The sequence below is a fragment of the Anolis carolinensis genome, chromosome 3 (genome assembly GCF_035594765.1).
Source record: "Anolis carolinensis isolate JA03-04 chromosome 3, rAnoCar3.1.pri, whole genome shotgun sequence".
Taxonomy (NCBI): domain Eukaryota; kingdom Metazoa; phylum Chordata; class Lepidosauria; order Squamata; family Dactyloidae; genus Anolis; species Anolis carolinensis.
The window spans coordinates 232,183,942-232,256,030 of NC_085843.1; the positions used below are offsets into that span (position 1 = coordinate 232,183,942).

A 72,089-nucleotide genomic window follows, 5' to 3' on the forward strand; every position below is an offset into this window, starting at 1 on the left:
CTAAACTTGGTTGTATTCCTGTGTTTGACCATATGGTCTCAGGCTCGTATACAGGTATTGAACTGGGTTATATGGCAGTGCGGACTCAGATAATCAAAGCAGATATTGCGGATTATCTGTCTTGATATTCTGTATTATATGGCTGTGTGGAAAGGCTCTGAGAACTGCACTGACTTACCCGGCAATGTCCCTGTAGGCTTTCTGCAGCCAGCAAAGCCCTGCAACCAGGAGACTCCCATTAACTTTCCCTGCAAAAAAAAAACAAAAAAAAACCCTGTGAAAGGTTTCCTTATCAATGACTGTTTTCTTGAAGCCTTTGCATTCACATACCCAGCATGTCTTTTGAAGAGTTATAGCACTATTATTCCATTTTAAGGCCATTTAGGGTTCTCAGCCAGAGAGTTCTTGGGCCTCACCAGACTTCAAACCCCATAATTCCATAGAATATTGCTATGACAATTAGTGGGATAATAACATTGTAATATTCTTTTGGATGCATCTACAATATAGAGTTAATGCAATTTGACACCACTTTAACTGCCATGGCTCTATGCTATGGAATCCTGGGAGTTGTAATTTGGTACTACTACTCTTGGACAGAAAACACTAAAAATGTTGTAAAACTAAAACTCCCATGATTCTATAGCATGTAGTCATAGCTACTGAAGCAGTGTTAAGTTGCATTAATTCTATAATGTAGGTGCGCCTTTAAAGGCTCAATAATTGCAATGTTCAACAGCAAGATTGGAAAAAATAGATCTGAATGGAGGTTTTCCAGGGAGGTCTTTAAAGGTATAAAAAAGTTAAGGATCTGGATTCTTTGACTCTTGTGTCTGATTTTCCTCAATTCAAGGTCATTTTCATGCGAATATATATTTAGCTGGAAGGAAATGCTTAAATTTGACCAATGAAATATTTGGGCAAACTTTCTAGGCTTGACCCATCATCAACATTTGTCCATTGCTTTGAGATTCTGAGCCAGAAAACACAAAATGCATTTTCATGTTATTCTGGTAGAATATATGTAATTATCAGAGGTGATACAGGTTAAAGAAGTTTTTAAAAAAGCTTCCTCCTCTCCAGGTCTCTTGCTGAACTTTGAAAGAAGGAAGAAATAGATGGAGACTATCAAAATATCTGAGAAAATACTCCAATAGTCCTCAACCTACACCAAGCAAGTGTCCTCCAAATGTGTTGTCCAAGACTTTCATAGCTGGAATCACTGGGTTGCTGTGAGATTTCCGGGCTGTATGGCCATGTTCCAGAAACATTCTCTCCTAATGTTTCACCCACATCTATAGCAAGCATCCTCTGAGGTTGTGAGGTCTGTTGGAAACTAGACAAGTGGGGTTTATATATCTGTGGAATGCTCTGGGTGGGTGAAAGAACTATTGTCTGCCTGAGGCAAGTGTGAATGTTGCCATTGGCCATCTTGACTAGCATTGAATATCCTTGCAGTTTCAAAGCCTGGCTGCTTCCTGCCTGGGGGAACCCTTTGTTGGAAGGTGTTAACTGGCCCTGATTGTTCCTTGTCTGGAATTCCCCTGTTTTCTGAGTGTTGTTTTTTATTTATCATCCTGATTTTAGAGTTTTTTAATACTGGTAGACAAATATTATTCAGATTTTGCTGTGAGTTTTCCAAGCTGTATGGCCATGTATCACAGCGACCAGTATTTTTTTAAAAAAACTCTAAAATCAGGACAGTAAATAAAAAACAATACTCAGAAACACAGGGAAATTCCAGGCATGAAATAATCAGGGTCAGCTAACACTTCTCAACAAAGGATCCCCCCAGACAGAAAGCAGTCAGGCTTTGAAGCTGAAAGGCCATTCAATGCTAATCAGGGTGGCCAATTCCAACATTCACACTTGCCTCCAACAGACAAGAGTTATTTCTCCCAACCTGGACTTTCCACACATATATAAGCCCACTTGCTTAGTTTCCAACAGACCAAACAACCTCTGAAGATGCCTGCCATAGATGTGGGTGAAACATCAGGAGAGAATGTTTCTGGAATATGGCCATACAGCCCGGAAAACTCACGGCAACCCAGTGATTCCAGACATGAAAGCCTTCAACAACACACTAGCATGCATTTCTTCTAATCTCGGCAGAAGTAGAAAAGGAAAGTGCTGCGCGTATCTGAAAGTGAGGATGAAAGATAAGTGAATGAAAAGCTTAATTCATAATTCATATTATGGGTGCTTATGCAGAAGAATGTGATGTATTATAGCCTCAATGGATAAAAGAAGTGTGGAACTTACCAACTTGAAAGCAAAATACAGGTGGCAGTTCCTATGGGCCACTCCTAGAGCTGTGGTTGAATTGGAGCTGCAACAAGGGCCTGGTTCTTGAGCTGTAACAATGGCCTGGTTCTTTCAAAGCAGATTAAAATGTAAAATTATGAAACTCAACTTCCACTGGAAAGTGTTGGTCTTGACCCCCGACTTACCTTTCCTGATGATTTTGCAAAGAGAACTTGCACCTCACTGACTTCCCACCAGGCAGTAGTATTATAGTAGCTTTGCCCAAGTTGGGGTGCATCTACACTGTGGAACTATTGCCATTTGACACCACTTCCACTTCCATGGCTCAATGCTATGTCATCCTGGGAGCTGTAGTTTGGTGAGGTACCAATGCTCTTTGGCAGAGAAGGCTAAAGATCTTGTAAAACTACAACTCCCAAGATTCTATAGCTGTGAAACTGAGAAGTTAAAGTAATGTTAAAACTACATTAATTCTATAGTCTATGCAACCTAAGAAAAGATGAACTTCTGCATACTCAGCTTTGAATGAAGCACCTTAAGAGTTAACCAGCTGGAAGGAAGACAGGTCCATGCCAAGAAGGTTCCTGTCCTCCTAAACATGTTTATTTAAAACGAGCAGATGGCTGGAACCTGATAATCCTATGAAGGAAGGGATAACTAACTTTCCCCCAATTTAACTTATTTTGCCTTAATGTATTAGCCAGCAGAACCGCAGGAGAGATTCCCCCAGTGCCCTCAGGCCCACGTGGCTTTCCCATACCCGCCAGAAATGCTTAATGTGACCTCAGCTGCAGGAGTTGTTGAGATTCAGCAGTTTCAGGGCAACCATCCAAACCAACATGACATATTCCAATGGTTCTCTTCTTTTTGGATGTGATCCTTCAATCTAGATTTGAGAAACTGAATAGATAGGCAGCTAAGTATTTATCCTTAATGTGTTGTCTAAGGCTTTCATGGCCAGAATCACTAGGTTGCTGTGAGCTTTCCAGGCTGTATGGCCATGTCCCAGAAGCATTCTCTCCTGACGTTTTGCCCACATCTATGGCAGGCGTCCTCAGAGGTTGTGAGGTATGTTAGAAACAAAGCAAGTAGGGTTTATATATCTGTGGAAAGTCCAAAGTGGGAGAAAGAACTCTAGCCTGTTTGAGGCAAGTGTAATCACCTTGATTAGCATTTCATGGCCTTGCAGATTCAGGGCCTGGCTGCTTCCTGCCTGAGGGAATCTTCAGTTGGGAAGTGTTAGTTGGCCCTGATTTATTCATGTCTGGAATTCCTCTGGTTTTTTTTAGTCTTCTTCTTTATTTACTGTCCTGATTTTAGAGTTTTTAAAATACTGATAGTCAAATTTTGTTCATTTTCATTGTTTCCTCCTTTCGGTTGGACTTGTGGATTTCAGTGGCTTCTGTGTAGTCTGACATGGTGGTTGTTATCCTTTTATAGCTGAGACAGATAAGAGGCCTTCAAAGTTGTCCATCATTCAGATAGTCTCAGAAATCTTTCATATAATATTATTGCAAACTGTCTTGAGTGGGATATAAATGTTAGGCTCCATCTACACTTGCCATGTAAAATCCATATTATGTGCTTCGAACTGGATTATATGAGTCTACACTGCTATATAATCCAGTTCAAAGCAGATAATCTGGATTTTATATGGCAGTGTAGAAGGGGCCTAAGGGAGAAAAAGAAAGCAACCTGGACAGGCATCACTTGGCCGAACCAAAAATGCTGACTGAGAACCTCAGATGTGTTTAAATAATGGCTCAATGAATGAGGATGGACTCAAAGGGTGCATCTACACTACAGAATTAATGCACTTTAATACCACACGAACTGTCATGACTCAATGCTATGGAATCATGAACTGTGTGTGTAGTTTTGGTAAGCTACCAACACTCTGTGGCAGAGAAGGGGTCCTTCCACACAGTCATATAATCCAGAATGTCAGGGCAGAAAATCCTACAATATTTGCTTTGAACTGGGTTATCTGAGTCCACACTGCCATATATTCCAGTTCAAAGCAGATAATGTGGGATTTTATTCAGCTGTGTGGAAGGGGCCAAGGCTAAACACCTTGCAAAAAGTATAACTCCTGTGATCCCATAGCATTGAGCCCTGTCAATCAAAGCGGTGTCAAACTGCATTAATTCTACAGTGTGGATGCATCATATGGCACCAAGTTTTAAAACTCCAGAATCCCTCCCCTCTAATATGTATAGGTTTACACACAGTGGGACTTGTTTTTGAGTAGATAGGCATGGGGCCCCAATGGGGGGCGTTGTAGCCTCCCGCCTCGAGTGAATGAATGGAGGTGCGCGTGATTTAATGCGTGTGTGGACGCCCAGATGCGACTAGAAAGGGGAGGGAAAGAGAGGCGACTTCACCCCCAACCCCCGGATCCGAAGAAAGGAAGGGGAGGGGGAGGAGAGAGAAGCGCTTTCCCTTTCAACAGGGACTCATGCATCAAACTTCAATTTTCCGGACGATTGAATTAGTGATTTTTTTTCCTCCTGAACTAAAATACACTTAAGTCTTTGGGATTAATTACCACGTTCTGGTCTCTCAGACGGTAGTATTAGTTATCGTTGCCACGTCTGACATCAACCCTGACACCTCATAAAATAAAGAACTGAATTTCACTGACTCAACCGTCTCCCTCAGCCCCCCAGGAAAGCCAAAGGGGGAAGAGGAGGAGGAGGAGGAGGAGGAGGAAGAGGAAGGAGGGGGCGCTGCGGTTACCTCTGGGAGCCCCGGGGCAAGGCGAGCAACAAAGGCGGGCCTCGGAGACAGCAGGGAGGGCAGGGCGCCTCTCAGGGCTGCCTGGTTCCCAAAACGAGGCGCTGGGGAGAGGCTGAGCTAGTGGGTGGGTGGGGTGTGCAAAGGGGAGAAGGAGTAAGGCTTGGGTTAGGGTAAGGATTAGGGTGAGGGTGATTTAGATTGGGGTTACAGGGAGCAGTTTTCCTGCCCTTCAAGAGACAGAAGGCCTCCTCCAGGATCAGATTCAGGGGAGGTTCGGAGAAGACAAATAAGACGAGGGAGTTTCGGCCAACTTTGGCGGGCGGCCCGCAAACCCGGACACGCGTAGGGTCCCATGACCCACGGAGGAGAGAGAAGCCCAGGGAGATCCCGACCGGATCTTCCACTTGAGAGGATCCGGATCAATCGAGAGAGGAATGGAGCTGAAAGCACATGCGGGCTTTGTTTGACCCTCTTCTTCCTCCTCTTCCTCGTCCTCTTTTTTCCTCTTCCATCTCTTCCTCCTCCTTTTCTCCTTCATCCTCCCCCTCCTCTCTTCCTCTTCTTCTTCCTCCTCTTCTTCCTCCTTCCTCCTTTTCTTCCTCCTCTTTCTCTTCTTCTTCTCCTATCTCTTCCTCCTCCTCCTCTCCTTCCTCTTCCTCCTTCTCTTCCTCCTCCTCTTCTCCTTCCTCCTCTTTCCCCTTCCTCCTCCTCTCTTCCTCTCCCTCCTCCTCCTCTTTCCCTCCTTTTCTCCTTCCTCTTTCTCCTCTATTCTTTTTCTTCCTCCTCTTCCTCCTCAATTGGCCCCAAGGACGAGCATGTTTCGTCCACCTAAGCTGCCTTGTTGTGTGTTGCTGGCCACCGAGCCGCCCAGTCCCCGTCGCGGCTACCGTGGGCGAAACACGCGCTCAACACGGAAATCGGGGCTAATCTTGCGCGTCCGACAAGAGCAAAGGATTCCCACGGCTTGACGCCAAGCGCCGAGGCGCGGAGTGGGGCGGCCGGGAGGGGGGAGTAAAACTCAGAGACTCCAGGGCTTTTCCTGCTCCTTCTCCTCCTCCCTGCCTTCTCTAAGACTCAAGCCTGGGAGAAGTCCCACTCCCTACAGTTGAAAAGATATGGTTGAAAAAGGGAAAGGAAGGGGGAGACACCGGGATGACAGAAGAGAGCGTCACATCCTGGTTCCCCTGTTCTGATAGAAGGGGGGAAATATATACTCCCTTAACTTGTGGGAATTTCCCCTTTCTTGAAGAGAGCCGGTGTGGTGTAGTGGCCTGAACGTCCCATCAGGACTCGGCCATGGAAGTCCGCTCAGTGGCCTTAGGTAAGCCACATTCTCTCAGCCTCAGAGGAAGATCATGGCCAACCCAGAACACATCCTGCCAAGAAACCCTCGCCATAAAGTCGCCTTTAGATTTTCCATCAGTCAGAAACTATTTTCAGACCCATATCGTGCATTATATGGGTCTATACCAGGTATGGGCAAACTTGGGCCCTCCAGGTGTTTTGGACTTGAACTCCCACAATTCCTAACAGCCTATCGGCTGTTAGGAATTGTGGGAGTTGCAGTCCAAAACACCTGGAGGGCCGAGGTTTGCCCATACCTGGTCTTCACTGACCATATAATGCAGCTCAAACTGCATTATTTGACACTGACAGGGCAGATCCAGATCCAAACTACGCTGCCATATAATGCAGCTTCAGAATGAAATTCAACTACTGTATATTTAATTGCATTCTATGACAGTGTAGGTTTTTATAATCCTATAGTTCCATGCAATTAAACTCTCTTCAAAACCCAGCCTTGGTTTTGAGTGGTGGTCTATGGGCATGCAGGGAATAGGAAACGTGTCAATTTCTTTATTCTTCTGCCGTACTAATAATGATAATACCCCAAATCAAAGACCATATCTTCAGATAAGGATGACGTCCTTCATTGCGACCCGTCTATCTACCTGCATAATGGATACATTTTTTTTTCTTCCGGTTGTTTTAGGGAACACATACACACAGATCTCCTTGTTGGAAATAGCAACCTCTCCAGCCTCTCACTATTCATTTGTTAATGTATATATTTGCTAACCTGTATTCTACTACATTTGCCCGTTTGTATCTCTTTGGTGTAGGAGGGGTTATAGACATGTTATTGTACTGAGCATGTTCAGACTCAGGACTCCATTTTGCATCAGACCTCAGTGGAGGTGGATGCATGTATGTGTTTGGCCTTCAATGAAAGCAGATGTATGTGTCCAGACTTATGGACTTCAGTGCATACAACTATACTTAGAGACTATGGACTATTGATAAAGAATGATACACTGTGTACACAACACAGAGAAAAAGCTAAATCCTATCTGTAACTGAGGACCCCCCCCCCCCCCTGCAGTGGGTTAAACCCTTGTGCGACAGGACTGATGACTTGAAGGTTGGGTTGCTAACCTAAAGATTACCGATTCGAATCCAACCCAGGGAGAGCATGGGTGAGCTCTCTCTATCAGCTCCAGCTCCCCATGTGGGGACATGAGAGAAGCCTCCCACAAGGATGGTAAAAACATCAAAACACCCCCTGGGTAACATTCTTGTAGACAGCCAATTCTCTCACACCAGAACCGACTTGCAGTTTCCCAAATCGCTCCTGATACGAAAAAAAAATCTGTAACTGAACTTCAATAAGAAATGTGCCTGTATGGTGAATTAATACAAGATGTCTATGAGTAAACAAGATACATTGTTTTACAAAGAAGACTTTGCTTTTTAATCTCTAGGTGCATATTTTAACTAAGAGGTTTTTAAAGGGAGTGCATATCTTTTGGGTAACTGCAACTCCAAAGAAATATCTTTAAAACTCTGCTAACCAAATATATTTTTGTAGTGGCATGTATTTATCCTTGGCAGTTTAAAGCCATGGTTCTTAAGTTTAACAGCCAAGTTACCTGTGTGCCATTACATTATTTTTTTAAAAATATCAGGAGCGACTTGAAAAACTGTAAGTTGCTTCTGGTGTGAGAGAATTGGCCAGTCTGCAAGGACGTTGCCCTGGATGTTTTTGATGTTTTACCATCTTTGTGGGAGGCTTCTCTCATGTCCCTGCATGGAGCTGGAGCTGATAGAGGGAATTCATCCGCGTTCTTCCGGGTGGGTTGGATTCGAACCGGTAACCTTCAGGTCAGCAACCCAACCTTCAGGTCAGCAGTTCTGCCAGCACAAGGGTTTAACCCATTGAACCACCAAGGGTTTAACCCATTGCGCCACCGGAGGCTCCATTAATGCTTATGAATATCACTTTCAACTTTAAAGAAACAACCATCCTCTGCTAACCAACGATATTTTTGTAGTGGAATGTCTTTGTCCTTGGCAGTTCAAAGACATGGTTCTTCATTTCAACAGATGAGTTACCTGTGTGCCATTACATGATACTTGTGAATATCACTTGTTCAGAGAGTTGACTTCTAATAGGATCATGCTTTTCTTGACTAGTGGTTTTCAAAAGGTGGCCTCCAGTATCCATGGGGGTTCACATTTGCCAAAAGGATAATTTGCCCATAGACTGGGTGCAGATATTTCCCAATAGGTTATGCAATACTCCCTTCCCAAGAGCAGCGCCTGCCTTTTTGACCCAACAGCGTGTGTTTCCCTATTCTTGGTGAAATTTATGTGAGAAACACAAATCTGGTGTACAGATAGTGACCGCGTTTCAAGGGTTGGCAGTGTGGAGGGAGGGGGGCAAAGAGAGAGAGAAAGACCTGGATTAAAGGGGAAGAGAAACGGGGGTTTCCTTTTGGGGGGAGCCAGTTCCTCGGAGGCGAAATCAATCTTCCCTTCTCCCTCCCCCCCCCCCTCCCCCGCCTTTTGGAAATGGATGGCGTTGTAATTTTGAGCGTAAAGCATGAAAACTGGGGACAAATGAGGCCTCTTCTGTGAAGTGACAAGCGACAATGGAGCATGGTCGGCCTCCTGCGGCTCGCCATGCTGAAACAAGCGTGCGCCTCCGCCGCGGCAAGGACCAAACCGCTTGGAGACCATATGGTTTTTGAATTTTCCTCACAATTTCCAGACAATTTGATGGATTAGGTGAACCCTCCCTTCCACTGTTTAACTCCACCATAATAGGAGCGGAGGTCTTTCTCTCTCTCGCCCCCCCATCCACCCCCTTTTCGCCAGATCCATCTGTGCCTTTCGATGGGGCTCCCATTCTTCTCCTTTCTCTCTTGGCATTTGGAACAAGTATATGAATTACAATGAAAGTCTTATTGGGAGACCACTTGTCTTTCTTTCTTTCTTCCTCTCCCTCCCTCTTCTTCTCTCCCTCTCTCCCCCTCCTCCTCTCCTTTTCCTTTTAAGGGGCGGATGAAAAAAAGAAGAAGAAGAGGGGGGTTTCTGTTGTGCTGTGTTTCTGTTTGCCATGGATTTGTTTGACTTCTGTCCAGATATCACGCGCTTGAAGCCTTCAATCTTGTCCTTAAGTGTTTTTATGCTAAGCAGGCGAATCGTAAAAGGCTGAGAAACGGTGACATTTATGGGAAGATCTAGTTAAAGGGCTTTATTTGTTTTCGTGATCTGTTCCTCTCTCTCTTCCCTCCCCCTCCTCAACCCCCCTTTTACCCCCCACCCTCCCACCCACCCCAAAGCCAAGCTTTTATTCTTTTGTCTTCGAATGAATTTAATGAGGCAACAAAAAAAGAAAGAAACCGCGAGGCTGGAGCGCGAGCAAGAAATGTGCCTTTTGTTTTGTTTGCTTTTGGGAAAGAAAGGAAGAGAGTCAGGAGGCTGGAGAGAGGCCTGAACTGGGAGTTCAGGCGGACAAGGTGGGACTCAGTCTGCAAACACAAGGGATGGGGGAAGGAAAGACCCCCGACCCACCCACGCTCGCGTTTGCCACGCGTGGGTTCCTGGCTTTGTCCTGTTTGGGGAGCAAAGGCCTTGGAGGCAAGAAGGCAACAGACCCCGAGAGGCTCGGAAAGCTTTGCCAACAAGCGATAGAGACACAATGTATTGTGGAAGGTTTACATGGCCGGAATCACTGGGTCTAATACTATTATTTGAAAAGGGAGCCTTCTCTCCTCCAGATCGTGGTATCATTGGGTTGCTGTGAGTTTCCCGAGCTATATGGCCATATTCCAGAAGCACTTTGTCCTGACATTTCGCCTCCATCTGTGGCAGGCATCCTCACAGGTTGAGATGCTTGTTGGAAACTATGCAAGTGGGGTTTATAATAGGTTTATATATCTGTGGAATGTCCAAGGTGGGAGAAAGAACACTTGTCTGTTTGAGGTATGTGTGAATGTTTCCATTGACCATCTTGATTACCATTGAATAGCCTTTTAGCTTCACGGTTTGGCTGCTTCCTGACTGGGGGGATCCTTTGTTGGGAGTTGTTAGCTGGTCCTGATTGATTCATGTCTGGAAATCCCCAGTGTTCTTTATTTATTGTCCTGATTTTAGAGTTGTAGCCAGAATTTTTTTCATTCTCATGGTTTTCTCCATTCTGTTGAAATTGTCCACATGTCAATAGCTTTTCTGTGTAGTCTGATACAGTGGTTGTTAGAGTGGTCCAGCATTTCTGTGTTCTCAAATAATATCCAGTCTCCAGGTTTGTTCATTAAGTGCTCTGCTATGGCCGGCGCTACGTTTGGTGGTCCCTATGTAGACTTGTCCACAGAGAAGTCATTGAAATCCACAAGAATGTGGACAGTTTCAAAAGAAAGGGGGACATGAAAATGAACAAAATCTGGCTACCAGTATTTTAAAAACTCTAAAACCTGGACAATAAAGAACAATACTCAGAAACCAGAGGAATTCCAGACATGAATCAATCAGGGCCAGCTAACACCTCCCAACAAAGGATTCCCCCAGGCAGTAAAGAGGCAGACCTTGAAACTGAAAGGCTATTCAATGGTAATCAAGGTGCCCAATTGAAACATTCACAACAGACAGAGAAGAGTTCTTTCTCCCACCTTGAACATTTCACATATATATAAATCCCACTTGCATCGTTTCCAACATACATCACAACCTCTGAGGATGCCTGCCATAGATGCAGGCGAAACGTCAGGAGAAAATGCTTCTGGAACATGGCCATACAGCCCAGAAAACTCACAGCAACTAACCGATAGAGACACACTTCCTCCAGGGTTCAGACTCTAGCAAGCCTCCAATGCTGTTTTCGATTTCTTTTCAAGCTAGCAAGCCCAAGAGACAATCTCTGTTCTTCAGTGGCAGAGCAGGTTTTATCTCCTTCCTTTCAATGTCAGAGAGGCAGATCTATTTCTCCCCTCTTCTTTTTTCTTTCTCTGCTAAAGTTTAATTTTTTGTTATTTTTTTAAAAGGAGTTAGAAGACTTGAAATAGATTCGGCTCGCTAGTAACCAGGAGCCTTCTCGAAAGGACTCCCTTAATTCCAAGGTAAACATTATCAGGGGACTTATAAATAATAAAGGGGAAGGGCTTCCAAAACAAGATTATTTTAGCCTCGGAGAATGTTGTTTCCCCTGCTCTTTCTCCTAACCCTCACTAGACATAAAAGAGTGATGTATTTTCCGAAAAAGTCGGAGACTGGTGAAAAGAGCTGTCAGAGGCCAAACAAGAGACATCTTGACACCAGGCGGCGTGGACATTGGAAGGAATCCCCATTCCACACAAAGCCCCGAGCCATTAAGGCTTTGATTTCTAGCAAAATAATAATAATAATAATAATAATAATAATAATAATAATAATAATAATAAATGGACAGCATAGGAAAGGAGGGGTATTGGGGCAGAAGCGAGGTGGCATTTCAAACCCAAGCTATGTGAAAAGTGAATGTATTTCAGGCACAGGGCTATTCAAGAGGCATCTCGCTCCCTGTGTTGTCGAAGGCTTTCATGGCCGGAATCACTGGGTTGCTGTAAGTTTTCCGCGCTGTATGGCTATTTTCCAGAAGCATTCTCTCCTGACGTTTCACCCACATCTATGGCAGGCATCCTCAGAGGTTGTGAGGTCTGTTGGAAACTAGGCAAAGGGGGTTTATATATCTGTGGAATGTCCAGGTTGGGAGAAAGAACTCTTGTCTGTTGGAGGCAAGCGTAAATGTTGCAATTGGCCTGCTTGATTAGCATTGAATGGCCTTGCAGATTCAAGGTCTGGTTGCTTCCTGCCTGAGGGAATCCTTTGTTAGGAGGTGTTAGCTGGGCCTGATTGTTTCTTGTCTGGATCACTCTGACAACCACCATGTCAGACTACACAGGAAAGCCATTGTAATCCACAAGCCATTGTAATCCTGATTGTTTCATGTCTGGAATTCCCCTTATCAGTGTTGTTCTTTATTTACTGCCCTGATTTTAGAGTTGTTTTAATATTAGTAGCCAAATTTTGTTTATTTTCATGGTTTCCTCCTTTCTGTTGAAATTACCCACATGCTTTTGGATTTCAATGGACAAGTGCTCTTTCTCCCACCCTGGATCTTCCACAGATCTATAAACCTCCCTTGCCTAGTTTCCAACAGACCTCACAACCTCTGAGGATGCCTGCCATAGATGTGGGCGAAACGTCGGGAGAGAATGCTTCAGGAACATGTCCATACAGCCTGGAAAACTCACAGCAAACCAATCACACCACGATGTGGAGGAGAGGAGGCTCCCTTTTGAAATAATAGCATTAGATGCCACCTAAGGATCGGATACTTGGGTTGAAATGCCACTGAAATGGCATTTGAGATTTGTAAAACAAAGCTGGGCTGCTCCAGCTTTTCTACAGGCAATAGAAATAGATGCGTTCCTGTTCCGATTTCTGTTTAATAAGGTGAGTTTTTTTGCCTTCACAGATGCTTGAGCATTTGGTGACAGACAGACAGACAGACAAACAAGCAGACGCGCACAAGCCTACCAGCCTTAAGGCAATATCATTGGAGGACGCAACCCACGCAAAAGAGAGTTGGCTTTGAGTGGGTTTCTGCGTCCTGTTCGAAATCCAAGATTTTTGCTAACAATCAAGGCCAGCTAACACCTCCCAACAAAGGATTCCTCCAGGCAGTAAGCAGCCAGACCTTGTAGCTGCAAGGCTATTCAGTGCTAATCAAGGTGGCCAACTGCAACATTCACACTTGCCTCAAACAGACAAGAGTTCGTCCTCCCACCCTGGACATTCCACAGATATTATAAACCCCAATTGTCTAGTTTCCAACAGACCTCACAACCTCTGAGGATGCCTGCCATAGATGTGGGCGAAACGTCAGGAAGGAATGCTTCTGGAACATGGTCATACAGCCCGGAAAACTCACAACAACCCAGTGATTCTGGCCATGAAAGACACTGACAACACATACTTGCTGACTTTGAAATTAAATCTCCACATCTACCTCTCGGTAGATACAAAAGAGACCTTGGTTTGTACAATGAGAAGAAAGACCAATTTTGCAATTCTCCTTAAGGATTTCCACTCCCAAAAGAAAACCTTTAAAGGGACGTCTTAAAACTGGGAAGGTTTTATTTATTACGTTGGGGAAAAAAGTCTTGTCTGTACAGCTCTAAGAGACAGATATAAAGCAACATCGCCCCTATGGTAACTTAAATGAGCAGGCCTTTAAATTTTATTTTTTACAGCTCAAAGAGAAACATGTTTAAATCTGTACATTTATATTATATTAATATCCCCATCTGCTTATGGCTTGATCTGTTCTATTTTTTAATAATTGTTATGGTTTATTAGCAGTGATGTTATTAATCATGCAAAATAATTATTAAAAAGAGTAAAAAATAAGTCTAAGTTTCTTTACTTCCAACCATCTATGTATCAATATATGAAAGGAAGCTCCCCCCCCTTTAATAAAAGCACAACAGTAGCAGGAAATGGTAAAAATAGATTTTAATTGGTAAAACGAGGCAGAAATCTCATTGGAGACAAAAGTCCTAGGTGCTGAAGGGTTGGAGAGGGGAAAGAAAAGATAGATCTAAACTTGCAGTCGAAGAACCCCCACCCTCACAGTCTCCCAGAACAATACAAAGAAAGAAGTAAACAACCAAATTTTAATGAATTTTTTAAAAAATTAAAGAACGTGCAGATAGGAAACATGCAAGGAGAGGCAAAAGGAAACGAATGGTAGCCACAGCCGAACTGAAATCTCACATGAGATGGATTTTTAAAACCAAGAATCAAAAAGGCTATGAATTCTTTTGTAAACCAAAAAAAAGGATATCGTTATATATAGATATAGATATATATATATATTAAAATCAAACCCTCAAAAAATGGAAATACCGAGTCGATATGCTTAAATATTTATACAGAAGCGAGTATCCATAATTGCACCGTTCCGAAAGGGGGAAAAAACCAAAGAATAAGGGAAGCTACCAGGTTTGGCAGCCCTTGGGATATTCCTACCTTAACAATAGTAACAATCATTATAAGTATAATCATAACTGTGATTATTTCATATTCCTTATTGCTTTTTTGTGTTTTTTAAATTAAAAAAACGGCTCTGCTTTTGAGCTGCCAGAGAATCGGAGTTGCAGTTCTCCCCAAAGTCCGGCGTCTTTTGTGGAGGCCCAGCAGGGACAGACCGCTCTCCTCGCGAGTGTGGGGAAAGGAGTGGGAGGTTGTCGTGTTCTTGGTTTGTTTTTGTTCGTGGAGCAAAAAGAACGGCGAGGAAGGAGGAAGAGAAAGAGGAAGAAGAAGAAAAAGAGAAAGGAGCAGGGAGAAGAAGAGGAGGAGGAAGAGGAGAAGTAGGAAGACAAGGAGGAAGAGGAAGAAGAAGAGGAGCCTATGAGGGACAATTCGCTCTCCTCGAGAATGTGTGGAAAGGAATGGGAAACATTGGAGCTCGAGGTTGTCGTTTCCTTGGTTTGTTTCTGTTCCCGGAGCAAAAGGAAGGGCGAGGGAGGAAGAAGAGGATCCCAAGAGGGAGAGTTCTCTTTCCTTGAGAATGTGTGGGAGAAACTGTAGGAAGAATTATGTCAATGTCTTGGTTTGTTTTTGTTCGTGGGGCAAAAGAAAGACGGGTCGGAAGGAAAGAAGAAAAGTGTGGATGAGAAAGAGGAAACGGAGGAGAAGCTAGAGGAAATGGGGGAGGAGGAATAAGAGGAGGAAGAGGAGAGGAAAGAAGAAGAGGACAACGTAGAGTAGGAAGAGAAGAGGAAGAGAAGGAGGAGAGGGAAAAGAAAGAAGAAGAGGAGAAAGTAGAGTAGGAAGAGAAGAGCAAGAGATAGAGAAGAAAGAGGAGAGGGAAGAAGAAGAAGAAGAAGAAGAAGAAGAGGAGGAGGAGGAGGAGGAGGAGGAAGTAGAGGAGGAAGAGAAAATGAAGAGATAGAGGAGAAGGAGAGAGAAGAGGACGAAGTAGAGGAAACATAGAGTAGGAAGAGAAGAGACAGAGGAGGGGAAGGAGAGGGAAGATGAAGAAGAAGAGAAGGTAAAGTAGGAAGAGAAGAGGAAGGAAGGGAGAAAGTAGTGTAGGAAGAGAAGAGGAAGAGATAGAGGAAAAGGAGAGGGAAGAGGAAGAAGAGAAAATAGAGTTGGAAGAGAAGACGGGGAAGACGAAGAGATAGAAGAGAAAAAGGAGAGGGAAGAGGAAGAAGAGAAAATAGATTTGGAAGAGAAGACGGGAAGACGAAGAGATAGAAGAGAAAAAGGAGAGGGAAGAGGAAGAAGATGTTGAGAAAGTAGAGCAGAAAGAGAAGCGGAAGACGGGAAGGAGGAAGAGATAGAGAAGGAGGAGAGTGAAGAGGAGAAATAAGAAGAGGAGAAAGTAGAGCAGTAAGAAAAGAGAAAGAAATACAGGAGGAGGAGGAGTAGAGGGAAGAGGAAGATGAAGAGGAGAAAGTAGAGCAAGAAAAGAAGAAGATAGGAAGAAAGTGTAAGAAGGAAGAGGAAGAGGAGGGAAGAAGACGGGCGAGAAGGAAGAGGGTTAGGGTTAGGAGGAGGAGGAGGAAGTGGAAAGAAGACAGTTCTTGCGAATGTGTAGAAACGGGTCGGAAAAATCGGCGGGGCTTGTGGGTTTCTTGGTTTGTTATTGTTCGTGGGGGGGGGGGGCAGGCCGGGCGGCGGCTCAGTCGTCCACGTCGATCTCGACGTCCTCGTCCTCGGAGCAGTCCTGGCTGCTCCCGGGTGGGTCCGTGAGGGGCGGCGAGGGCGGCGAGGGGCGCCGGAGGGTCCCGCTGCCCTCGCGGAGGCCCTGGGCGGGGAGGGCGCTGGGCGAGAGGGAGGGCGACCGGGCGGCGGGGCCCTCGGGGCTGTGCTCCAGCTCCACCAGGGCCACCAGTTCCGCCTGGCTGCCGGGCGCCAGTTTCTTGGCCGACTCCACGTCCGCCTTCATCTCCTCCAGGTCCCGCTTGAGCTTGGCGCGGCGGTTCTGGAACCAGGTGATGACCTGGGCGTTGGTCAGGCCCAGCTGCTGGGCGATCTGGTCCCGGTCGGCGGGGGACAAGTACTTCTGGTACAAAAAACGCTTCTCCAGTTCGTAGATCTGGTGGTTGGTAAAGGCCGTCCGGGACTTCCGCCTTTTCTTAGGGGTTTGCCTCTGGCCAAATATTGTCATCCCATCCCTTCCTGCAAATAGGCAGAAGAAGGTCTGTTTCAGTCCCTTGCTCGCTCTCTCTCTCACTCACACAGACACAGCACAAGGCAACTTCTATCCTATCACAAATGTATTTTTTGACTTCAATAAATATTTTTGAACCTCAAGTTTTGACTCTGCAATCCTAAGCCATTCTAAGGAATAGAAGCTTGTCCCAGCTCACCACACGTTAAGTTTTTACCGGCTATGAGGTTTACTTCTGGTACTCTGTTATATTTATGATGGAATCACCCCAACTGGGTGATTTTGAGCCTAACAGCTCAGATTCCCCAACAGAACCACAAATCTCATGGAAGAAATCCTATATTCCGGTGCTTCCTCCAAAAAAAAAAAAGATAGAAAAAAAGACCAAAGCCCTAAACACATCCTTGTAATACTCCTTTCCTCCTTTGAGTGCATTTCAGCACTTTCCGTAAATAAACACTTCTCTTTGAAGTGTATTTGGAGGAGGGTTTCTAAAAAATGTAAATAAATAAGTCCTAACAATAATAATAATAACAATAATAATAATAATAATAATAATAATAATAATAATAATAATAATAATAATAAGGTGCACGCAGGCCCTTCCTCTTTTCAGGAGTAATTTTCGATTCAGAAAACAGGCGCCAGGTTGATAGATCCCTTGGTGTGAAGACAGAGGTATCTTTAAATGGGGGTCTGAAAAGTATAGAATAGTATTCTATTCTATTTACTTTTGTTTTTATCCCGCCTTTCTCCCCACATAGGGACTCAAGGCGGATAACAAGAAACATGACACAAAGATGAAAGTTTGTGGGAGGGGTAACTGAAGGGATGAAGGGACTGGCATAGATTCCACGTGTGGGATGTTCAGCTTCGAAATAGAAGCTATTCGGGAGGGAGGAAGGGTTGGAATAGGACGAGAAAAGCTTTGGGGGCGTCTTCAAAAGGCTTGTGAAACTACTGACCGGGGATAAAGTCTCAGCCAAGTTGGGACATTCGCACCCACCCCAACCATCAATCCCTTTCCCCCACCGCTGAACAGACACGGGTGCTTCTTGGTGTGGTGGAATCACCCCAACTGAGGGTTATTTTGGAGCCTAACAGCTCAGATTCCCCAAAACTTGGGCCCGGTCTGCACTGGCCATTTGACGCAATTCGAAGCCAGCTTCAAACTATGGCGGCTAGACAACAAACTCCCACAAAAGCGTCAACACCATCCGGGCCTTTCCAGCATTTCCTCTAGCATCACCTGCTCAGAGAAAGGCTCTTCCTTCAATACCGGCTTGAAACAGCATGAAATGGTCAGTGCAGAGAGCTTTGGGTGGAACTCTGCGTTTCTGTGGGAGAGGTAACCCATGGTGTTGCACCAGGAAGACTAAAAAAAGACTGGCAGAGGTTTCACGCGTGGGTTGCTGAACCTAGAAATAGACGCGGTCTGAGAGGGAGGGGGGAAAGAGAGGGGTTTGGGGGCTCCTTCCAAAAAAACACCTCCGAGTTTGAATTGCATTCCAGGCTGTTCCCCAAGCCAGGAACAAGATAGTGTAAACCCGGCCATATACATAGAAAGATAGAGCTTTGGATATCATAGTTAACAGTACACTCCTGTGGTATTTGCTTTGCTGTCTGCGTCCCTGTTCAGAAGATTTCACTGCACTTACTCACCCTGTGATAATCGGATGTTGACAAATTTGGCTTGTTGTGGAAACAAGGATCAGTGGAAACACCTTTCCCCCCCTGGAGAACTCTTTCAGCAGTGGATTCTGTGGGGGAATCTGAGCGGTTAGGCTCAAAATAACCCTCAGTTGAGGTGATCCCAGATAGCAGAGTACCAAAAGTAAACTTCATAACCAGCAGAAACTTAGCGTGTCGAGCTAGGATAAGCTTCTATTCCTTAAGATGGTTTAGGATTTCAGAGTCAGAACTTGAGGTTCAATGTAGCAGCATAGACCTCTTTAAAAGATGAGATTTAGTAAGCGAGATAGCTAGACCTCCGATAGCTTAGAGAGCTATCCCCGGGTCAGTAGTTTCCAAGACCTTTTCTATCAAGAATGTATTTTTTTACTACAAGAAATATTTTTGAACCTGAAGTTCTGACTCTACAGTCCTAAACCATCATGATGAATGGAAGCTTACCCCAGCTCAGGACACGTCAGTTTCTGGTGGTTATGAAATTTACTTCTGGTACTTTGCTATATTTGTGGTGTAATCACCCCAAGTGAGGCTTCTTTTTATTTTGAGCAAGGCCATATCCAGAAAAAAAAATCGGGGGGGGGGGGGTTGAAACTTTTTATTAGCAAATCATGAAGAGTAGTTCCATAACGCAAAATAATTTAGAAATCAGGCTCCATCGATAAAGTTCAGTGGACGTTCAAGACAGATGAACTTCAGTGGACACTCATGGGGATTTGGTTAATCAATTAAAATTCATGAGTAAATTATGAGTAAAAATTTCGGGGGGGGGGAATCCCTAACTCCCCCTCCCCTTGTCTACAGCCCTGGGTGGAATCACCCCAAGTGAGGATTATTTTGAACCTAACAGCTCAGATTCCCCAATCGATTCTTAACTATGTGTCTTTTGTAACTCGGGACTGCCTGTATATATGGTCAGGGTGGGACCCAGATGTTGTAGTTCAAAGCCACTCAAAGAACACTGTTCAAACAGTGTGGATCCAGCCTGAAAGGACTGAAAGTCTCGGCCAAGTTGGACTCCTGGAGGCCTGGCGAAATCCCGTATTAATGAATAGTGCCAAGAGGGCCTCAATCCCTTTCCCAGGGGCCTTACCTTCCGCGGCTTGGAGGACGCTGACTTCGAGGCCCTTGAAGGTCTTGCTGGCGAGCTCCTCGAGGGCGCAGAGGGGCGAGGTCTGGGCGAGCAGGGCCCGGCTGGCGAGGGGCAGGGCGGCCGGAGGGTGCTTGTCCGGCCCGGCGGCGGCTGCGGAGGCGGCCAGGAGGTGGGCCGTGGTCCCGCAGATGGCGGAGTAGCTGCGCCGCATCGAGGGCTTGTTGAGGATGTCTTCGATGCTGAAGGGCGTCAGGGGCTTGTTGGAGTTGGCCGGCGGCGGGAGGAGGTCCAGCGGGCTGCGGCGCCGCTCTTCCACCGCCACCGAGGCGGGCTTGCCTTCCTCCTTGGAAGTCATCCTGGGCGGTGGTGGTGGTGGAAGAAGTCGGGGGGCTCCGTCGCCTTCCCCACCACCCCGCCGACCCCCGGCACCCTGCCTCCTCTTCCTCGGCTCTTCGTGGGTCCCAAAGGAGCTTCGAGCGACCCCTTTTTGGGGGGTGGGGAAAACCTTCAAGAGACACCCCTCTCCCCACAACTTGGCTCCGGTCAACACTCTCCACAAAGTCTTCCCTTTTGCCTTCCAAAGCGTTCTCACTCTGTTCCTCTCCCTCCTTTTTTCGCCCTATTTGACGACCCCCCCCCCTTTCCAAAAAGAAAGAAAGGGGTTTCCTTCTCAGCGTTGGATACAGATACTAGATAGCCCCCTCCCCAATCCCTTTCCTCGCTCCGGAGACTGAGGCGCCCAAGTTGCTGCTCTTGTTGGGGAGGCGAGGCGAGACTTTTGGGGGCCCGACAGCCCCTCGCCCCCTCCGCTGGCCCCGCTTCCCCTTTCTCTCTCTCTCTCTTTCTCTCTCTCTCTCGCTCTCTTTCTCGCCCGTCTGGCCAATGCAGGCGCTGGCAAGGTGCTTAGGCCATTAATTGGAGGCGGAGGGGAGGTGGAGCCCACTTGAATTATCATGTCGAAACACACTTGTCATCTCCCGTCCCCCACCATTTGCTGGGACGGATATATTTTAAAATTACATTACCGCCCGGCTTTATTGCATCAGGATAATACAGTGTGGTTGGAAGGGGGTGGGGGGTGGGGAAGAGAGAAAGAGAAATTAAATAACCCTCCAAAAGCCCATCAATATTTCCTTTTTCCTAGCCTCTCTTTTCTTCCCCCTCCCCCACGTCTTTGATTATGATCATTATGAGTCATTTTAATTTTTTTCTATTATTATTATGATTTCCAACCAGAGGCAGAAGGAACGAACGGATCACCAGGTAAGGGGATTGTTGTTGTTTTTTTATATAAAAAATAATTGAAAGGGGACTTTTCATCTTGTGTTTTGTTTCTTCCTTCTTTCCCATTGAGATGCGCGATATTTTTTCTGGCTCTTTTATTCGGCACTTAAAATATAGCTATAGATAGGCAAGCAATACTCGGTTGGATTTAAAGGTTAGGGAAGCACAAACAACGAGGAGTCGGGAAATAAACTTTCGGTAGTGCGTTGTATATTTGGAAAGGACGTTTTTGGATGGTTGTGTCTGTTTATCCACACGGAGAGAGGAGGAGGGTGGTGTGTTTGTTTGGATTAGTTATTGAACTCGTTCTTGAACAATCTATAGCTGAGATTTGTATATGTGTAAATATACACATACATATGATCTGCTTTTAAAATATTGACATATTATTGGATGTATTGATGTAGGGGTTTGCACCCAAGTAACATGGCGATCTCTTGCTTTTTTTCTCCGATTGTAATAAAGTTGTATTATCGAAGGCTTTCATGGCTAGAATCACTGGATTGCTGTGAGTTTTTCAGGTCATGTTTCAGAAGCATTCTTTCCTGACGTTTAGCCTGCATCTATAGCAGGCATCCTCAGAGGTTGTGAGGTCTGTTGGAAACTAGGGTTTACATATGTGTGGGAGAAAGAACTCTTGTCTGCTTGAGGCAGGTGTGAATGTTACAATTGGTCACCTTGATTAGCATTGAAAGGCCTTGCACTTCAAAGCCTGGCTGCTTCCTGCCTGAGGGAATTCTTTGTTAGGAGGTGTTAACTGGTCTTGGTTGTTTCATGTTAGGAATTCCCCTGTCTTCTGAGTGTTGCTCTTTATTTACTGTCCTGATTTTAGAGGGTTTTTAGAGGGGTTTTTTTTAAAACCCAGATTTTGTTCATTTTCATGGTTTCCTCCTTTCTGTTGAAATTGTCCACATGCTTGTGGATTTCAATGGCTTCTCTGTGTAGTCTGACATGGTGGTTGTTAAAGTGATCCAGCATTTCTGTGTTCTCAAACAATATTTTGTGTCCAGGTTGCTATGTCTGACTTCTCTAGTTTGTGTGTTTGTTTGGGTTAGATTCCTGAACAATGTATAGCTGTAAACATACACGCACATAGGCTCTGTTTTTTTAAAAAAAATATTGACATATTATTTGATGTATTGGTGAAGGGGTTTGCACCCAAGTAACATTTCGATCTCTTGCTCTTTTTTCCGATTGTAATAAAATAGGCAGCAGTTGTTTTAGGTGGGTTGCTGTGAGTTTTCCGGGCTGTGTTGCCATGCTCCAGAAGCATTTTCTCCTGACGTTTCGCCTGCATCTATGGCAGGCATCCTCAGAGGTTGTAATGTATGTTGGAAACAAGGCAAGTGTTTTAGGTGCCTACTATTTCTTTCCAGCTCTTTGTGTGAGGACACTGAACTCAAGCAGGACAGCGTTAAGAGAAATTATTATTATTATTATTATTATTATTATTATTATTATTATTATTATTATTATTATGTCCGAAGGGGTGAAAATAGCCACACATGGAGGGCACATCTACCACTCTTAGTCCATCAAGTTTTATAACATTTGGGTCATCCAACGATTTTTAGGGATTTATTATTATTATTCATCCACCGATTTTTTAGGGAATTATTATTATTATTATTATTATTATTATTATTATTATTATTATTATTATGTTTGAACCTCAGCTAAGGTGGTGCCTTCACAGAGCTGGGCACAGCCCTTAGGAAAATATATCACCGCAGAAAATACCTGGAGAAGAGGTCCCCCTCCAGCCCCAGCTCAATCCTTGTGTGCCATAATTCAAGAGCAAAGGGCCACCGAAGAACGGAAGGGACATATTTCATTTCCTTTCAAACCTCCCGATGATCCTGTCAAGGAAGCCCCCCTCCCTTACCTTCTCGTTTTTCGAAAGCTTAACCAGAAATACTGCTTTTTGGAGGGTGGGGGGCATCGAGGCAGGGAAGCAGGCAGGCGGAGGCAATCCCCGGTCCTCCTCCAGTGAGTCGTCTTTGCTTACTTGGGATGTGAGTGAGAGAGAGACAAAGAAGGAAATAATTGCAGCCCTTGAGCCTTGCTTTGTAAAGGGAGGGGTATTGTCGTTTTGGGAGGAGGGGTGGGGGCTAAGATTGAACGAAACTTATCAGGGGAAACGCTTTCGAAACGGGGAATCAAGCGAAGGAGAAGAACCCGAGGCCCTTTGTTTATAAACAGAGGAGACCCCCGTGGAAACCCGTTTACCTGGAAGCCCCCCCCCCCCCCCAATTCAATTCGGTTGGGATGCTGGACAGGCGAGGACGAGTAGGGGTGGGATCCAGTCCTCCCCACCCCATTTGGAAGGAAACTCTCTCCCACCTTTGCCACCTACCCAGTGTTTGTTTGTGGGTCTGGGGAGCTTTCGGCAAATGATTACCTGGGGTCCCCCTCCCCTCTTCTCTCCTCCTTCCCTCCTCCTCTTCCTTTGCCCCTCGCATTTCACTCCTAGGTTGGAGGGAGAGGAAATATACGACCCCTCCCCCCCAATCCCCCCATCGCTTCTTATTTATTATCTGTCCCTGAAACTTCATGTCTGTAAAGGTAAAATTCAATCAATCAATCCAAGAACCTCCTCTCGCCAACAGGAGCAAAAGGAGACGCAATGTGTGTGTGTGTAGGTGTATATGTATATGTATGTATGTATGTATGTATACGTGTGTGTGCAGGTGTGTAAGTGTGTATATATGTATGTATATGTGTGTGTGTATTATATGTGTGTATGTATATATGTGTGTATGTGTGTATATGCGTATATACATATATACACCTATGCACATATATACATATATATGTGTGTATATATGTATGTGTATGTATGTGTGTGTGTATACACACACACACACATACATACACATACATATATGTGTGTATGTATATATATGTGTGTGTGTGTGTATATATATATATATACACACACACACATATATACATACACACATATACACACACAAACACACACACACATATATATCGCCAACAGGAGCAAAAGGAGAAGCAGTATATGTATATCTATATGTATATGCGCATGTATATCTGTATACACACACACACATATATATAAATACAAAAACATATACACACATATACACACCGACACACAAACCGGTCTTATAAAGCCCAGGATTCTTTATTCCCCAGCTCCATTGTTTTGGGAGTGGAAAGGTAATATTGAAGGAGGCCTATAAACCCTGACTTGGTTCCAGGGGGAACAAAGAAACGAATTCGGAAAAGGAAAGGAGTGGAGGATTGGAGAAGGAGGGGCGCCATTGCGAGGAAGGCCAAATGTAGCTAGACAGCACTTAATCCGGATTAGTTACCCCGCCTAAGGGAGCATCGACAGTTTGTAGAATGAAGGCAGCTTGACACCGCGTTCGCCGACATGTCTGAATAGTATACTATGGCATCATGGGAATTGTAGTTTGGCGTGGCATCAGTTTTTGTTAAATAACTGCACCCACTCTCTGGGGGCATATCCTTTTGGAAATGAACGGTAATCATAACCTTATTGAAAAGGAAAAAGTGATGTCATATCCGTTTGACAAATGGGAATCTCCATGAACATGTGGAGACCTTTTGACAACCCCTAGTCAAGAAAAGCATGACCTTGTAAGAAGTCAAGTCTTTGAACAAGTGATATTCCCAAGCATTCATGTAATGACACACAGGTACCTCAGCAGTTAAACTGAATAACCATGTATTGTGCTGCCAAGGACATGTCACTACAAAAATCTATTTGGTTAGCAGAGGATGGTTGTTTCTTTAAAGCTGAAATTGCAGTTGGATTTGGAGTTGCCCAAAACGTATACACTCGCTTAAAACCTTAGTTTGTGCACTCAGAAATACAAAACAAAGTCTTCTTTGAAAAATAACATATCTTGTTTACTCACAAACATCTTGTATTAATTCACTATACAGGCATTTTTAAAATTAAAGTTCAGTTATATATAGGATGTAGCTTCTCTCTGTGTTGAGTACACAGGGTATCATTCTTAATCAATAGCTCATAGTATTTAAGTATAGTTGTACTCACTGAAGTCCATAAGCATACATGCATTGAAGTATCTATAGCATACTTCTTTATTGAAGACCAAACAGCGACATGCATCCACCTCTATTGAGGTCCAGACACATACTGAATACAAAATCTTTAGTACAGTTGTATTCACTGAAATCCATAAACATACATGCATCCACCTCCACTGAGGTCTAAAGCGAATTTATTCCACTGAAATCCAAACAGAAACATGCATCCACCTCCACTGAGGTCTGGACATATACATCTGCTTTCATTGAAGACCAAACACATACTGAATACAAAATAGAGTTCTGGGTCTGAACATGCTCAGTACAATCACATGTCTATAACCCCTCCCACACCAAAGAGGCAGTCAAACTGACAAATCAACATACACATAGAATACATAGAATATATATATACAAACAAAGAGTTAGAGGGTTATTGTGTGTTTTCAGGGCTGTATGGCCTTGTTCCAGAGTGAGAGGCTTGGGAGGTTGCTATTTCCAACATCAGCAGCACTCTTGGGAAGAGGAGGCCTTGCTAAACTACAACTCCCAGGATTCCATAGCAATTCAAAAGGGGTGTGTGTCAAAGTGCACTGTAGATGCGCCACAACTCAATTTGAATGCAAGATCTGCTCGAAGGCAAGATCTCTCATTGTGTGGGTGAGTGGGTGAAATGGAGAGTGAGGCACCTTGATGTATGCGGATATAACTCCGGGGTGTCAATTTATTTCGGATTAAGTAAAGCAGATTAAAAGACGCCGCTGGAGAGCTGGGCCCTAAAGACGGAAACCCCACTCCTTTTCCCAAACGGGTCTTTCAACCTGAGTCTTCAGTGCCATAGGGCTAAACTAGGGGACACATTGGCCCCTCCTCTTCCTCACCCCAATGTCCCCCCCCCAAAAAAAATCACTCCTCGCCACAAGCCCCAAGAAAGACAACGGGGTTGTCTCCTTAAAGCGCCCTCGCACACCTTTTTTATGGCTCTCTGGGAGTCGCTTTATGCAGTGACCTATTTTTAAAGGCCTATATTGGGTTATTCGTCATATCAAATACTGCGAGGAGATTAAAGGGGAGGGGAAGGGGTTGGGAGGAGAAATCCCCCCGCATCTCAATCGTGAGGCTCCTTTCTTGGCTTCGCCGAGAGGGGTTTGTTTCGCCTTCCTCTGCTTTGACAAATGGTTGCGCTCTTGATCCGCTCTCTATCTTTTACACACATCAAGAGGCTGGTGGTGGATTCTTCTGGATTTTAAAAAGTCCGGGGGGGGGGGCGTTTGCTTGGTTCTGAAGGCAGAGAGGATGGATTGGTTTGTTTGCCCCCCTCCAAATAGACTATCCTTGTTGCCTCCCCAGCTTTGGGAGGGCGAATCTCTGCTCCTCTTTCAATTGAGACCACGATGGGTTGGATTTACACTGCCCATTCATGTAGTTTAGACTACATTTTATGGTCAGTTTGAACTGCATTACTGACCATATAAAGTAGTTCAAACTGTATGATTTGGCAGTCTAGATTCAGCCCATGGTTTCCTTGGAAGGAAACCCCAACAATGTCAACTCGGGCCTCTGTGTGTAAGGCTGGACTGGAAAGTTGTGCATAGAAGGTTCTCCCCCCCCTGGACCTTCCACAGATGTATAAACATCCCTTGAGTAGTTTCCAACAAACCTCACAACCTCTGAGGATGCCTGCCATAGATGTGGGAGAAACGTCAGGAGAGAATGCTTCTGGAACATGGCCAGCCCGGAAAACTCACAGCAACCCAGAATTAATAAAGTTTGACACCACTTTAAGTGCCTTGGCTCAAAATTATGGCACACTTTGGTGGAGAAGGCGAAAGCCCTTGTAACACTACAACTCCCATGTTAATAGTAGTCAAATAGATTTCAAGTTATAGCGACTATGCCTGAGAGAACTCCTAGTCCTGATTATCCTGCCGCCTGGCTGGAGTATGTATATACACTGTTTAACACCACTTTAACCGCCATGGCTCACGGCTAAGGAATCCTGGGAGTTGTAGTTTGGTGAGGCACTAGCAGTCTTCTCCTACTGCTTTCTCCCTTGTGTGCGTCTTCAAGTTGCCTATCGACTTATGGCCACCCCATAGATCAGGGGTCCTCAAACTTTTAAAGCAGGGGGCCGGTCCACAATCCTTCAGACTATTGAGGGGCCAAATTATCATTTGAAAACGAAATACGAACAAATCCCTATGCACACTGCACATGTCTTATTTGTAGTGCAAAACAACAACAACAATGAAAGAACAATAAAATATTTTAAAATGAAAACAATTTTAACCAACATAAACCTATCAGGCCAATGAGATAGTCAAGTTAATAAGGGTTGTTGTTGTTGTTGTTGTTGTGTGCCTTCAAGTCAAGTGGGCGAGCCTAAGTCTAAAATTATTTATTTTTTAATTTACTACATTTAAATCCCACCCTTCTCACCCTGAAGGGAACTCAGAGCAGCTGCATGTACATACAATATATTATATGATTAGCATAGCACAATATTGGCATTACATATTACCATATTGAACTATACCACTATACTGTAATATTATATGTAATATATAACATGTAATTAATATTCTTATATGGTATTATTATTAGTATTACATTGTATAACATGATAATATTATCAATATCATATGTATATATAATATATTATATTATTAAAACTGATATAAAAATATTATATTATAAATGAGGGCGGGGGCCAGGTAAATGACCTTGGAGGGCCGCATCCGGCCCCCGGGCCTTAGTTTGGGGACCCCTGCCATAGATATTCCAAGGTTTGCTCAGGCAAGGAAGAATCAGAGGTTGTTTGGCCAGATCCTTTCTCACCAAGTGGCCTATAGACCACCAAAAACTGGAAGAGGAAGCAGATGGAGACGTTGACCACGTCTTTTACTCTCCCTCCCATAGCTTAAATGGAAAGAATAAGGCATTTAGACATACAGAGAGGGAGAAATGGCAAAGGAGCCCATGCTAACTCAATACAATCATGTCAGTAAATAAAGAACAACACTCAGAAAACAGGGGAATTCCAGACAGGAAACAATCAAGGCCAGCTAACACCTCCTAACAAAGGATTTCCCCAGGCAGGAACCAGCCAAGCTTTGAAGCTGCAAAGCTATTCAGTGCTAATCAAGTTGGCCAATTGCAACATTCACATGCCTCCAACAGACAAGAGTTCTTTCTTCCACCCTGCACATTCCACAGATATATAAACCCCACTTGCCTAGTTTCTAACAGACCTCACAACCTCTGAGAATGCCTGCCATAGATGTGTGTGAAACGTCAGGAGAGACTGTTTCTGGAACATGTCCAGAAAATTCACAGCAACCCAGTAACTCAATACAGTTTGACACTACTTTAACTGTCATGCCTCAATGTTATGGAATCATAACAGTTGTCATTTAACAACTCCATTATTGCAACCCCTCCCTGACAAAGAGTGCTGGTGCCTCCCCATAGCATCCAGCTGTGGCAGTTAAAGTGGTGTTAAACTGCATTCATTCTACAGTGTAGATGCATCCAGCAAAGGATAGTGAGATGAGCAATGTGCACTAGAAGGGATGTACTTGCTCCAAAGTTTACCAGAGCAATGAAATAAGCCAGGAGAAAGGGGAAATATCTCTAAACCTGATCTAATTAAACCTGATTCGAAGTAATAGTTTAGGGACTCAGAGATATACTAGGAGGCTACTGATTCTAAACTGATGTCACTAAAAACCTTGAAATCAAAAGGCTACAAGGCTACATCTCCTTGAAGTGAATGGTGAAATGTTTATTGATCGTAGTGGCTTGGAGTAAGGAGCTTGTGGGCATGATCTGAGCATAGTATCTTCTGCACATTTGCTAGGGAATAAGCTCTGGAAGAGTGAGTGTATGTACAGATTATGATAAATGTTCCTGGAATCAATAGGGCTTCAGAGTGAGTGTACAATCCAGGCCTTTCCTGTTGAAGACAATAATGAAACTTCAATTGATACTGGTTCAGAATTGAAAGTCTGAGAGGCATTTTTTTCTCAGAAGAGAGGAAATTATGTGGGACATGTTGACTAAAATGTCAGTAGGTTCAAAATAGTCCAGTTATCTTAGTAGCCATCTCTATTCAGTTGGGGGAGGTTGTTATTCTATAGTGGTTTGAACATTGGGTTAGGACTCCATGAGACTAGGATTCCAACTCTCATTGTGCCCTGGAAACCCCACTGGGTTAACATCTGGATCTTGGCCAAGTCTGACTCTCAGAAAAGATGCCTGGACCAAAGACATCTCTAAAATTATTTTTATTTGACCATTGGATGATAATTCTGGTGTCCAGAATGTGGATCCTCACTGGGCCATGGAAATCCACTGGATAATGACCTTGGGCAAGTCACAGTCAGGATTAGAGGAAGACAATGGCAAAGCTCCTTTGAAAAAGTCTTGGCAATAAAGAGAGTTGCTCTAAGTGGGAGTCAACTTGAAGGCACAACAACCTCAATCATTTGAGGAGAATTGGATTCTGAGAAACTCCAGAAACCTGAGTGCACATGGCATAATCATGTTCTGGGTCCAGAGTTACTTAGATAAAGCTACATATGTTATTGTGGTCCTTGGGACTTGCTTTGTTTCTAGTTCCTCCTTTTACTGAAGGATGGGAAGAGTACAGTCCTGCAGATATTGGTGGTCTGCCACTTCAGTATAAGCTAGAGTTTCTGGAACCTACTATCCAACAACATATGGAACCTGCTATCCAACAACATATGGAAGTATACATGCTTTCAAACCCTTTTCTACTGTTTTTGTTGTTGTGTGCCTTCAAGTTATTTCTGACTTCTGATGACCCTAAGGTGAAAATATCAAGGGTTTTTTTTTCTTACATTTGTTCAAAAGGTGTTTGTCTTTGAGGCTGAGATCGTGTGACTTCCCATGGTCATCAAATGGACTTTATAGCCCAGCGGGGATTCACACTCTCCTCTCCAGAATGTTGATCCAATGCTCAAACAACAATCCACCACCAGCTGTAAAATAAAATTACTGTAAATAGTATGCCTTTATTTACTGACCTGATTTTAGAGTGTTTTAATACTGGTAGCCAGATTTTGTTCATTTTCATGGTTTCCTCCTTTCTGTTGAAATTGTCTACATGCCTGTGGATTTCAATGGCTTCTCTGTGTAGTCTACCATAGTGGTTGTTAGAGTGGTCCAGCATTTCTGTGTTCTCAAATAATATGCTGTGTCCGGGTTGGTTCCTCCAGTGCTCTGCTATGGCTCACTTTTCTGGTTGAATTAGTCTGTAGTGCCTTTCATGTTCCTTGGGCTTTGATGGTCCCTATGTAGACTTGTCCACAGATACATGGTATATGAACCAACCTGGACACAGTATATTATTTGAGAACACAGAAACGTTGGACGACTCTAACAACCATCATGTCATACTACACAGAGAAGCCACTGAAATCTACAAGCATGTGAACAATTTCAACAGAAAGGGGGAAACCATGAAAATGAACAAAATCTGGCAACCAGTATTTACAAACTCTAAAATCAGGACAGTAAATAAGAGTAACACTCAAGAAACTGTGGAATGTCTGGAGTAGGAGAAAAATTCCAGACAAGGGAATTCCAGACAGGAAACAATCAGGGCCAGCTAACATCTCCTTCCCCAAGCAGGAAGCAGTCAGGCTTTGAAGCTACAAGGCTATTCAGTGCTAATAAATGTGGCCAACTAGAACATTCACACTTGCCTCAAACAGACAAGAGTTTTTTCTCCCACCCTAGACATCCCACAGTTATGCATTCCACAGTTATATAAACCCCACTTGACTAGTTTCCAACAGACTTCACAACCTCTGATGATGTCTGCCATAGATGTGGGCGAAACGTCAGAAGAAAATGCTACTGGAACATGTCCATACGGCCTGGAAAACTCACAGCAACCCAGTGATTCTGGCCATGTAAACCTTCGTCCAACACACTGAACATGAAGATAATCCGGAGCCATAAATTTGGGGGTCTAGACAGGGGCCAGGAAGTCTGTGTTATTATATTCCCATGGAGGTCGGGAGGTGCTCCTTCCCTCTCCAAAAGGCCTCCCAGTTCTTCAGGAGCCGGGGTCTTAATTGCCAAGCATTTACTCTGAGATGATCCCACTGACTTCAGCCTCGTCTCGGTGGAAGCCCACTTCAGTTTAAGGATCGCCAAGAAATCTAATCTCCCAGCCCTAGAAGCAGCATGAAAGGGAAATATCTTAAGGCTACATGCGCTAAGCACTCCTACTATAGTATAATAACCCCAACCCTTGTTACTTGTCAGCTGCCTCCAACTAACCGCTTTTATCTCGTTGGATTCGGGTTTTAAAAAAAATGCCAGCACAAACTCTGAGCCAAGTTCTTTTTGAGCGGATTTTCAAAAGCCTCCTTTGGAGTCCACTATAAGTCAATAAGGCCAGTGAGATGTCATGAGATTTCGGGGGTGGAATAGGAGACTCCTTGGTTTGGGGCTCTGGGGAATGTCCAGTAAGACGTACTAATAACACACTACGAGACTGAGAGAAAGAAGTTGGTCGTATCAGCTTTCCTAAACCAAGTCTATATTGCATCAGATGCATGGAGTGAAGCTAGTCTCAAGTGCGTATTGATCCAGACTAGAAGGACAATATTTGAACCCTATTGCAAGCTAAAATGCATTTGGACTCCATTGACTTCTATGTGCTTTCACATTCTTTCACATTCTTGCATCGTACCAAGAATCAAGTTCCAAGATATTCCAGGGAGTTATTAAAGAATTACACTTAGAGACCCGGGAGGTGTAGGGGTTTGATTGCTAGAGAATAATAATAATAATAATAATAATAATAATAATAATAATAATAATAACACATTTTATTTATTACCCACTTCTGATTGCTGGAGGAGGGGTACACCTCATGCTGGGTTTCATCCCTGGACTGCACAAGTTTCTTGTGTCATCAAGTTTCCAGTCCTCAATTAGAAGATGAGATTTAGTAAGCTAGTTAGCTGCAAGACCTTTTCTATCAAGAATGTATTTCTTTTACTTCGATGAATATTTTTGAAGCTAAAGTTCTGACTCTACAATCCTAAACCATCCTAAGGAACAGAAGCTTATCCCAGCTTATCACACCTAAGTTTCTGCTGGTTATGAAGTGTACTATATTTATGGTGCAATCACCCCAACTGAGGGTTATTTTGAGCCTAACAGCTCAGATTCCCCAACATCTCGTTTAGCTGTGGGAGCTCGTCCATGACTCTGAGGCTAGATCTACACTGCTATATATTCCAGTATTTGATCTCAGATTATCTGTACTGCCCTATAGTCCAGTTCAAAGCAGCGAATATGGATCAGGAAGGGATTGTCAGTGTAGAAGGGGCCTGAGAGACCATGGTTCTGCCAAGGAAACCTACTGGATGACCTCAGACAAATCATATCCCACAGCCTCAGAAGGAGGCAAAGGCAACTTGCTTCTGAACAAATCTTGCCAATGTTGGAAATAGCAACCTCCCAAGCCTACCTTTAGTTGTTAATTTATATATTTGCTAACCTGTATTCTATGTGTATGCTGATTTTCCAGTTTGACTGTACCTCTTTGGCGTGAGGGGTTATAGACATGTGATTGTACTGAGCATGTTCAGACTCAAGACTCCATTTTGTTATTCAGTCTGCTTTAGACCTCAGTGGAGGTAGATGCATCTTGCTGTTTAGACTTCAATGGAGAAGTATGTTCTAGGGCTTCAATGTTAGCATGTTTGCATGAGACTTCAGTGGAAGTGGATGCATGTTTTCTTATGGACTTCAGTGAGCACAATTATACCTAAAGATTATGGACTATTGATAAAGAATTATACCCTGTGTACTCAACACAGAGAACTATAGCTTATCTATAAATTAACTTCAATAAGAAATGTGCCTGTAGGGTGAATTAATACAAGATATGTTATTTTTCAAAGAAGACCTTTTTTTTAAAAATCTCTGTGTGCATATTTTTCAACTAAGAGGTTTCAAGGGAGTGTATATTTGTTTGAGCAACTTCAGCTTCAAAGAAACTTCCATCCTCTGCTAACCAGATATATTTTTGTAGTGGCATGTTTTGTCCTTGGCAGTCCAAAGACATGGTTCTTCAGTTTAACAGCTGAGTTACCTGTGTGCCATTACATGAATGCTTGTGAATATCACTTGTTCAAAGGGTTGACTTCTGAGAAGGTCATGCTTTTCTTGACCAGGATATACGGTATTCCCAGATACTGGGTGCAGTTATTTCCAATAAGCATTGCTGTGAAAGGTGGGTAGACGGGCTATTTTGATTTGGGAAGAGGTCTTTGATGCCTTGTTGGGGGGGGGGGGGGAAGTATTGTAAAGGGGGGGCACCTGGAGAAGGGGCGGAAGGGGCCAGCCAGCCTTGGGTGTCTTTCAGGGCTGATAAACGGGCGTTTCATCTCGGCTGACCCCTGCTCGCTTTTGTCCGGGGAGGTGCCACCTGTCACAGAACTAGAATGAAAGGCTAAGGCATAAATCAGGCGAGTGTTGATCGCCAAAGTGACTGCGTACAAGTGACACCTCCTTCCCTCGCCAGGAAGCTGATCCCTCCTGCTTGTCTCTCGGTTTGTTAGGACTGCCTCGTTGAGCCTCCCAGGCACGCCGCCCTCGGGACTCAGGCGAGAAACGCTCGGGCCCGACCCACAAACAGCCCTCCCTCCTGGCAACACAACCCAGGGATGGAGGAGAGGGAGGGCCAGGCCGAAGGGAGCCAGCCAAATCCCCAGGGAGCCGACACAGCCTTCCCTTCCCTGGCTCGGACTCAGAGAGAGAGGGGACAGTCCGTTCCAGAAGCCCCGGGGGCAAGCGACACACGGGATAGAAGGAAGGCAAGGCCACGGAGAAGCAAGTCACTTCTCAGGCAGCCGTTTGAATTTTCTTTGCTGCCCTCGATCCCTTCAGCTCCCAGAACCAGCCTTTTCTTGGCCTGAAAGAGACACTTCTTTTGAAAACTTCTAAGAATTACAATCCACTTTTTTTCAATAAGTTCTTGTACTTTCCCCCTGTTGATAGTTGTGGTGGCTGTGTGCCTTCAGGTTACCTTCAGCTCATGGCAAACCTATGCTAAGGATTCCTTGGCAAGATTTATTAGGAGAGGTTTTGTCCATAGTCTTCCTTGAAGGCTACCTTGGTTCAGTCATTAATCACAGTGGTGGCTGCATTGAGGAAGAAATCAGAAGAGTCGCTTTGAGGCCCCTTCTACACTGCCACATAAAATCCAGATTATCTGCTTTGAACTGGATTGTATGGCAGTGTGTTTTGGAAAAACATAATCTTTTGGGGGAAATGGCAATCTTAACCTTATTGAAAAAGAAAAATTTGACAAATGGGAATCTCTATGAACTTGTGGAGACCACCTTTTGAAAACCACTAGTCAAGAAAATGAATGACCTTGTTAGAAGTCAACCCTTGGAACAAGTGATATTCACAAGCATTCATGTATGGCACACAGGTAACTCAGCTGTTAAACTGAGGAACCATGTCTTTGAACGGCCAAGGACAAAAACATGCCACTACAAAAATATATTTGGTTAGTAGAGTTTGAAAGATATTTCTTTGAAGTTGCAGTTGCCCAAAACATATACACTCCCTTGAAACCTTTTAGTTTAAAATATGCATTTAGAGATTTTAAAAAACCCAAAGTCTTATTTAGAAAAATAACATACCTTGTTTACTCATAAACATCTTGTATTGATTCACCATACAGGCACATTTCTTATTCAAGTTCAAGTTATGGATAGGATGTAGTTTCTCTATATATTTTTTTATCAATAGTCCATAATCCAAGGTATAGTTTTACTCACGGAATTCCAAAATCATGCTGTATCAATTGAAGTCTCTAAAACATACTTCTCTATTGAAGTTCAAACACATACATGCATCCACCTCCACTGAGGTCTAAAGCAGACTGAATAACAAAATGGAGTCTTGAGTCTGAACATGCTCAGCAGAATCAAATGTTTATAGCCCCTCCCACACCAAAGAGGTACAGTCAAACTGGCAAATACACATACAATATACATTAGTAAATATATACATTAATAAACAAATAGTGAAGGCTTGGAAGGTTGCTATTTCCAATAGTGTAGACTCATATAATTTAGCAGATAATGTCATTTGGATTATATTACAGTGTAGAAGGAGCCGTAGTCTCCTATTGGAGAGAAAAAAGAAAGGTATTGTTGGGTTTAATCCCTGAACTGCACAAATCTTTGTGTCATCAAGTTTCTAGTCCTCAATGTGTAGCTAGACTAGAGACAGGGCTAAGATGAGGGATTCCTTTCCCTTAATTCCTATGCATGTATCCAAAAGGGCTAAATAAATATATAAATAACTAGCTTTGCCCGGCCATGCGCTGTGGCGAAGTATGGTGGCATGGGAAATAAAGTATTGAGGAATTGGTGGTAGTTAAGGTAAAGGGTAATTAAAGTAGTTAAGGTAAATGACTGGACTTAACGTCATTAAGGTAAAGGGTAAAGGTTTTCCCCTGACGTTAAGTCCATTCGTGTCTGACTCTAGGGGTTGATGCTTATCTCCATTTCTAAGCCGAAGAACCAGCATTGTCCCCAGATACCTCCAAGGTCATGTGGCCATTACCTTCCCGCCAGAGCAGTACCTATTGATCTACTCACATTTGCATGCTTTTGAACTTCTGGGTTGGCAGAAGCTGGGACTAACAGTGGGGGCTCACTCCACTCCCCCAATCTGAACCTGCAACCTTTCGGGTCCACAAGTTCAGCAGCTCAGCGCTTTAACACACTGCGCCACCAGGGGATGTTCCTTTTTTTTTTGTCTGTTGGAGGCAAGTATGAATGCTGCAATTAGCCAAAATGATTAGCATGTAATGGCCTATCAGCTTTAAAGCCTGACTGCTTCCTCCCTGGGGGAATTTTTTGTTGGGAGGTGTTAGCTGGCCCTGGAATTCCCTTGTTTTCAGAGTGTTGTTCTTTGCGATATGTGCTTCTACTGTCTGTGTAGATGAAGAAGTGTGCTTGAGCGCACACACTCCAAAAAGAAAAAAAGGGAAAAAAAGGTTGTGGCCCCCAGAAAACAGAGGATTTGCCAGACTTTGGTGATGGGAATACTTTGTTGGGAGGTATTAGCTGGCTCTGACTGTTTCCTGTCTGGAATTCCCCTGTTTTCAGAGTGTTGTTCTTTATTTAATGTTCTGATTTTAGAGATTGTATTGTTCTGTTTTATTATACCACAGTAATTTTTATATATTCTAATTTTTGTGTTTTTGAATACTTGGAGTCAGATTGTGTTCATTTTCACGGTTCACAGCAACACGATAATAGTAATAATAATAATAATAATAATAATAATAATAATAATAATAATAATAATAATAGTAATAATAATGACTTTGGTAATACACACTGCTTCTCTCCCGTCTCAGCTTCCTTTCTGCAAGAATCCTTTCTTGGGAGGTGTTAGCTGGCCCTGATTGTTTCTTTTATGGAATTCCCAATTTCCCTGCTGCTCTTTATTTACTGTCCTGGTTTTAGAGATTATATTGTTCTGTATTAGTATATCACAGTAATTATTACACATTATATTTATAATATTATATTATCTGCTTAGAACTGGATTATATGAGGCCCCTTCTACAAAGCTGTTTAAAATCCACACTGAACAAGATTATATGGCAGTGAGGACTAAAGATAATTCAGTTCTAAGCAGATACTGTGGATTATCTGCCTTGGCATTCTGGGTAATATAGCTGTGTGCCTTGAGTCTACACTGCCATATAATCCAGTTCAAATCAGACAATCTGTATTTTATAGGCAGTGTGGATCAGGCCTAAGTGCCTGTCCCCTGGGCGCCATCTTGTCTGTGGGAGTTGATAGGATACAAAGGGGGCGGGGCCTAAAGGCAGCCGGGAGTGAGGCTAAAGGCAGCAGAGCCTACATTTCTAACTGGCAGTTAAGGGGAGAAAGGCTCTTTCTCATTCTCTGTAATTTGGACTATTTTTCTATGTTTTTTTGATGTAAAAACACAGACCTGATGATTATGTCTTTTGTTGTCAAATTCGGTGTGATTTGCTTCAGTACTTTTGTTGTTTAAGTTAAGGGGAAAACGGTCAGAACATTTTTATATATATAGATAAGAGGACTATCACACTAGAGCTTGGATCCACTTTAAATCCACTTTAGGGAAGGGTTTTTAAACAGCTCAGCCAGACATGTCCTGAGCCTCACCAAACTACAAATCCCAGAATTCTACAGGAGGTAGAAACCGGATTTAAAGTGGATTCATGCTCTAGTGTGATGAGGCAGCTTGGAACTGGAAAGGCAGATAGGAAGAAAGGAACTGGAGAAGATCCTTAAGTTTTAAGACATAACTGAATACTACAGTTAGAATATTCCCTGTCATTGTATTTCCAATCTCTAGGTATGGCTGTGAAATCTAAACAATTGAGAGAGCTGATAGAAAGAAAATCAATTCATTTGAAATGTGGTGCTGGATAAGAATTTGGCAGACACCAAGGATGGTTAAAGAGACAAATCAATGTATCCTATCACAAATCAAGCTTGAATTCTCCCTAGAAGCCAAGATGACTAAGCTGAAGCTGTCCTACTTTGGCCATATCATGAGAAACCATGAATCACTACCAAAAAAAAGAAGCATGCTTGGTAAGGTAGATGACAGCACCACTCCACCAAGGAAGCCTTGACCCTGAGTCTGCAGGGTTGTTGAGAACAGGGTGACTTGAAGGTGTGTCATTTCTGAGGTTGCCATAAGTCATTCTCCTGATGATAATTAACAACAAAACAAAGACTGTGGAAATGTTGACTAGTCCAGAATCACCAGTGGTTTCAGTAGCGATTCACTCCTGGGACCTTTCCACACAGCTGTGGAATGCTTGCCATAGATGTCGGTGAAATGTCAGAGGAGAATACTTCTGGAACATGGCCATACAGCCCGGAAAACTCACAGCAACCCAATGTTATCCATTGGTTACCTACTTTGGAAGTTGGTTTGAAGCAGTATAAACAACCCTGAAATTGGATTGACAGTTACACAAGTGGGAATGATGGGCCAAGTGAGAGAAAAAGAAGGGGCAGAGCTGGCCCTAGGTATTTTTCAAGTGTAGGCGAACAGAATTTTGGTGTCCCCCCCCCCCCAAACCAATCACTGAAAAATAAAAGCATTGGATAAGCGAAAATGTTGGATAATAAGAAGGGATTAAGGAAAAGCCTATTAAACATCAAATTACATTAAGATTTTACAAATTAAGCACCAAAACATCATATTTTACAACAAATCAACAGAAAAAGCGCCTGAAGCGACCGCTTAATTCGCCTCATTGTTGGACCGGCTCTGAGAAGGGTCACACACAATTTACAGAGAATATACAATGTAGTGCAATATTCATTCTGGTGGTTTGATGTGTATCTAAAGCTGATTTAGATACCCAGTGAAAATCCTCCCCCAACCTGTCTCAGGTTGCAGCAAAAATCAGTCTGCCTCTGTTGCCCACTCATCCCCCACTCCTGGGCTAAATCAAGTACTCAGTCGCATCCAGGAAATCCATGGGCTATTCACTTTCATGCACAGTGGCCACAACTGTTAAGTGTTCCAAAGTAAAGGATTCTATACAAACAAATCTGCAGATGTAATGAGATCTATGTTATAAAAGGATATCTGTCTTCAGTGCCAACTTTTTTTCCTGTTATTCATAGGTAACAGACCCATGCCATGCAACATTTTGCTTTTGACCTTACCTATTTAAGGTTTAATTCTCAATACCAGGGCTCCATCTAAAGCAGGTGGTCTAAAAATGAAAAGAGAATGTCTTTGACCATATTGATAGCCAATGCCTATTCAAAATATAACTTTCAGCTACTGAGCTGTTCAAATTCCAGCATCACCACCTCCACTTTCCAAATTAACCATGCTTTTTATTAAAGTGTGGCGATGTATGTGTGTATTTACTTATAGTATTTAAATATTGTCTCCCAGCCCACTAGGTCTCCTGCTATTTCATTCCCATACCCACTGATCCACTTCTCTGTTTAGTATTTTGTGTCATATTTTGTTACTCTGGTCCCGTCCTAGCAAAGGTGTAAGACATTGCTGCCCTCCAGACATTGACAAAATGTATGTCCCAGCAGCTCTAGCCCCCATAGCCCATGTTGAGTAATGTTGAATGTTGCAGTCCAACTATTTCTGGTGGGATGCATTTCCACCTCACCAAAGTATTTCTATTACTACTCTTTTTATTAGGAATATATTCATAACCTGTTAGGATTATGATACCAATATGGTTAGATATTGGTGCAGAGTAGCAAAAACATAGAAGACTAGGGGTTTCTGTGAGCAGAGGTGAGAAAAGTAAAATAGCTAGCCTCCCTTTCCCTTTAAAGAGTCATGCGCATAAAATAAGCATCAGAGACATCAAAAGTAAAATAGCAAAAATATGTTTACTCACAATCTTGTATGATGATGGTCATATAGGTAAAAACATCTTAGTTCCAAAAGAATACAGTTCAGGATACTATATATCTCTTAACAAAGAGTAACATCAGCATGGCATGGCTGGAAGAGCATGAAGAGCCAAAGAGAGAAAGAGAGAGAGAACAAAAGAAAGTCTCTCCTTTTATGCCCCAAATTCTAAAGGCATATGTCACTTCCTGTAAGTCTCCAGGAAGTATACTCCCATTTCCCACATCACATGGAAAACCCCAAAATGGTGTCATCAACTCTGGAATGCAGCTTTGGCTTCAGGTTACTAAGCAACAAGCAAAACTAACTACATAAACCATCCCACATTGAAAATGCATGCATGATTGCTAGATAACCCAATACTTTTGGCCTTGGTTCAGCTATGGAAGTGGGCATTGGTCTTCCAAGCCTTTATAAATTAGTTCCGTCTAAGGTTCTCTATCACATTCACTTCCAACTCAAGGAGACCCTAAGCCAAACCAAAGTCATCATGGAGTTTTCATGGCAAGATTTGTTCAGAGAAGCTTTTTACTTTTGTTTTATTCTGAGACCGAGAGAGTGTGACTTGCCTAAGGTTGCACACTGAATTTCCATTGCCATGTGGGGAATCAAACCCTGGTCTCCATAGTAACACTCTAAAACTCAAATTATCTTAAATAAGATAATTTTGTGTAAGCCTTCAAGTAAACAGCACAACATAATATATTTAGGCTGCATCTATACTGCACAATTCTATTACTTCCATCCTACTTTAACTACCATGGCTACATCCTATGGAATTATAGGATTTGTAGTCTGGTGGTGAACTTAGAATTTTTTATGGCACTGCCTTGAATTACCTCATTAAATGTATCACCCATAGAGCATTCTAAGCATCCCACAAAATTACAAATCCTAGTGTTCCACAGCATTGGAGCTAGGACAAATACTAATGTAGAGTGGTATGAAATTGATTTGTGTGTATAGTGTGGACACACCCATAGAAATAAAGCTCACTCTGTTCAATAGAGCTTTCTCTCAAATAATTAGGCATGGTAGGACAGAAAACCATGATACACACAGTGAAGGAGTCCAAGCCAATGAGAATGAACTCTAGTGTCAATTTTCCATACACTACATTCAGAAGTCTTCAAAGAATGCTATTAAACACACTAGTACTACAGAATCCCACAGAATCCCATCTAAGTTAATGATTTAATTCCTTAAACCAAAACCCTACTTGAGCCAAGATGGAGAATAAGATGGGTCTGGCTGTTTGTAGAGCCTCTGACACCTCCACATTCCTTTGATCACCTTTTTCTGGCTCACAGAGGCAACCTGCGAATTTCATAGAGTAATTTCAGAGGTGGCTTTGCCATTTTCTTTCTCTGGAAACAAATGTTATTTATTGGTGGTATCCCATCCAAGTACTAACCAGACTGGCTTAGCTTCCAAGATTTGTTTCACAGTTGCAAATAAATCTCAAAAGGACTTATCCTCACGTAAATCCTATATTCTTTTACCTGATGATAATCAGGCAAAGCAGGTAAACGTTTCTTTCTGCTTTCAGCCCAGTTTGAAATTTGACTAGAATCCCCCCTCTTTGGTTATTTAGGGCACTGATTCAGTAAAATTACACAGGATGGACTGCATCAGCTTTGGTTTCTTGGATATGATTATGGGTGAGCAGATGACAACTGGTATGTTGCCTGTATTCTGTATCAATATTCTGTATTCTGTATCTCAAAAACTAGAGCTGATAGGGGAAAACTGATGCCATTTTTGGAATCAGTATTGGAAATAACTGTACCCAGTCTCTGGGCAGATATCCCTTTGGAAATAAATGGCAATCATAACCTTATTGAAAAGGAAAAATGATGTCATGTCAATTTGGCAAATGAGAATCTCCATGAACATGTGGAGACCACCTTTTGAAAACCACTAGTCAAAAAAGCATGACCTTGTTAGAAGTCAACCCTTTGAACAAGTGATATCCATAAACATTCATGTAATGGCACACAGGTAACTTGGCTGTTAAACTGAAGAACTATGTATTTGAACTGCCAAGGACTACAAGAATATATTTGGTTAGCAGAGGATGGTTGTTTTTTGAAGTTGAATTTGCGGTTGCAGTTACCCAAAAAGATATATACTCCTTTGAAACCCCTTAGTTTAAAATATGCACTCAGAGATGAAAAACAAACAAAAACAAAGCCTTCTTTGAAAAACAACATATCTTGTTTACTCACATACATCCTGTATTAATTCACCATACTGGCACCTCTATTTAAGTTCAGTTATTGATAGTTCTCTCTGTGTGTTGAGTACAAAGGTATCATTCTTAATCAATAGTCCATGGTCTTTAGATATAGTTGTACTCACTGAAGTTCGTAAGTCATACTTCTCTACTGAAGTCAACAGTAACATGCATCCACCTTCACTGAGGTCTGATGAAAAATGGAGTCCTGAGTCTGAACATGCTCAGTACAATCACATGTCTATAACCCCTCCCACATCAAAGAGATACAGTCAAACTGGTAAATCAACATACACATAGAATACAGATTAGCAAATATATACATTAACAAATAAATAGTGAAAGGCTTGGGAGGTTGCTATTTCTAACAACCAGCAGGTCAAAAAGGTTACTTGCTGGGGCTGGCTACAAGGAGTGGACAACCCCACTGCTGAAGCAGCTCCACTGGGTGTCAGACTGTTACTTGGCACAATTCAAAGTGCTGGTTATTACCTTTAAAGCTCTAAGACCAGGCATGGGCAAACTTTGGCCCTCCAGGTGTTTTGGACTTCAACTCCTACAATTCTTAACAGTCTACCAGCTTTTAGGAATTGTGGGAGTTGAAGTCCAAACACCTGGAGGGCCCAAGTTTGCCCATGCCTGCTCTAGACAATTCAGGTCCAGGCTGTTTGGCCAACCATACCCCCTTGTAGGAACCTGTCCGGCCCTGAGATCTTCAGGAGAGGCCCTTCTCTCAATCCCACCTCCATCTCAAGCTAAATTGGTGGTATTTTTAAGATCATCAGGAGCTGCTGTTATTTTATATGCTTTTAATGATGATTAATATGGTTTTAATACTTGTATATTTGTATATTTTAAGTTATATTGCAATGCTTTTAGTTGTGGAGAGAAAGGTGGGATATAAATAAACATTATTATTATTATTATTATTATTATTATTATTAATAATAATAATAATAATAGGGTTGTTGTGTGTTTTCCGGGCTGTATTACCATGTTCCAGAAGTATTCTCTCCTGACGTTTCTCCCACATCTATGACAGGTATCATCAGAGGTTGTGTGGTATACCATAGATGTGGGTGAAATGTCAGGAGATAATACTTCTGGAACAGGGCCATACAGCCCAGAAAACACACAACAACCCTGTGATTCCGGCCATGAAAGCCTTCTACAACACAACAACAACAACAACAACAACAACAACAACAACAATGATAATAATAATAATAATAAATATACCCCAAAAACAGATCTAACATTTGAGGCACCAAAATATGTGCTGGCCAGTGTGATCCTTTAGTTTTAGTGTAAGATTTAGCCAGTGCAATCCTTGTAGTTTTAGAAGGTATCTAGCCTTCTCTGCCAAAGAGTGTTGGTATCTCACCAAACTATAGATCCCAGGATTGCAATAGCAATGAGCCATGGCGGTTAAAGGTGGTGACAAACTCCATTCATTCTCCAGTGTAGATGCATCTCAGGACCGAGAGTATAAAGGCTCAAAGAGGTGTGTGTGTTAAAAATCGCCAGCCTTTCCATGTTGGGAAGTTACATTTATTGGGGGCTCATCCTGGATTCCGGAGTCAACACCCAGAGAAGCATTTGTATGTTGTTGAAAAACACAATCAAGGCAGCAGGAGGGACGTGTTTCCATTTCGACCTTTTCCAGAGCTCATGATCGATTTTCTGCTCAGCCACGGATAAACTTTCCGAAAGCTGCGCCTGGACCCCATCGGCTGCCCTGCTCTCATTCTCAGGGTCTCTTTGAAAGACACGAATGGGGTCTGCGTGCCGCAGTTACGTGTGACCTCCTTGATATCAACAAAGGGCCTCGGAAACACAAAGGGAAGCCAAGCGTTTTCAAGCCAGCCCCGCTTCGGAGTTCTCCGTCAACACTGTTTGCAATAAACCCTTTTAATCCGCTCCATTTCTACCAACTAGTAAGGGGTGGGGGGGATTGCAAAGGCCAAGAACGATTAACATCTGGCGAGAACAGAAAGCAAATGGCAGAAGCGTCGCCTCCGAGTCTTTTATCAAGTTAGCTTAGGCTCTCAAACTTGCGTAAAGAATGTGAAATACTTTCCCAGCATTTTCAGGATATTTTTTGATCTGGCAGCACAAATGGAGTCCAGCCTTTAAGTCCCCAGAAAGGTCGACCTGGCATTTTCCAGGGAGTCGACCTAAAGGACAGTAAGTTATGACTGGACTCATTCTGGAGTTTGTAGGTCCAGGGGATGCTTCTCAACCTGTAGGTATCCAGATGTTTTGGCCTTCAACTCCGATAAATCCTAACAGCTGCTAAACTGCCTGGGATTTCTGGGAGTTGTAGGCCAAAATACCAGGTTGAGAACCACTGTTCAACACTGAAAGATTCATGCAGCTTCTTGACGCCACTTTCACTGCTATGACTCAATGCTATGGCATGATGGGTGTTGCAGTTTGGCAGAGAAGGTGAAAGATCTTGTAAAACTACAGCTCCCATGATTCCATAGCATTGAGCCATGGCGGTTATATTGCTGTCAAACTGCATTCATTCTATAGTGTAGATCAGGCATGGGCAAACTTCGGCCCTCCGGGTGTTTTGGACTCCAACTCCCACAATTCCTAACAGCCTATCGGCTGTTAGGAATTGTGGGAGTTGGAGTCCAAAACACCCGGAGGGCCGAAGTTTGCTCATGCTTGGTGTAGATGCATCCCATGAGCGATATCAGCAGTGGTGTTGGAGTTTGAGTGTTGGACTAGGGCTGCATTCACACTGTAGAATGAATGCAGTTTGACACCACTTTCACTGCCCTAGCTCAAAACTATGGAATCATGAGAGTTGTAGTCTGGTGAGGCACGTGCTCTATTGGGCAGAAAGGGTGAAAGGCCTTGTGAAACTACAATTTCTAAGATTCCATAGCATTTAGTCATGGCAATTAAAGTAGTGTCAAACTGCATCCATTCTACGGTATGTGTTGTCGAAGGCCTTCATGGCTGGAATCACTGGGTTGCTGTGAGTTTTCCGAACTGTATGGCCATGTTCCTGAAGTATTCTTTCCTGAAGTTTCGCCTACATCTATGGCAGGCATCCTCAGAGGTTGTGAGGTCTGTTGGAAACTAGGCAAGTTGGGTTTATATATCCGTGGAATATCCAGGGTGGAAGAAAGAACTCTTGTCTGTTTGAGGCAAGTGTAAATGTTGCAATTTGTCACTTTGATTAGCATTGAATAGCCTTGCAGCTTCAAGGCCTGGCTGATTCTTGCGGGGGGGGGGATTCTTTGTTGGGAATTTTGTTAGCTGGCCCTGATTGTTTCCTGTCTAGAATTCCCCAGTTTTCTGTGTGTGGTTCTTTATTTATTGTCCTGATTTTAGAGGTTTTTTAAAAGACAGTAAATAAAGAACAATACACAAAACCAGGAGAATTTCAGATGGGAAACAATCGGGGGCAGCTAATACCCCCAAACAAAGGATTCCCCCCCCCCAGTAAGCAACCATACCTTGAAGCTGAAAAGCTATACAATGCTAATCAAGGTGGCCAATTGAAAGATTCACACCTGCCTCAACAGACAAGAGTTTTTTCTCCCGCCCTGAACATTCCGCTTGACTAGTTTCCAACAGACTTCACAACCTCTGAGGATGCTTGCCATAGATGCAGGAGAAACATCAGGAGAGAATGCTTCTGGAAAATAGCCATCCACCCTGAAAACTCACAGCAACCCAAAGATGAAGTACATTGGCCACATAGTGAGAAGACAGGATACCTTGGAGAAGATAATGATGCTGGAGAAAATTGAACGAAAAAGTTTATCGGACTCCTGCAGGTTTTGGATTTTTGAAAAGGGGTGGGGGGGAGTTCGATCTCTGCTTAACTAGGCCCCATCCCTGAGAGAGGGGAGCTTTACAAGTGAGCATAACATGATTGGAATCCATAACGAAGTTGAAAGGGAGACGCAAGTCTAGAAGGCTTAAGCATCAAAGTGAGGAGTGGGAGCCATTAAAACCCAGCCATCACTTGAGAAGGTTAAGGGCCAGGGTTCTGCTCATTTTTTGGTCGCCTCCAGAAAGGTGGATTTGGGTTGTTGTTTTTCCCGACCTATTGAGGAACGCCCATGAGTTCCTTCCTAAGTCTCACCCAATTCAGGAAAAGGCCTTCCTAAAAGGCTTAGAAGGGAGAAAGGAGGTTTCTTTCAGTCGTAACAGCTTTTGATAGACCATCCCATATTTCTTCTGCTGGACCTGGGTGCAACTCTCAAACACTCAGGCTCCATCTAAACTGCCATATAAAATCCAGATTATTTGCTTTGAACTGGATTATATGAGTCTAGTCTACACTGGCATGCAATCCAAGTCAAAGCAGATAATTTGGAATGTACATGGCAGTGTAGACTGGGCCCCAATATTTTGGAAAGACATGACCTTTTAGAAATCATAGCCTTTTGGAAAACCAAAGGCGAAAATTCTCTTCAGCCTAAACCAATACTCAATACAGACTGACTACTCACTGCAGCATACTGACACTACCTACGACATACTATACTGGCCACCAGTATTAAAAAAAAAACAAACTAAAATCAGGACAGTAAATAAATAACGCCACTCAAAAAACAGAGGAATTCCAGACATGAATTTAAATTATAGATTTAATGCTGTTTGGTATCACTTTAACTGTCATAGCTCAATGCTATAAAATCATGGGAGTTGTAGTTTTACAAGGCTTTTTGCCTGCTCCACCAAAGTGTGCCATAGTTTTGAGCCAAGGCAGTTAAAGTGGGGTCAAACTGTATTAATTCTAGGTTGCTGTGATTTTTCCGGGCTCTGTTCTGACGTTTCGCCCACATCTATGGCAGGCATCCTCAGAGGTTGTGAGGTCTGTTGAAAACTAGGCAAGAGGGGTTTATATATCTGTTGAAAGTTCAGGGTGGGAGAAAGAACTCTTGTCTGTTGGAGGCTAGTGTGAATGTAGCAATTGGCCAGCTTGGTTAGCATTGAATGGCCTTGCAGCTTCAAGGACTGGCTGATTCATGCCGGGGAATCCTTTGTTGGGAGGTGTTAGCTAGCCCTGATTGTTTCTTGTCTGGAATTCCCCTGTCTTCAGAGTCTTGTTCTTTATTTACTGTCCTGATTTTAGAGATTTTTAAAATACTGGTAGCCAGATTTTGTTCATTTCCATGGTTTCCTTCTTTCTGTTGAAATTGTCCACATGCTTGCGGATTTCAGTGGCTTCTCTGTGCAGTCTAACATGGTGGTTGTTAGAGTGGTCCAGCATGTCTGTGTTCTCAAACAATATGCTTTGCCCAGGTTGGTTCACCAAGTGCTCTGCAATGGCTGACTTCTCTGGTTGAGTTAGTGTGCAGTGCCTTTCATGTTTGTTCCTTGATTTGTGTCTGGGCAATGCTGCGTTTGGTGGTCTCTATGTTGACTCGTCCACTGCTGCATGGTATATGGTAGACTCCTGCAGAGGTGAGAGGATTTGTGGCTGGCCAGGTGACTCCCTTTCTCTTTCATTTCAGGCGGACAAACCTTTCCTCCTCTTTTTTCTTCCGCCTCAGAAAAAGCAGCCGGGATCCAGATCAGAAATGACAACGACCTCTTTGGAGTCTCTCAGAAACCGGTTCAGAAAACATGGTGGATTAGAGAGCAGGTAAGGAAACTCGCGGGGAAGTTCCACGGGTGTGTGGTTCCATAGCATTGAGCCATGACATTTAAAGCGGCGTAGAACCGCATTCAGTCTATAGTTTAGATGCACCTCAAGTTTTTTCTCCAGATCCAGAAGTTAGGAGTAACAAGTGAAGCACCTTAGAAAGTTCCTGGCAAAACCTGGGCAGAGGAGAGGGGAAACTTAAAATACTATTTAGAAGGACAGGGTGGATTATCCAGTTTAGTTTTTACACTTCCATACTTTTAAAAATGCCTTTCAACTAAACGAGTAGCTTCCAAGTTTTCTCCAACCAGGGCCTGATATTATGTAAGCGTTTTAAATCCTCAACTTTTATTCAAGTTTACTTCTTCTTTCTTGTAAAACTTAGGCCAGATCTACACTGCCATATACTTAATGCAATTCGAACTGCACGGAACTGCATTATATGGGTCTGCTCTGAACAAACTACATTATATGGTAGCGTGGATCCAGCCTTATTAAAACTATATTTTTGCATCCTAACATGTCGGTAGTAAGCAGGCTAATAGGCGACCCGTTCCTATATATTTTTTATCCCGAAATAAGTTCATGTACATAATGGTGTACGCAATATTAGCACTGTTTTTGCCCCCTCCAAGAAATGGGCTAAAAAATTGAAGTCAACGCCTTTCTCGAAGGAAAAAAAAATACTAAAATGAAGGCGAGTTATTCTGCATTGTTCCCCTTTAAAAAGAAATTTCAACCACTCCTTTGCAACATGTTTTCTCCTAAATTCGCAGACAGAATCAATGCGGTTTACATACTTAGTAATGGGTCTACATTGCTATATAATGCACTTTGAATTGAATGCATTATAGTGTAGAGCCATATAATGTCATCTGAACTGCATTGAGCTGTAGTATATAGGTCTACTCTGACCATATCATGCAGTTCAGACTGCATTGTTTGGCCTTGTAGCTCCAGCCCCAGTTTCAGATTGGAGATGGGATTACTAGAAACCGCACAAATATTGGGTTGTTGTGACTTTTCCGGGCTTTCAGAAGCATTCCCTCCTGATTTTTCTCCCACATCTGTGTCAGGCGTCGTCAGAGGTTGTGAGGTCTGTTGGAAATTAGGCAAGTGGGCTTTATATCTCTGTGGATGTTGCTTATTGACTTCAGAGTCCGCATCTGATAAAGAAGGCTTTAAGTCCTCCAAAGTTTCTGCCATAATAACGATATTAGACTCCGGGTGGTTCTACACTGCCATATAATGCAGTTTGAACTATATATTATGTGTCAGTTAAAAATATTATAATGCAGTTCAAACTGCATTATATCGTTCTATACTGGCCCTATAATGCACTCCTAACCGCAGGATATGGCAGCTTTTAAAGATTCTTGTTATTTTTCCTATACAGTTTACATTTTAGCATCTTTTCTCTTTAATACTCCTGCTGAACATCTGTGTATCCCTTTCAGGGCCCTTCCACACAACCATATAACCCAGAATATCGGCAGATAATCCCACAATGTCTGCTTGAACTGGGTTATCTAAATCCACACTGCCATATAATCCAGATAATCCAAAGCAGATAATGTGGGATTTTATTCAGTTGTGTGGAAGGGAACTCAGGCTTCAAAAATGCCCCCTTCTCGCTATCCCTCCAGATATTGTGGACTACATTTCCCATCAGTCTCGCCGGTGGGACTAATACTACAGTAATAAGAGTTGATGTCCAAAACAAATACTAGCTTTGGGAAACAGCATTACAGAAAAGGGAGAGCTAGAGGCGGAGAAGATTATTTAGGGCCATTGAGTTCACAGCAAAGGCCATTTACCCCAGGAGATTTCCTGATTCTTTTGCCTCTTAACATGTTATATTTCTTATTGCTATGATAATAATCTGCCGCTCCACCCCGTCGCCGGTTAATATGCGTTTTATCCTAATCGTTACATACCGACTTGCTTTTGTTAATGATTCCAACGCTAGATATATCAAACTCCAGTCTTAAGACTAGAGTACAAAATGTAGTGTTGTTTAGGGTCTCCTAAACAAAGACAGGCTGATGGAAGAATGTCTTCAGGACAGTCTAGAATATATTCTTATTACTATTAATAATAATCATTATTATTTCTTACCCACCGCTTTGCATGGATCAAGGCAGGGAACAGCAATGTACTAAATATATATAATTATTAATATAAATAATAATAATAATTTATTTCTTATTCACCTCTTTACATAGATTAAGACAAGGACCAGCAATCTACTAAAATATATTATTATTATTATTATTATTATTATTACAGTATTTATTTCTTATCCACCTCTTTCCATGGATCAAAGCAGGAGACAGCAATGTATTAAAATATATGATTATTATTGTGATTATTATTATTATTATTATTATTATTAATTCATTTCTTATCCACCTCTTTCCATGGATCAAGCCAGGGAACAGCAATGTACTAAATATGTGATTATTAATATTAATATCAATATTATTTATTTCTTATCCACCTCTTTCCATGGATTAAGGCAGGGGGCAGCAATGTACTAAAATATATTATTATTATTATTATTATTATTATTATTAATAATAATAATAATAATAATATATTTCTTATCCACCTTTTTCCATGGATCAAGGCAGGGAGCAGTAATGCACTAAAAGTTATTATTACTATTACTATTACTATTATTATTACCCACCTCTCCCCATTGATGACAGTAGAGAACGATAACATACTGTATTATACTATAATAGTAACTCTCAAGCAAGTGGAAAGGTGGGTAATCCCCCCCAACCCCACGAATATTAAAATTTGGTCATATCGGGTATTTGTGCCAAATTTAGTCCAGATTCATATGTGGTCTCTGGATGCAGGTGAACTACATCTCCCCTAAATCACTGTCAGTTCCTCCCAAACCCTGTCATTCGTGGGGGTCTCAGTGGTCTGTGGAAGTCAGAGCTGAATGGTTGAAGATACTGCAAATCCCATCACCCATGCTCCCTAGGATGATGTCCATGCTCTCCCAAACATATTGTTTTTTAATCACTATGCTTTAATTATGATCAGTTTGTAACAATGAAAATGCATCCTGTATATCAAATATTTACATGATTATTCATAACAGTAGCAAAATTACAGAAGCAACAAAAATAATTTTATGGTTTGGGGTCACCACAACATCAGGAACGGTATTAAGGAAGGTTGAGACCCACTGGTCTAAACGATTACCTATTATGCTAAAATACACTGGATCGAAGATTGGATCTACCCTGACCATTTAATGCATTATGTGGGTCTGCACTGACCATATAATGCAGTTGAAACTGCATGATTTGGCAATGTAGATCCAGCCCTGGACAACTGGATGAAAGTCACTCCATCAAATTAAATTATCCAACTCTTTAAAAGTCCTAAAACCGGATTCGTTTTTCCCAGTGGGTTTCCGAAAGCAAACAATTCTGTAACCGTTCAGTTTAGAAAAGTTATGAGTGAAATCCAAGGATATCTTGACCACGTTTCAGTAACAGCTGCGTTGAAACGAAGGAGATTGTAATCTACGAGGGAATTATGCTTACTTTATGTATGTGTGATGTTTTTATTTTTATCCCTCCTTTCTTCCAATATAAGGATTCAATAAACAATAAACGTGACACAATGCAAGTGAAAACAATGTAAATGCATAAAATATGTATATATACTTTTTAAATCCAGCTCTTTGACTCCTTAATTCATTACACATAACAATATCACAATAACACCCATGATACACACAGTATATTAATTGAGAACACAAAAATGCTGGACCACTCTAACAACCACTATGTCAGACGACACAGAGAAGTCACTTAAATCCACAAGCATATGGACAATTTCAACAGAAAGGAAGAAACCATAAAAACGAACAAAATCAGACTACCAGTATTTAAAAGAACTCTAAAATCAGGACAATAAACAAAGAACAACACTTTGAAAACAGGAGAATTCCAGGCATGAAATAACCAGGGCCAGCTAACACCTCCCAACAAAGGATTCCCCCAGGCAGGAAGCACCAGGCTTTGAACCTGCAAGGCATTTCAATGCTAATCAAGATGATTAATTGCGACATTCATACTTGCCTCCTTTCTTCCATCCTGGACCTTTCACAGCTATATAAACCTCACTTGCTCAGTTTCCAACAAACCTCACAACCTCTGTGGATGCCTGCCACAGATGTGGATGAAAGGTCAGGAAAGAATGCTTCTGGGACATGGCCATACAGCCTGGAAAACTCACAGCAACCTAATCATACTTTATATGTTTGTATGCATTTATTTTTATCTTGCCTTTCTTCCGACATAGGGATTCAATAAGCAATAATAATGACACAATGCAAGTGAAAACAATGTAAATGCATAAAATATACATTTTTTGAAAAAACCCAGCTCTTTGTCTCCCTACACCATTAAGTATAATAATATCACAATACCACCCATGATAATGAATACACATTGAAATCCCAAAAGATTAAAAAGAGAGAAATACAGAAGCAATAACGACAGAGGATCCTTGTTACAGGGAAATGCTGCATCTACACTGCAAAATTAATGCCCTTTGACACTACTTAAATTGCTAGGGTTCAATCTGGGAGTTGTAGCTAGGTGAGGCAGCAGCTCTCTTTAGCAGAGAAAGATAAAGGCCTTGTAAATCTTCAACTCTCAGGATTCCCTAGCATTGAGCCATGGCAGGTAAAGACAAACTGGATTCCTGCTACAGTGTAGATGCACTCTTAGAAAGAATTGAAATCTCCTTAAAGTCTTAATCGATGAGAATGGTATCCTTAGAGGAAAAACATGCTGTGATTTTCCCAACACTGGATTACACTTCCAGAAATTACAAGAGAAATATTCATCCAACTCAAGCTGTTTGTGGAGAGCAAAATAGACCTACCCAGTAAAGTCTACTTTAGAAGAAGATCCAAGTGAATTCAATAGCCCTTATGCCTAACCAGACAAATGTAGCGGCTGCAGCCAAAATGTTGTTTCCTCTCTTGGAAATGGAGAATAGATCACAGCAAAAGAACGTTTCTTCCCGTTGTACGGTAACACAAACGACGTTACTTGGTGGCGGCCATCTCCCAATAATACCCCCAACTCTTTCAAGCGACAGCTGCGGGCTCTGGACTGTAATGCAAGCCAATAATGTTTGGCGGTGTTTTGAAGTCTGTTTACATGTTGGGGCTCGCTCATTTCTCTTTGTAGTTTAACATCTTGATTATATTTGCAAATCCTGTCCTGAGCTTTGTCGAAGACTTTCTTGGACGGAATCACTGGGTTTCTGTGAGTTCTCCTGGCTGTATGGCCATGTTCAAGAAACATTCTCTCTTGACTTTTCACCCACATCTATGGCAGGCATCCTCAGAGGTTGTGAGGTTTGTTGGAAACTGGGCAAGTGGGGTTTTTATATATCTGTGGAATGTCCAGGGTGGGAAAAAGAACTCTTGTCCTTTGGACGCAAAATGTTGTAACTGATCACCTTGAGGAGCATTGAATAGCCTTGCAGTTTCAAAGCTTGGCTACTTCCTTCCCCGGGGGAATCCTTTGTTTGGAGGTGATTAGCTGGTCCTGATTGTTTCTTGTCTGGAATTTTCCTGTTTTGAATGTTGTTCTTTGTTAACTGTCCTGAAATTAGAGGGTTTAAAAAAAATACTGGTGGCCAGATTTTGTTCATTTTCATGGTTTGTCCTTTCTGTTGAAATTCTCCACATGCAACAAAGGATTCTCCCAGGCAGGAAGCAGCCAGGCTTTGAAGCAGCAAGGCTATTTAATGCTTTATTTATTTCGTATCAAAAGCATTGCATAAATTAGTATAAAACTGATAAAAATCGAAGGAGCACAAGCGGATAAATATATTTTGACCAAAAATGGGCAATAGCGACCACATTTATTCAATGCTAATCAAGGTGACCAACAGCATTCAAATAACAGAGGAATTCCAGAAAAGCAACAATCAGGGCCAACTATCAACAAAGGATTCCCCTAGGCAGTAAGCAGCCAGACCTTGAAGCTGAAAGGCTATTCAATGCTGACCAAGGCCAATTGTAACATTCACACTTGCCTCCAACAGACAAGCTTCCCAGGATTCCCTAGCATTGAGCCAAGAGTTCTTTCTCCCACCCTGGACATTCCACAAATATATAAAAACCCCACTTGCCCAGTTTCCAACAAACCTCACAACCTCTGAGAATGCCTGCCATAGATGTGGGTGAAATGTCGGGAAGGAATGTTTCTGGAACATGGCCATACAGCCCAGAAAGCTCACAACAATCCTATCCTGAGCATTTTTATTGGGGGGGGGGGGGGGGGGTTGTGTGTGTGTGTGTGTGTATGTGTGTGTGTAGGATTTCAATACACATCTTAGTAATTTCAATGCACATCCGTATACGTTTCAATATAAGTTATCCGTGTACATTTTAACCATGTTGTACTCTGCCTTGAGGAGAAATAATAATAATAATAATAATAATAATAATAATAATAATAATAATAATAATAATAATAATAATAATATTTCACTCAGATTTAGTCCAATTTAGAGGACTAAACCAATGGCATGGAAGTTCAGTGTGAATAAATGATGCCCCCTGGATTTTAATGGGTCTTCTCAAAGTGTGGACTGTTGTGACGTACATTCTCATTTATGTGGTCCTTGAGGCAGATTTTCAATATTTTTATTTTATTTTAGATCGACGTTGAAGGAAAGGATGCCTCAAAATACAGAGGAGAACAATATGTTTGGACTACCACCCCTGTGGACTCAAAACCTCTCTCGGTCTCGGTGGAAGGAAAAGGCAACCCCCCTTTGAAGAAATACTGCCAAAGTTTGAGGCGCCATAGGTCAGAAACTACTTAAGGCATACAACAAGGGCTTCTATTCTGGGTTGCTGTGAGTTTTCCGGGCTGTATGGCCATGTTCCAGAAGCATTCTCTCCTGGCGTTTCTATGGCAGGCATCCTCAGAGGTTTGAAGTCTATTGGAAACTGGGTAGATGAGTTTTATATATCTGTGGAAGGTCTAGAGTGGAAGAAAGAACTCTGCCTGTTGAACGCAAGTGCAAATGTTGCAATTAATCACCTTGATAAGCATTAAAAAGCCTTGCAGCTTTTTGATGTCTAGCTGATTACTGCTCGGGAATCCTTTGTTGGGAGGTATTAGCTTGCCCTGATTGTTTCATGTCTGGAATTCCTCTGTTTCAGAGTGTTGTTCTTTATTTACTGCCCTGATTTTAGAGTTTTTTTTAAAATACTAGTAGCCAGATTTTGTTCATTTTCATGGTTTTCTCCTTTCTGTTGAAATTGTCCACATGCTTGTGGATTTTAATGGCTCCTCTGTGCAGTCTGTGAGCAATTTCAACAGCAAGGGGAAAAAAAACATCAAATTGAACAAAATCTGGCTACCTGTATTTAAAGAACTCTAAAATCAGGACAGTAAATAAAGAACAATGTTCAGAAAACAGGAATTCCAAACATGAAACAATCAGGGCCAGCTAACACCTCCCAACAAAGGATTCCCCCAGGCAGGAATCAGCCAGGGTTTTAAGCTGCAAGGCTTTTCAATGCTAATCAAGTTGATTAATTGCAATATTCACAACATATAAAGAGTTATTTCTCCCATCCTGGACCTTTCATAGATATACAAACCCCACTTGCCTAGTTTCCAACAAACCTCACAACCCCTGAGGATGCCTGTTATACATGTGGGCGAAACGTCAGGAGAGAATGCTTCTGGAACATGGCCATACAGCTCGGAAAACTCACAGCAACCAAAAACTGCATAAATTCCACACTGTTGATTTATCCTATTTCAAGACAACCTCCCACTGTCCAAGGAGCTCCGAATAGAAATCTTCACTTCTCTCCAGCCTCTGTCGGGCATAGATTTTGGTCATCTCACTTTCCAAACACCATATTAAACACCCAATCTTTTTACATTACATTATATATTCACAAAAGGTATGTTATTTATGAAATTGAGGGGTAGTCTAGACAACCCTGTCGATGTAAGCGAGAATACTTTGAAAACATGGGGATTTCTTATCACTTGAAAGAAAATCGACTCTCGAGGAATACTGATACATTTCTAGGGAAGCCAGATGTGAGGAGCGGTGTAAAAGCAAACCGGGGGGGTGGGGGGTGGGGGACTTTTTGAGATTGAAGCACACAGAATTTCCAGTCTTCTTGTGGATTCTGAGAGATGTAGTCCAAAACGAGGTCTGTCAAGGAAGACATGAACCTCACTTTTGCTTGGGACAGTATTTTCTGTGTCATTTGAAGACTTCCCACCAATCTTTCAGATTCTTCTTGGGGAGAGGAAGTGAGGTTTTTGTCTTCAATCTGGTTACAGGAAGTCCCCAAGTTACGAGCAAGATAGGTTCTGGGTTGCTGTCAGTTTTCCGGGCTGTATGGCCATGTTCCAGAAGCATTCTTTCCTGATGTTTCGCCTGCTTCTATGGCAGGTATCCTCAGAGGTTGTGAGGTATGTTGGAAACGATGCAAGTGGGGTTTATATATCTGTGGAAGATCCAGGGTGGGAGAAAGAACTCTTGTCTGTCTGTTGTGAATGTTTCAATTGGCCACCTTGATTACCATTGAATAGCCTTTCAGTTTCAAGATCTGGCTGTCTACTGCCTGGGGAGTCCTTTGTTGCAAAGTGTTAGCTGGCCCTGATAATTCATGTCTGGAATTACTCTGTTTTCTGAGTGTTGTTCTTTATTTACTGTCCTGATTTTAGAGTTTTTTAAAATACTGGTTGCCAGATTTTTTTCATTTTCATGGTTTTCTCCTTTCTGTTGAAATTGCCCACATGCTTTTGGATTTCCATGGCTTTTCTATGTAGTCTGACATGGTGGTTGTTGGAGTGGTCCAGCATTTCTGTCTTCTGTGTCCAAGTTGGTTCATCAAGTGCAGACTAATCCAACCGGCGAAGTCTGCCAAAGCAGAGCACTTTATGAACCAACCTGGAGACAGGATATTATCTGAGAACACAGAAATGCTGGACCACTCTAACAACCACTATGTCAGACTACACAGAGAAGTCACTGAAATACACAAGCATATGGATAATTTCAACAGAAAGGAGGAAATCATGAAATTGAACAAAAACTAGCTACCAGTATTTAAAAAAAACCTCTAAAATCATGACAGGAAAAAAAGAACACCACACAGAAGACAGGAGAATTCCAGACATGAATCAGGCCCAGCTAACACCTCCCAACAAAAGATTTCATATGACACGGTAGATAGGGCCTAGAATATGAATTGTAATATTATACTGTATTAATTTTAATAGTAAGGCAGTAAGCAGCCAGACCTTGAAACTGAAAGGCTATTCAGTGCTAATCAAGGTGGTCAATTGAAGCATTCACACCTGCCTCCAACAGACAAAAGTTCTTTCTCCCACCCTGAACACTCCACAGGCATCTAAACCCCATTTGCCTGCTTTCCAACAGACCTCACCACCTCTGAGGATGCCTGCTATAGAAGCAGGTGAAACGTCAGTAGGGAATGCTTCTGGAACATGGCCATACAGCCTGGGAAAACTCACAGCAACCCGGTGATTCTGGCCATGAAAGCCTTAGATAACACGAGATAGGTTATGTGGGTTAGTTCTCAAGTTGAATTTATATATAAGTTAGAACAGGTACATTTTATAGCTTTGGATAGCACAGGGGCACCCTTGTGGTGTTTATTTTGCTGTCTGTGCCCCTTCAGAAGATTTCACCTCACTTTCTGTCCTTGTGATCATTAGATTTCAAAAACTTGGCTTGTTGTGGAAACAAGGCTTGGTGAGAAAGCTTTAGCTGAGACACCTTTTCCCCATGATACCTCTTTCAGGAGTGAGTTTCCCTTCCTAGGGGTAGATTTCTCTCACTTCCTGTTGTCTTAGCCCCGTTGTTAACTGTGAGTCCGTTGTAAGCCTGATGTTTGTAACTCGGGGATTGCCTGTATTCAGATATAGATCGAAATGCAAAACGAGCCTTTCATTTCGGAGACCTTTAATATCTGCTTCCTTCGGCGACTGCGAGGACCCGTGAATAATTTATTCCGAGTGCCAAATGCAACTAGCATTTCTGGAAGAAATTAAAGAGTTCGGTGTATGTTATGCTCTGATTTTTATTCATTTTCTTTTGTTTTAGGGAGCCGGAAGATGTGTTAGAAATCAATGGAAACTTAATAAGTAGGGTGCAGGGCGTGGGGGTGGGAAATCAAAGAAATAATCCAGCCCAGCCTTCTTATAATAAAACAGCTGGCGTTAATAATTCAGAACTCCCAAATAAACAAATCATTGGATTAGAGCGCGAGATGAGAATTGATGCATTTCAGTGGCAATCCGGACAGACAGGGCAATAATATTTTATTTCACCTTCCAATAAATTATCCCCGGCAAAAGTTCTCTCTCCAAGTAGCTCTTCATCGCGCTCGGCTGAAGGTGAAGGAACTCCCTCCCTCCCTTTCCCCGTTAATTTTCTTTTTGCAGTTCTAACAACTCTGCTGATGAAATTAATGAAAAAAGTAATATTTTTCTTGCCTGCTGAAATAAAGGCAAGATGGTGGAAATGGAATTAACTGTCAACATTTGCTCCAGGTTTAATAATGAAAAAAGAAAACTTTGTGGATTCTCATGCCAAGAACAAGCCCAGGTTTGGTCCTTCCAGTTCTTCGGTTCCTTTTGATTTGTCTTTCTCCCCCTTAACACCTAATGTGTTTTTGAAGCTAAGGGTATTGCTGTTGTTCTGCAGATATTTCCAATTAATGTTCCCAAACCTAACTGCAGAAATATTATAGCCAATACAACAATTAAATACACAATTAAAGCCCTGGCAGACCGTGCAAAATGAATCTGCGAACCTCACCTCCTCCAAGGTAAACTGAACCACCTAAACTGGGCTCTACAGGCCAATGGATACTCCACCACAGACACTAGAAGAGCTGCAAGGCCAAGAACAAGCAATGAGAGTAAAGACAAAGGTCCACCCAGAGGAAAAGTGTTATTTGTTGGGTGTCATCCTGGACTCCACAAGTCTCCAATCCCCAATGAGTAGCTAGACTAAGAAAACTGGATTAGAATGAGGCATTCCTTTCTCTATTCCCATGCATGCCTTCCTAGAAGAGGCCTTTCTTGTCTCTACTCTTCCTGTTTGTTTACTATCTTCTCCCCCATTTGAAGATGTAGCAATTCTATCTGTTTAAGGTATAAGGTAATTTCCTCTCTATTGGTATTTTGATTGTCCCTAGGCTTTGACTACATGGTCAGCCTCCATTACCTTCTTCTGCTTTTTGACTCCTCCTGTGAGGACGGATCTTGTCATTCCCCAGGCAAGATGTAACTGCATGGAGATTTTCTTGATATTTTTACCTTTCTTAGAAGATAGCTTAGTGAGCTAGTTAGCTCCAAGAACCTTTTCTATCTAGAATGGATTTCTTTTTACCACAACAAATATTTTGAACCTATAATTGTGACCAGGGCCAGCCCTAGGTACTTTTAAGTGTAAGCAAACAGAATTTTGGTGCCCTCCCCCCCAAACCAATCACTGAAAAATAAAAGTGCTGGATAAGCGAAAATGTTGGATAATAAGGAGAGATTAAGGAAAAAGCCTATTAAACATCAAATTACATTATGATTTTACAAATTAAGCACCAAAACATATGTTTTACAACAAATCAACAGAAAAAGCAGTTAAATACATGGTAATGTTATGTAGGAATTACTATATTTGCGAATTTAGCACCAAACATTGAACTGGGATATAGGGCATTGTGGACTCGGATAACCCAGTTCAAAGCAGATATTGTGGGTTATTCTGCTTTGATATTCTGGGTTATATGACTGTGTGGAAAAGCCCTGAGGTCCTTCCACACAGCCATATAACCCAGATATCAAGGCAGATAATCCACAAGTATGTTTCAGTCTACTTGGAATACATGCAGCATGTTTAAGAACCGGTCCAATAGTCCAGAAGAGCCTTGACTCCCCATATGACCATCATCCCACTTTCTTTGCTAGTTGAACCCAGTATGCTTTATTATGCCAGTTGTTTGCCTTAGATCAAGCATGAGGCAAACTTCGGCCCTCCAGGTGTTTGGACTGCAACTCCCACAATTCCTAACAGCCGGTAGGCTGTTTGCCCCATGCCTGCCATAGATAGTTGAGCAAATAGTTTTCATGGTTGCCCCTCGCTGTTAGGAATTGTGGGAGTTGAAGTCTAAAACAACCGGAGGGAAGAAGTTTGCCTATGCCTGTTGTAAAGTAAACAAATGCAGCACTTTTAACTACCATGACTCAATGCTATAAAATCCTGGGAGTTTCAGAAAGTCTTCGGGGCCTGGTGACTCCCTCCCTCAAGCCCAGGTATCTGAAGCAACCAATCAGGAGGCCGCACCTCAGCCCTCCCCGGGAGCGCTCGGAGAGCTCCTTCAACCCCCTCCTGAACACTCTGCCCGCCCCGAGTCCCGGCTTATGGCACTGAGGAGTCTGGAGAGGACTTAGGGCTGCTGCAGGAAGTGCCACAGGTCAAAGGGGCTGACCGCCTTGGCGGCTCCATATGTACCCCGTCGCCCTGGCCCCCACATTCCAAGCCGCTGGCCTCCATTCCTCACCAGTGCTGGGAGCAAGCTGCACCCCGCCAGCCCCGAACTTGAGTGGCCTCCTCCTCAGGCCACGCCCCCAGGGAGGAGACTTCAACTCCCAACAGCCTCACTGCTTTGGCTGATGCTCGGGGTTGGTGGGAACTGAAATCCAAATCACCTGGGTCACCACCGAAGCTTGGGAAGCACTTGAAGGAAGTGACTCTGCATCTCTGCTTTAAAGTGAAGGCACCTTGGTGCCACTTTTAACTGCCATGGTGGCCTGGCTGCCACTGAGGCCAGGCCAGGCCGCGGCCGCGGAGGCAGGAATGCCACGCTTGGGTGGAGGTGCCTCAACGGCACTCCCTAGAGGATGGCACCTTCAGAAACCACATACTTCGCCTAATGGTTGAGCCGGCCCTGATTGTGACTCTGAAATCCTTTGCCATCCTAAGGAACAGAAGCTTATCCCAGCTTCTGATGTTTGTGAAGTGTACTTCTAGCACACTGCTATATTTCAAGTGGAATCACCTCAAGAGAGGGTTATTTTTGAGTCTAACTGCTCAGAGATTCCTACCATACATTAAGGGAACCACTGATTGCATAGGGAAGCAGATGAATAAACACAACCTACAAACTATCTACAGACCCACCAAGAAAATCCAACAAATGCTTCCTTCAGCAAAGGACAAGATGGATCCTCTCACCTCTGCAGGAGTCTACTGTATACCATGCAGCTGTGGACATGTCTACATAGGGACCACCAAACGCAGCATTGCCCAAACACAAATCAAGGAACATGAAAGGCACTGCACACTAACTCAACCAGAGAAGTCAGCCATTGCAGAGCACTTGGTGAACCAACCTGGACACAGCATATTATTGGAGAACACAGAAATGCTGGACAACTCTAACAACCACCATGTCAGACTACATAGAGAAGCCATTGAAAACCACAGGCATGTGGACAATTTCATCAGAAAGGAAAAAAATCATGAATATTAACAAAATATGGCTACCAGTATTAAAAAACTCTAAAATCAGGACAGTAAATAAAGAACAACACTCAGAAAACAGGGGAATTCCAGACAGGGCCAGCTAACACCTCCCAACAAAGGATTCCCCCAGCAGAAAACAGACAGGCTTTGAAGTTGCCAGGCTTTTCAAAGCTAATCAAACTGGCCAGTTGCAACATTCATACTTGCCTCAAATAGACAATAATTCTTTCTCCCATCCTGGACATTCCACAGATATATAAACCCCACTTGCCTAGATTCCAGCAAACCTCACAATCTCTGAGGATACCTGCCATAGATGTGGACACAATGCCAGGAGAGAATGCTTCTGGAATATGGCCATACAGCCCAGAAAACTCACAGCAACCCAACAATAATAATTATCTGGAAGTGCACAGAGGGTTGTTTATTTGGGAAGTATTTGGAGCAAAATGGTTGAATCTTATGGCTTTGTTCCAATCAGAGGAAACTAATTGAATCAGTAATCCACATGTAAGCAAATCCCACTGACTCAATGTAGTTGGGAATTGCAATAGGTTGCAGGTTAGAATCTACTTTAACAAAATAGGGATAGATTGGGATTAAGTTGGTCATGTGTTAATAATGCTGAATGAAATATGTTGCTAGTATTTTGGAAAAATGTATCTTATGGTAAAGGCCCCTGGACACATGGATAATGAAAAGCCCAGTGGTAAGTATGAGCACAGAAATAAAATAAAAGGCAAAACACTGATCATTTTGATTGTCATTCATATATTTACCATCTGAAAGTTTCTCCTCTGAAAAAAAGAGAGAGACAAGAAGAGAAAGCTCCAGTCTACACTGCCATATTATGCAATTATATGGGCAGTGTAGACCAGGCATGGGCAAACTTCGGCCCTCCAGGTGTTTTGGACTTCAGCTCCCACAATTCTTAACACCCAATTAGGAATTTCTAACAGATGGTCCGCAAGACAGGGTGAGCTCCCGAATGTCAGCTCTAGTTTGTGGGGACATGAGAGAAGCCTCCCAGCAGGATGGTAACACATTTGAGTATCCCTTTGGTAACGTCTCTGTAGACAGCCAACTCTCTCACACCAGAAGGAACTTGCAGTATATTCTCAAGTCGCTTCTGCCACAATTTTAAAAAGCTTGGCTGCTTCCTGCCTGGGGGAATCTTTTGTTGGGAAGTGTTAGCTGACCCTGACTGTTTCATGTCTGGAATTCCCCTATTTTCAGAGTGCTGTTTTTTATTTACTGTCCTGATTTTAGAGTTTTTTAAATACTGATAGTCAGATTTTGTTCATTTTCATGGTTTCCTCCTTTCTGTTGAAATCGTCCACATGCTTGTAAGTGTTTTTAGCTTCTCACTATTCTAACAATGGGAAAGATAAAAATGACCCACTTCTAAAGTATGCAACTGGAATGAAATAAAAACATGGTAGAGGATAATCAGGAGTAGGGTTTTATGCTGAAAGGCTGAGAATACTCTGGAGAAAGGGGTCAAATTCCTGGGTTCAAAATACTTTGATCTGAGCACATACCTACACCAGGCTCTGGATGTTAGATTTCAGGATTCTAACAAACCCCCTCGTTTTTATAGTCCACACCACTGCTTTGGCTTGCCTTAGAAAATACAAAGACTCATAATTCAAGCTGGTTCATATATTTAATGAAAAACTATAGAAAGTTTAACAGCTCATAATTACCATAATAAAATAAATGGAAAGGTGTAACTATGGGCATGTGTCCACATTGTCCATTCATCCCGAGCCATTCAAATAATGTGACTTGATGACTTTGAAATGTAAACCCTTTCACTCGTCTAAGCCATTAAAAGGAAGGGCAATTATTTCTTACATAAACCAAATGAAGACATTTAATCAACTGGAAGGCAAGCTCTTTTCTAGCCCTAAACCTATTCAGTACATATGAACAAAATACAGTTCTTAGGATCTAGAATTTCATTTTTTTTAAAGCAACTGGGTATACTTTAAATTAATATTAGAAATAATGGTATCACATTTTCCCCCTTTATACAATACCTACTTTTTAACTGTATGCTCAGAAACACTTTTACAACAATTAATTTGTTGAAATCTCTAGATATGTCTACATAGGAACTAATAGAAGTTTATCTCAATGTACAGTACACAAAGCAGACAAATTTATAAATTACTGTGTTTCTTTCTACCCTTACCTTAAGTCATTATGCAGGGGTTTAAATACATAAAAAGCCAGAACACATTTCTAGGCATTCAGAAGGGGCTCTAGTTTCCTCCTCTAAAAATCTTAAGGGAAAGTTAACCTCTTCTCCCTCCTTTGATGCACTTACTCCCTTAAAGGAAAATACAGCTGTTGCTAATCTCCTCTGGAAGCCCTGAGCCCATTGTTATTTACTTTAGACACAGATAATGTTGACAGGGATTTGGAGTTAAGAAGGGCAGACAGATCAAGAATGCATGCAAATAGGTCTCCTTGCAGCTGCAGCCATCTCAGGAGGCTCCAAAGAAGGTCCAAAGGAGGCTCCAAAGAAGGCTCTTTCCAAGCAGGTGATGGATTAAAGTGATTCTTTCCCTCCAAGTGTTTACAGTTCAAGGCCATCATCCTAACTAATAGAAAGAGGTACAAACTTTATCGTTGTGAGTCTGACACTCATTTGCAAATTAATGTTTGAGACCAATTCCTTTCATGCAAGGGAGAAAGAACACTTCAGTCTAAGTCATTTCTTCCATTGGCTATTTGTTCAAAGCTTGGGAAAGTCACTATTTTGGACTGTACTTCCTTGAATCCTGAAGACATCATGGCTTCTTGGCTGGGGCAATCAGGAATTATCATCCAAAACAGGAATATTTTCAATTTTTACACCTCTGTGTAAAGGTGCATCTACAGTGTAGAATGAAAGAGGTTTGACATCACTTTAACTGCCATGATTCCATATTATGGAATCATGGGATTTGGAGCTGGGGCTGAAGATCTCGTAAAACTACAACTCTCTTATTTTATAGTACTGAGCCATCAGAGTTGAAGTGGTATGAAATTGCATTAATTCTATAATGTAGATGCCTCCTAAGAGAGCAGGACCATAATGGTTATATTGTACCATGTGGGAGTGATACTATAATAACTGGGCCTTAGAAGATGCATCCTTAATGATGAGATGGAACAGTTCAGATGGGAAAAGCCTTTACCTCTGTTTGTGTATTGTCTTTCCTTCTTAATTGCATAACTGGCATTTAATGTTTTCTGTATATGTGTTCTGTAATCCGCCCTGAGTCCGCTTGGGGAGATAGAATGGAATGTAAATAAAGTATATTATTATTATTATTATTATTATTATTATTATTATTATTATTATTATTATTATTATGAACCTATATCTAAATCTTAACATATTGGTGGCTTGGATCTGGAGCCACAGTTGTCTTGTACTTGGCAACAATAGGAGAAAGGTGGTGAGGGTGCAGCTTCTCTAGGGACCAAACTATTTGCTTCTTGAAAATATTGTAAATAATAATGAAATAAAGTGAACCATAGTTCACCCAACTGCTGTGTCTGTCTCCTTCCAAATGGATGGGCAAGGGACCAGTGCAGCATTGCATGTTGTAAAGATGCTATGACAAATGAGCAATGCTATTTTAGAGTTTATTTTATACATTAAACAAATCTTGGTATGCTACAGGGTTGTTTTATTTGCCTTTTAAATAGAGTAGGTCCACTGTGTTTTGGAAACGACACAAAATGTGCCAAAAAGCTATTTTGCAATTACAAATGCCTTTCCTCAAAACTGAATAAATACATAATAACAATCACATATTTTCTGTGATGCCATATGGTTTATTGCAATATAATCTGAAATCGTATTTATCACATAAGTATCCTAGCCTACTTCCAAAAATCTCAGTTCAGAAGCAAACATCAAAACATTTAAGGTGATTAAAATGTTAGCTTTGTAAAAACCTGAAGTCCTATGCACACTTTCTTCCCTACTGCATTCAAAGAGATTTACCGGTACCTTTGAATAAATGCCTCACAAGATAAAATGGCATGTCTTTGTCATCCCAATTGGACACTGTCTGTAGGCCAGTCGCTTGCAATGTTTAGCTATTTTAAAGCAACTAAAAGTAACTATTTATTTACTTTAGAGTTTTAAAAATTGCAGTCATTGTGGCAATTTTTTTAAAAAAGGAGCTCTATTAGATCCTCTGCTGCTTGTACTTTTTATATTGACATCTCATTATTTTCAAGATTTAGCTTTTTAGAAAAATGATATTATTGTGGCAAAATCATCATAGCATAGTGAGCTCAGTGTTGTGCTAGAACTCTTCCAGATAAAATGCTTGCCAAGGAAACAGTGTCATGGTTTGCAAAGGCATTGTACTGTGTGTGTTAACTGGAAAATGAAATGCATGAAGCCAATTGGCTGAGTCTGTAAAGACTTGGGGATTGATTTGATACTGCTTCTGCAAAACCAGTTTGGACAAGTTTTCAGTGCTGACTGAATACTGCTGGTGAAGAGAAGGGTACTCAGAGAGGCCTTGCTATTTTGAGGCCTGTTTGCTGCTGAGAAAAGAGAGAGAAGAACCAAGACTGTATTCTTCTCTGAAGCAGATTTGTAGACTGAGAAAGGACCATTTATGTCCATCAGAGGGACCATTGTAAATACTACTGTTTTTGATCTCTTGGAATCAGTAAAGTACCTGTATTTTTGTTCTGCAAACCTGAGTGGCATGTTATCATTCTGCAGGTGACTCTGGATCACGGGCAAACGTAACAGCTTCCATTTATCATCATCAGTCTGTAACAAACTGTTCATCATATGCCAATCAAATTGAAGTCACTTGTGTCCCAACTAAGATATCTATTAAATATTTATATAGAAATTCAGACATTCCAAAATCCAAAACCATACCAAACTCCTCTGGTCCCAAGCAGATGCTCAACCGTTACTGAAAAGTCATTTGCAGTTTGAAAGGAAAAGCGACACAGAATACAGAAGGGGATGCATTCTGGAATTGCAGCTCTGTCCAACCTATCTCAGCTATGCTCAGCAGCCTTTCTGTCACCTTTTCCCTTTTATTTTTCTCCTGTTCTCCCTCACTTGACAGAACAGATTAAGAAACGCCATCCCTTTACAGTAAGATAGACCTTTGTGGTTATTCTCTTTTGTATATGTCTGGCGTATTATTACTCCTTTCCTTTTAAGCAGTCCAGTAATGAGCATCCCTTGGCTGCTTGTCCTCCTTATATTGACATCTCATTACCTGCAGGATTTAGCTTTGACCTTAATTTGCACAGTTTTGCTCTCCCACTGGTATTTGTGTTTAACTCTCATACTTTTCTCATTTAATGGCAAGGGAGAAGATAAGCTGAAACAGAAGTTCTTGTCCTTCATAGGAGTGAGTGCCCTAATTCAAGAAAAATAATATCTATCCATGCCTCCTGGAGGATAACAAAGACAAATTAGAAAGTTTATCTGGCAGCAATCATTTTGATTCTGCTTCTGGGAACAGAAAATAGTACAGTGCCATTGTGTGCATAATAGATGTCAGCATGGCTGATGGTGTAGATTCACGAGATCAGTGAATCCACTCTGTGTTTCAGCCTGAATTTTGAAGGATCTGTCTAAGATGCCAAACCCATTTGGGGCATAGACATAACCTTGGATGATTCCTATAAAGTTCATACTACAACTGGGAGCAGACTCATCACTCCACATGGAGGTCACTAGCCTTCTCTGTGTAGTAGATGGAGGTGGAAAACCATAGAAAGCTAGGGTGATATATTATCACACTTAGGAGACTTTGGAAGGTCGCAGCCCCCATTACACATACTTTGTAAATAATAATATTTTTACCCCCAAATGTCTTCTAGGGAACATGGTAGCATTCTCATCATGTTTTGGCGATGAACAAAGCTATTTTAGGTCCAGATGAGGCCTTTTTCAACAACAGGAAGTGTGTCCCATTCACTCTTTGTTTCAGAAAAGGCCTTCCCTGGGCATCAATTGGCCCTAGGAACTGCCCCAAAACATTATAAAAACGCCCCCTAAAGGCATTTGAATTTAAATTGATTTTTTTTTTACTCCCAGGAGCATCCAAGCATGGTGGAAATCTTCCTCATCACCCCAGTGATAATTTCAAGTCATTGGGGGTAGGGTGTATATTCCCTTAGAGCAATGGTTTTCAACCTGTGGGTCCCCAGGTGTTTTTGGCCTACAACTCCTAGAAATCCCAGCCAGTTTACCATTTGTTAGGATTTCTGGGAGTTGAAGACCAAGACATCTGGGGACCCATAGGTTGAGAACCACTGCCTTAGAACTTTCCTGGCCACCCTTTGACCACCCCAGGTGTAGAGTTGTGTTCTGTTGGATTTTGGTGTGAGCATTCAGCCCAACCAAAAATGAAGGGCAAACTGTTCACAGAATTTCAGTTCAACACATCTCTTCCTTTCTCCTTTGATGGGGAAAGTCCACCCCATCCAGTGCCTAAATACTTCAGGACACCAGATCCTACATGTTCTTGGAAGCTAAGCAGGGTTAGCTCAGCTCTGGGTAGTATTTGGATAGGAAACTACCTATGAATTCCAGGTATTCTAATTTATCTAGGATCACTCAGAAGGTTACTATGGCTGTGCAGGGATTCTCCAGAGTCAATCTAACATTTAGGCCACTATACCATGTACATTCTCCATATCAACTAGCCTATATGGATTTCATGTAGGGAAAAATTATCTAATTTATCCCCGCCTATGGAACGCCCTCCCCATTGAAGTCAGGCAGGCTCCCTCCCTCCTATCCTTCCGTAGGAAGGTAAAAACTTGGTTGTGGGGCCAGGCTTTCGAATAAGAATCAGCAGCATTAATTACTATTATGTATGCTGGAACTCAATTGACAGACCCAGTCTTTTAAACTTGTACACGCCTATCTATATTTTATAAATGCATTTTATGAATGTTATATGTAAGTTAATTTTTTAACTGATTTATAGTGTATTGTACTGTTTTTATATGTCTGTTTTATTGTAAGCCGCCCTGAGTCCCCTGTTGGGTGAGAAGGGCGGGATATAAATATTGTAATAAATAAATAAATAAATAAATAAATAAATAATTGTCTTGCATTTTCTTGAGTGCCATTACTAAATATGTAGCTATCTACAGAACATTAGTGCTTTTATAGGCTCACATAAAGGGGCATCCCTTCATTTTTAGCCACATACACACACACACACACACACACACACACACAAAGGGGGGGGGGGGAAAGAGATCACATCCCACGAATTTCCTTAAGAACTTAGTTCTTGAAACCATGGACACAAATACAGAGTATAGTTCTCAAAATGGCATCCTTATTACCCCAGGCACAGGGCTGTTTGCAAAACTAATCATGATCATAAATAATAATTAATAAGGGGAAATAATGAATAATAAATATCAGACACCCCATGGCCAAAAGCCCCTTGGGACTTCACACAAGCGTAATTAACAATATGGACAATTTACTGCATAAATAAACTACAAGCAGGGATCAAGAGATCTCTAGGAAAATGACAAATGAGAGAGGTGAAAATGTGAACAGTTTTCAAATCCCCAAGTTAAAGGCATTTTAGCATTTTCAGTCTTCACAACTCAACACATCCTTGTTTATATTTGTTCTTTGGGGGAATTCAGTGTGTGTTGGTATATCCTTTCCTCCACCATCAAGCATGTTGGTTACAAGGCAAACCAGAAAAGCTCACGTCAAATCAGGGCAATGAAGGTCTTTCCTCTATATAGACCCTGACAAAATGCTGCAGACTGGGTGACAGTTTCCTGAAACAGATGGTTAAAGGAGTATTTATGTGTCACCACTATAAGAGATGAAGGATGTAATACTGTAACATTCATGTGTACAATCAGAAAATCCATGGTGAATCATGAGTTTATTTCAAAGCTTGGAAAAGCTGCTTTTTACTCTACAGTTCTCATAGAATCATAGAGTTGGAAGAGACCTCGTGGGCCATCCAGTCCAACCCCCTTCCAAGAAGCAGGAAAACCGCATTCAAAGCACCCCTGACAGATGGCCACCCAGCCTCTGTTTAAAAGCCTCCAAAGAAGGAGCCTCCACCACAATCTGTGGCAAAGAGTTCCACTGTTGAACAGCTCTCACAGTTAGAAAATTCTTCCTAATGTTCAGGTGGAATCCCCTTTCCTGTAGTTTGAAGCCATTGTTCTATGTCCTAGTCTCCAGGGCAGCAGAAAACAAGCTTTCTCCCTCCTCCCTCACATATTTATACATGGCTATCATGTCTCCTCTCAGCCTTCTCTTCTGCAGGCTAAACATGCCCAGCTCTTTAAGCTGCTCCTCATAGGGTTTGTTCTCCAGACCCTTGATCATTTTAGTCACCCTCCTCTGGACACATTTCAGCTTGTCAACATCTCCCTTCAATTGTGGTGCCCAGAACTGGACACAGTATTCCAGGTGTAGTTTCAAAATTAATCAGAAAGGATAACCTGGTCTAAAACTACAATTGAATGAATGTACATTGTGTAGCAGTCACTCATCTGATCTTGACATTACATTCACAGAACTTCATTAGAAGTCCTTTAGAAGTACTGAAAAGCCTAAAGGAAATAATCTATTGAGACTTACAGAATTCCCCAGCTCTAAACAAAATTTCACCTGCAGGGGTCAAACCAATCGGACAATGGTAGTCCCACAAAGACACTTTTGAACTTTTGATCGGCTCCTGAATGTGAAATTATTCCCATGCTTAAAATTCAGTGCATATGCTGGAAGATCAAAAACTTGGGAGATGGGTTAGTAGATAATTGCTTCCAAGGATGACTCAGCGATATAAAGGCAATGTGACGTGGAATGTACTCCTCTGAAATAATTTGCAAGTCATCCTTTGTGCTCACAAAGAGACTCGTTAGGGCACCAACACTGATTGCTTGCAGTGGGAATAGGGGAGAAAAGTTAAGCTAATAAACATTCTTCTTTGCAGGCACTCGTGTTTACATTCGCAAGGCAGATGTTATATAGTCAATGCAGTTCACCACTACAGCCATTATGTTCTATTTATGCTTCACTTTATTGTTTGTTTGTGCCTTCTTTTTTAAAAACATTCCTATTGTTGCTTCATTCTAGGAGAGGAGAAAGATATAATATATTCATCTTTATTACACATTGAAAAAAATGGGTGAAGCATTTAATAAAAAGCTTTCCCCCCTTCTCATCACAGCCAAGAACTGTACAGTTTAAGCTGTTCTTAAGTTAATGTTCCTATTAAATATGGCTGGTGGTTGCACTGGCCAAAGCAAGCCTGGGCCAAGAAAAGGCATGCTGCTAAATAAAGCCATGTGCAGTGTTTTTATAGATTTCCTGATGCCTTATGATGAAAACCATCAGCTTCGGCAGAAGCTCCGTTGGCACAGATGCTCCTTGCTACTGCTCTTCCTCCTTGCCATTTCAGTTTTCAGGAGTGATTGCTGCAGAATGAGAAGAAGATCTGAGCATCTGTCTCGAGAGGGAATGTTTCTCATTAAATGAAAATTGGTCCAAGGGTGGAGGCATCATTCATAGCATCATTTCACATGGTGACAAGCAAGGTTACCCAGGATTCAAAGACAGCTGAACTCTGACCTGGGTCCCCAGGTGTTTTGGCCTACAACTCCAAGAAGTCCCAGCTGTTAGGATTTCTGGGAGTTGAATTCCAAAACATCTGGGGACCCACAGGTTGAGAACCACTGATCTAGATGGTTTTAGCCTTCAGTCCCCATAATCCCCAGCCAGCATAACCAATCATTGGCAGTAGTCAAAAATACATGGAGGACTCCAGTTAGCTAGCCATGGACTAGGCAAATTAATGAATAGGTGAAATATCTAAAACAATCAGTTAAGATGGTTAGGATATATATTTCCTTCTGACCTGTTAGACTAGGCAGTTTGAAGATGGATATGGTGACCCCTCTATTAGAATGTATCAAATAGCTATAATGATTCATTGGAGTCAGTCAGGTACAGCAAATGAACAAGTAACTCCCAACTTTTCATGCTGGTGAACACATTTGAAAATGATTCCAGAACATAATGGCTAACCTGGAAATATCAATTTCACAAATGAGCATGTGAACTCAGACAAGCAAGCGAGGAAGCAAACAAGCTAATAGGTGCATGCACTACCACCACCACCACAATAATAATAATAATAATAATAATAATAATAATAATAATAAAAATAAAAATAAAAATAAAAATAAAAATAATAATCCAGACTTCACACTACACAATTTATTTATTTATTGCATTTATATACTGCTTTTCTCACCCCCGGGGAGACTCAAAGTGGTTCACAACATAACCAATGGCAAAATTCAGTGTCTCATATATATTAAAAATCACATATCAAATCAACAACATATAACAATAGATTAAAACCATTAAAGCTATAAAACTATAACAACAATCACAGACCCATCATAAAGCTTTTAGACCTTCTATTGACTCCAGAGTGTCTTTAACTACTTCCATATTTCCAGGTTTTTGTCATTCATTGAATGCCTGCTTGAACAACCTAAACGCTAAGAGGGAGGAGCCGCTCTAATCTCACTGGGGAGGAAGTTCCACAGCCAAGGGGCCACCACCGAGAAGGCCCTGTCTCTCGTCCCCACCAATTGCATCTGGGAAGGGGGCGGGATTGAGAGCAGGACCTCCCTGGCAGATCTTAGTGTTCTAGCTAGCTCATAAAGGGAAATGTATTTGAACAAGTAAGCTGGACCAAAACCATTTAGGGATTAATAGGGATTTATAGACTAAAGCCAGCACTTTGAATCCTGCTTAGTAGCTGACTGTCAGCAAGTGGAGCTGATGTAGCAGGGGAGTTGTATGCTCCCTGTATGCTGCTCCAGTGAGCAGCCTGGCTGCTGCCTTTTGACTACTTGGAGCTTCTGAACAGTCTTCAAAGGAAACCCTACAAGGCACACGTAGCTCACTTTTCTCATGCTATCTAGCCATAACCCATCCAACTCAGCCATCCTTTCTTTTCTTTTCTTTGTCATTGAGATAGTGAATCCATTCTGGGGTGAAGTTCAGATTTAAAGGAGCTATCCAAGGTTTTGAAATCCACCTTCAAACTAGGCTCAGCACTGAGGCCCCTTCTAAACTGCCATATACAGTAGAGTCTCACTTATCCAACATAAGTGGGCCGGCAGAATGTTGGAGAAGCGAATATGTTGGATAATAAGGAGGCATTAAGGAAAAGCCTATTAAACATCAAATTAGGTTATGTTACAAATGAAGCACCAAAACATCATGTTAGACAACAAATTTGGCAGAAAAAGTAGTTCAATACGCAGTAATGCTATGTAGTAATTACTGTATTTACGAATTTAGCACCAAAATATCACGATATATTGAAAACATTGACTACAAAAATGTGTTGGATAATCCAGAACATTGGATAAGCGAGTGTTGGATAAGTGAGACTCTACTATAATCCAAATGATTAAGTCAGATGATTGACATTGTCTTCATTGAACTGAATTATATGAGTCTGCA

The 72,089-nt window shown here is 42.1% G+C and overlaps 1 protein-coding gene and 1 long non-coding RNA gene across 2 annotated transcripts; one reads left to right on the forward strand and one right to left on the reverse strand.

Annotated features, from left to right (window-relative positions):
• Window positions 1-13,827: 13,827 nt before the first annotated feature.
• Window positions 13,828-20,200, reverse strand: lbx1 (ladybird homeobox 1). The gene is made up of 2 exons (XM_062976338.1): window positions 19,293-20,200; window positions 13,828-16,518 (listed from the first exon to the last, which is right to left on the reverse strand). Exons 1-2 carry the CDS (start codon window positions 19,645-19,647, stop codon window positions 16,019-16,021), a joined length of 855 nt encoding a protein of 284 aa, XP_062832408.1. The 5' UTR covers window positions 19,648-20,200; the 3' UTR covers window positions 13,828-16,018.
• Window positions 20,201-20,234: 34 nt separating this feature from the next.
• LOC134297792 (uncharacterized) lies at window positions 20,235-56,025 on the forward strand. Its single transcript, XR_010004663.1, has 3 exons — window positions 20,235-20,555; window positions 46,833-46,963; window positions 53,678-56,025. It is a non-coding gene; the product is annotated as an uncharacterized LOC134297792 (long non-coding RNA).
• The last annotated feature ends 16,064 nt before the right edge of the window (window positions 56,026-72,089 follow it).

Coding starts and splice junctions, on each gene's coding strand:
- lbx1 (XM_062976338.1), bottom strand. CDS start 19,647: ATGACTTCCAAGGAGGAAGGCAAGCCCGCCTCGGTGGCGGTGGAAGAG. Junction 16,519..19,292: donor CGTCCTCCAAGCCGCGGAAG/GTAAGGCCCCTG, acceptor GCCTATTTGCAG/GAAGGGATGGGATGACAATA.